Consider the following 72,089-nt stretch of genomic DNA (forward strand, 5'->3'; position numbering starts at 1 on the left):
GTTCAGGATCTGCTGTGGTGTGGGCACAGATGAGTCTGATGCAAACGCGACTTCTTTTCTTAGTAGGTTGTCATCTTGCACCTCTTTAGTGATAATTCTGTGAGTAAAGCATTTGCTGGTTTGATCTGTGCTTGCTTGATGGTTGCTGGTGATGCTCCAGCCTAGTACCGTTCTCTTGGCATAAGGTTCTTCTGGTGTGTTGAGGATGACTTCCAGTGGTGTGTGTGCAGCATTAACATTTGCTCCCAAAAGGATTCCAACATCGATGTCCATGAGAGGAGGGAGCTCGTCTGAAATGTGTCTAAGATGTTTCCATTTATTTGCTGCTTCCTGGGTAGGGATATGACCTTTGTTAATAGGTATTTCGGTGGCAGTTGTTGTCATTGAAGGCAGTTTAACAGTGTATTGCTTCTTATAGCCACGTAACCTAAGCCCTTGTATTTGCTTGTTTGTTACCTCGGTTTGTTGAGTCATTGTGTGTAGCATCATAGATTGCTCTACTGTATCAGTTGAGGATACATTAAGTTTATTCACCAGATTTTCGCTGATAAATGATCGATCAGACATTGAATCCACTAGAGCATAAGTGAGCAGTTCTTTCGATGACCCTTTGTATCCAACATAGACGGGCATGATGAACATACTCATTGATTCTTCAGCACTTCGAATACTGTGACATGCTGCTTCCTTAGTTTGAGTGTTTCGAGATGTCAATTCAGTGGCATTAGTTTCTGTTGCATCAGCGTTTTTTGTGGTTTTGGTTGTTCGTTCTTTAGTTGAACAGTTTGACTTGGTTGAGATGGTTTGCTTTGTGCCTGTTGATTATCTTTTTTGTTGTTCTTTATCTTGCTGTGGTTGACTGTAGCATGCCCTTCTTTGCAGCCAGGAACTTGGCACTTTATTGGCGTTTTGCATTCTCTGTAGCCGTGCCCTATGTTCAAACAATAGAAGCACAAATTGCTGCTTACTATAAACTGCTGTTTGTCTTCTTCGGACATTCTAACTAGAAATCCACAGTCTGATGTAAAGTGGTTTTGCTTCTCGCACTTTATACAGTGTTTGCCCTTGTTGGGTGACGTCTCGGACTCTATAGCGTGACACGTTCCTCTTGAACGTGATTGTCAGTTTCTTTATTCCTTCTTTCTCCTTTCTTGTTGTTATCTGTGTCATTGAGGGGGTTGCATGCAACCTTTACTTCATACTTGAGGAATGTGCAGAGATCTGATAGATTTGGCCATTCTCCATGTGATTCATGGTATTTCGTTGTTTTATGTATCCATTTTCTTCCAAGGTGCACAGGTAGCTTCTTGATGATCTTTGGCTGTTCTGACAATGTGTTTAACTCTCTTAGGCTCGCCACTTTGACCATCGCAGCTGAACACTGCTTCAGAAATCCCAAGTACTCTTTCAAAGCTTGTGGATCATTAGCAGCCACTTGTGGCCATTGATAGAGCTCTTGTTTGTAAGCTTTCCCAACTTGGAACTCATCTCCAAATTCTTCGTCTAGAGCCTCCAAAGCCTCTTTCAGTGCATTTTCATTTCCTACAGTGCAGTATGCATTGATAAGTTTGTGATGGTCCGTACTGAGATATGTGCGTAGAAGAGCTAATTTGTCTTCCGGTCTGCCCTTTCTGTCCAGAATAATCCTATTCACTGATGTTTTCCAATCAGGATAGTCTGTGAGTTTTCCTGTGTATATGAAGGGTTTTGGTACTTTGAGTTTTGGGTGTTCATTAGCGTAGTTAATTGCCTCCACAATGGCTCCTGCTAGTGATGAGTGTTCCGAATTTGGAGTGGGTTGTCTTTGAGGATTATCTATCTGCATCTCTTGAAGGTGGCTATGTAGACTTGGTAAGGGGGTTGATTGTTGTAGATCTGTAGTGTGCTGGACTTTGTGGTCACTGGTAGTCAAGTTAAAATTTGCTCTTGTAGCCTTTAGCCTAACAGGTTCACTTGATTTTGTTGCTCTATGTACTTGGGCGTCTGTTTGCGTTTCTGGGCTAATTAAAACCATAGAAGGTGCTTTTGGTGTTGGTAATCTCAACAAACTCGTTGTTCCAACTTCTTCTTCTGTTGCTGCTAGTTCTAACACTTGTCGTTTTATTTGCTCGGCTGTGATTTTGCCTTGAAGTTTCGTCCGTTTTATCTCTTGTTGCTTTTTAGCGAGTTGTAGCTCTTGTTGCAGTTTGAGCTCGGCTAGTTCTGTTTCTAGTTCTTCTTGTATAGCTAACATTCGTAATTCAGCCCTTTTAGCTTCTTCTGCGGCTCGTGCTTCATGAGCTTTACGACGTAGCTTTGATGAGCTGCTAGAGTTGGTGGATGTTCCACTGGTGCTAGTCCGTGTTGACCGAGAATTTAAGGAATATGCCTTCTGTGGTTTATTTCCATTGCGGAGTTTAGCACTAAGATAGCTCATCAACTCTTCTACTTTGTCTACTAAATTCCTGTTATCATGTGTGAGCCTATCAACCTCAAGGCCAATAGGTTTAGGTGCTCCAGATAGTTCATCGTTCAATTTAGTGTATTTTGTGTGAATTTCAGCAATGGACTTTTCAAGTTCAATTTTTACTTGTGCCAAGCTATCGTAGTTTGTGTTTACAGCAGTGCTTTGTATCTCACGAAGCATTAGTTCATGATATTGACTTTGTGCATCAGTTTTAGCTTGAAAATTTTCAACCTTAGCTTTGTTTACATTCCTTTGTGAGATTCTAACACTACTTGCACCGTCTGCTCTTGCATTATTAGTTGCTTCTGTGAGGTGGTTTGATTCACCTAGTTGTGTATCCTTGTCACTTGCTGCAATGTATTCTGTTTCAGTTTCTTGTTGAGTACTAACAATTCCACTTTCATTTGCTTCTACACTATGATTGGGTTCATTTATCTGTGGGTGTATGTCTGTTTCACTGCTGTCCTTTGCAGCCATTTCAAGTCAATTTGTGTGATTACTCATGAAATCTGAGTGGTGTAATTGTTAGCAGTAATAGAGAACAACTCCCTGTAGTGGATTATAATTGTAGCGCCCAAAGATTAAAACGAATTGCACCTCACAGTGTCAAATAAACAGCATATGAAATGACCCCTTGTAATTTTAATTATCTGATGACAGCTGCTCTCAGAGTCACTCTCCTAATGAAGCAGTGACCTCATGTAAAACCAAAGTAACTTCTATTAATTAAACGAGGTCTTTAAATGGCAATGAATGGGCAAGTCTATTAAAAAATAGACCTGGCTCTTAAAAGGTGCAAAAAGAATGCGAGACATATAAAACATGGGAAACACAATGCTACCTAACTATGAACAATCTGACTAACTATACAAGAAGTGACGATATCATGTCTGGGTTGAGGTGTGTTGTAGTTCTTAGCCATAAGTTTCACTAGCCATAAGTGTCACTGTAACAACTCCCGGATTGTCAAGCTTTAAGGTTAACTGATGTAAGCTGGTAGAAAGGTGTGTGGTTGTATATTTTGTTCAATATGTATTTCTACCATGTAGTAGGCTACACCGTGACACTAAAAATTATAACATAGTATAGTTGGTAAATTGAAAACGTAAATGATATTGTAATATATTAGAGTAAGACAGCAGCATGCATATGCAAATAGTTAAAATTGATTATAACAACAATCTTAACATGCAGTAAAATGCCAGGTTCGTGGTTGCAGAAAAGATACAAATACAATAAAATTGCAATATTGAATTTATAAACTTAAATACCTTAATGCGGCCTTCTAATCCTGAGAGTTATTATATTAATTGGTTGAATGTCCAAGCAGAATTAATTGTTCCTTGTATATCAAGTTTATTCTATTACTTCGTTTATATGCGTACTATCTCTCTTGAAATCTGAGCTGTAACTGTCTGGCGTTGGTGAACTCAAAGGTAGATGTATTGACCTTAGTTATGATTGTTCGGTAGGCCAACAAATATGAGATAAACACGGTGTAAAACACTAAGTCTGAGGCAACTAATCGACTTGCCATATTATTGCCATTCAAAGACCACAGATTTATGTATTTTTTATTATGTGACAGCCCAATGATTAATCATTCTGGCAGCAGCTGCCGTCACGTTTTCACTAGTAAAACAAATCTTTTACAATTCATGTGTGGCAGACAATCAACCAAGACCATACATGCGGAGAGTGCGTGCACAGTATGACTCAACTTCAATTAATTACTCCTCAACCTTTCATATTTTTGTTTGCAGTCTAGACTCTGCACATTTTCTTTGTTTTACGCACGTTTTCTTTTCGATAGTTTCCTTGGTTCCGCTACTTTCTTCTCAGCCCTCTAGCAGTTTCTTTGGCCCCTTAGCTTTCTTCTCAGTTTTTGGGCTTTCTTCTCTGTCCCTTGGCTTTCCTCTCGCTAGTCTAAGTTTTTACCTATGGCCGGACCTTCCTCGGTATCTCGAAGAATTGATCCTTCAACCATGGTGGCCAGAAGGTCTATCCCTATGGCCTTGATCACAGTGCTCTGCCATTACATCTGATTATAGCAGAGATAGGAGTACTGACAGTGGTGTATAATTTTTATAATAAAGCGAATTGACAAATGACTACATGTAGATCACCTAGTGTATGCCCTATTGAAAATGAGCTTACAAAATTTTTGTAGATTTTGTTAGAAAATACTGATATTTCTCTATTATTTGCAAATTCCTTTTTATGTCTAAAGTGATCTGAATGCCAGGCTGTTTCCAGATTAAAATCAATAAAACTCGATCGTGACTACAATGCTCAGAAGAAGAATACGCACAAAATGACATAATTCGTTGTTTTCATTGCAATAGTTTATATCGGCTATTGCGTTCAAGGTTAAGCCTTACACTGTTTTATTCTGTCATCTCTTTGCAATGATAGACATCGTAATCACACTTTCGATCGATCTGATCATTTTATTGTGAGAAAATTCATTAATTGTAATCTTGAAACACCCGGACAACCAGATCCACTCAAACATCAAGAGAATTGCATATGATAGAAAATAATTAATACTATAAATCTACAAAAAAACTTTGTTTCAGTTCATCCTTAACAGTCAATGTGGTGAGCCAAATTTCAGACACATAGCAGAAGCTCACTGCCTAGTGCCTACACATTGCTAACGGTCTGATTCAAGTTTACTATTGATTCATGCTGGCCATTAACAACCAGCTAGCTATAATTTAATAATTGGTTGATTAGGAGGCCTTTGCTTACTGAGCCATATAGCCAATAGCAATTATTGTCTAGTGTGGCCATATTTCAACAAGTGGTTAGTTATAACTAAAGTTGCTATACTCAAGGCAAAATTGTTTGCATCAGCAGGTCATTTCTGCTAGGGTGTCAATAATAGATTAGTTAAAAGAGCTTTGCTAAAATCATCAAATGATTCCTTCGCTGCTCGATGTACAACTACATCCTTATTCATATATATTATGATTCCAGCAAACATCAACACTAAGAAGTAAAATTAAGGCCGTTTATAAAACCACATTACACCAATTATAAAGCCATTACCCGACCATACTATAACAAAGACATGTCTAATGATTAGGAATTTTTTTAAACCATCATAGTGATAAGATTAATTAACAAAGTTGTGATGATTGTAAGCTTACACTTGATCAAACCCTCGGCCATAAAGAGAATTTTACAGTATGCAACAATTTTTTAATTTAAAGTTAATTTTATATTTCTAAAAAGGCAACGCTAATTTACTTTTTTATTGTAGGTCCTTATAAAATTTTCCGCAGCTTGTTAAAACCGCATTGGTGACTGAACATTTTATCTTGAAAAAGTGATTTGCATGTTATTGATATTTATGACACTTGCATTTTCTATGCTAAAAAATGGTGGTTTTTTGAATTATGGAATTCAAAATTTTATTAGTGAAATAGCATACTGATTTCATCACTCTGTGGTCATCAACAGTAAAGGCAGCATTAATTTGTGTGTTACTACAAAGAATTAAAAATTAAGCTAGTAATACAATATTTAAACAAATTTATTTTGCAGTCATATACTCAATTATGTGAAAAGCTGTAATATGAAAGAAAGATGCAATCAAGCTAACAGATTATATGCTTATATACGCCTTACAATAATGATGAAACAGTAAAATTGAGAGTGAAACATGTCATAAGTTGTAATATGCAAAGCCATGGTGCTGCTTAGAACAAATTTGCTACGAGTAGCCCAAAAAGAACAAGGGCAAAGCTGGCAGCGAAATTTGGAGAGCTGGATATTAGGGAATCAGTGTTGCAGTAGTCAGATCTGCATCGGCAAATTGTTGCACCATTTCTGGTAGTGCAGCCATTTTTGAAGTTGTACTGGTCTAGCTCATAGGCTCCGCAAGACTTGCTCACTGAAAAACAGTGTAGCGAATATTTAAAAGGAAACAGGATACATATATTCTGTAAATGTAAAAAAATTGATAACAGTAAATGCTTTAAATTATAAGAATATCATTTTATTATTAATATTTAAAGACTATTACTAAGATTATTATTTTTATTCTGAAGTTTTTCTACTGAAGTTGGTTACAATCAAACACTTTGAGCAGCTTTATTTGACAAACTAAACATTCATTTCTATTATAAATTAGTCTTATTTATAGTATTTTTTAGAGATTAGTGATTTCAGTGGTCTGAGCTAAAGAATTATAATAAAAAATTATAAGCACAAAAAAATTATTAAAAATACTTTGATGAATTGGAAACCAGTGTTTCAATTTTGTAGAAAGTGAAATTAAAAGCGATACTCATCTGTGATTCTTAAGTGATTTATATAGCATTGCAATTTGCATATTTAAAAAATTGAACTTCTTTTCTATTTTGAACTTTAAAGTTTACAAGTTAATTATAAAATTGAGTTTATGCTCTACCAAATTGTGACTTATATGTTGAACAGTTATTCCACATGAATGTTTGTGCTATTACGCAACATAAATAAATACAAATGTTGATGATTGGTAAAGTTTTGAAAGCAACTTTCAACGAGTGAAAAATGTCAACAAGCGTAGTTTATTGTTTTTTTATAGTTCCGGCTTTACAAAAATTCTATAGTCTAAACAATATCAGTGATTGTTATGGACTCTGTTATACTACCTCTGTCGTTAGCCTTGTCATAGGTGGCATAGCAAGAGTCTGAACTTGATATGATTGTGCAGTCAATCTTCATATTTTCATCTGTTTCACAGTCTACGCAGTTGTAGCATGACCTTGCGAAGCATCCCGCAACGAGTGCGCCTGTGTGCAAATGCATAATATATGGTATTTATCAAAACAATATTCAGTACAACTAAAGAGTTGCATAAACATAAACTGCTATTGATCGATCTTAGGATATCTCTTATAATAGCCGGGCAAAAAAATCTTAAGGAAGCTTGTCTTCTAGTTTAGCTTTGCTAGAAATTCATATTTCAAACTTGGATATTTTGCAAATAATTGTCAGTTTTGTAACAAGCATTAAAGGTATGTCATGTTGTTGATGATGTCAAATTAAAATAAATGGTTCATGTCTAGCCACATTGTCTGCCATTGCTTAGATGACATTATTCTATTCAGTAGTGAAGCTGTTGGTGGCATTTTAGTTAACCAGAAATAGGCATAAGGCAATGTAAGTACGACTTATGACTTTATACAGGTGGACTGTACCTATGACAAAGTACCTCAAAAACATGCATAGACACTGTGGCTATGATTTGGTTAAGATGACAAATGAGCAGTAGGCACCCAAACTGTCACTAAATATAGTTAGTAGTAGTTAGGCAGGTTTAAATTTTACAATCTAGACCAACATTTTTCTTTAGATGCTATACAACGTTGGTTGCTAAGTAGTTGCAACCCATACTATAGGAATGTTGCTGCATGACATTTTTTTTAACCTTTTGAAGACAAGGCACATTTTTTACATTTGAAAAATTTTTGTGGCACACCACTATCCAAAAAACGTTATAATATGAGACTCTCAACAGTGTATTTAATCACAATATAGTTTCTCAATTCGTTTATACTCAGTCAGTGGGAAACCTGGGCCTGTTCAGCTGAACAAAAAGCCAATATCCAACCACCATCCTTTATTTGAAAGCCATCTTTTTTTTGAAGGATATTTATATTTGAGCTACACTTTGACATTTGTCACATTAATTAGTAACCAAAAGAACCTAACTAGGCTTGTTGTACTAAACGACCAGTCGATTTCGATGGATTTTGAGTTTTGTAGGCCATTAATAATTGCATAGACTATGCATCAAACACTTCTACTGAGCACAGATTATAGTGGTTTGAGATTGGACCTACTACATCAAGGCCTGCTGGGCATTGAACTAAAATGCTCCTATTGCATGAGTTGTGTGTTTAGCTTCCTCAGAGCACTACAAGAACTATGGACTTTGGCAGACCGTCGAGCAGGCATTATTGCTAATTGGCAAGTCGTTCACGTGATATGGACTGAATGACGCTCTAAAAGGCTCGGAGAATAAAGTCGTGGTCACACGATGGTGGAATAAACTTAAGTTTGGATTGGTTTGGAGGTTGTTTTGGTTTGGTTTGACAGTTGGTTTGGTTTGGCTAAGCCACATGTCACACGACATCCAAAGTCACAAGTTTCACTTCCTAGATACCATACGCATGGAGACATGACACTGTTTCATTGGTAGTTGTTATGTATTTGAGCTAAATATTTCTATTGTAACCAAAAAACTCTTGAGGATTACTTATTAATTATAATTGCGCAGCAGATTTATCAAAAGATCGTTCAGCTGCTCAAAACAAATCACTCGTTGCAAAAAATTTTCCAACCTTTTCCATCACCAAAATTATATTTTTTGTTAACACATGAATGTTTTTTTATACTGAGTACATAACAAACAAAAACAGTCTTTATCATAGTACAGTAATTTTACATAAATAAATCAGTCAACGATTCTTAAGCAGGATGAGTATGACATATTACTTCTACATATCTACTTCTAGTCTACACTAAAGAAAACTACACCCATTCTCTTAAATTTATGCTACACAATCACAAGCTACATTGTGCCTGAGTAAAGCCAGGTAAAATTCTTTTACAATACATCATCATATGGCAATAGACGACGTCTTTTAACTATTTTAATTATTCACCAACGAAATCCATATAGTTTTGTGCTCTTATTTCATTCGAAATTAAGAACCAAATATTATAAATGGCGCCATCTTTTTTGATGTAGTCCAGGTGAGCCTTGTCATAAATTGCTTCATGTTGTTTAAATAACAAAATAAAACGATTGTCCCATTTCTTTTTTAACTTTGCTTACACATGTAAGCGAAAATGTGACGCATGCTCCCTAGAATTTTAACCAGCCAATAAGAGCATTAGTTCGGCCACAAAATTTTGAGCAAAACCAAAATGATTCGTTTTGGTCAGAATTGTATTTGGCCTAACAGTTTACAAATGACACCGACGTCGTTTTCCGTCATTTAGTTTGTTTCGGCTCGCCCGTGATCCCCCTTAACAAGATCCATCAAAATGTGAACCATTTTGGCAATAGTAATTTACGGTCGGGGAGAGCACGATCTATTCATATTTGTTTATGACAGTCGCTGCAAGGCTAGTTGTTGAATCCCGCGTGCAAAGAGGTTTCTTCATGAAAATTTCAAAAGACAAATGTAACAGAGTATTTCCTGATGCAAGCGCAAATGGGTTTGTGATAGTGTCGACGATGGCTTAAGTATTGTGGCATCAACGCTAAAATACTGCGATATAGTGTGAACTAGCCTTAATGCGTTTATTACCAATAAAAATGACATTCAACTAATCCGCACTGATTCTAGAGTGATTTTAGAACTATTCGACGGCTCTGACAAGCAGGGTTGCAATAGCGATGTATCATATGACTTCAACAATAAACATCTTGTAACATACCCGTAATCACCATGTTATTTTGTATTATATATGTCTTGTATTATATTTTTTGTCTTATAATTTTATGTTGGTTAATATTTTATCGTTCTTGTTTGTTATTAGTTAAATTATATTGTAATATCCTGTTGAATATTATGTTATTGTTAGTTATGTGCTAAATGAAGTTTTGTTTACCAAAATCTTGAGCAGCCAGTTGAAAAATTGATTGCCACCCTTTTATTGAAAGTCTAATTAAACGTCAACATAAAATAAGGGTTGAAAAACAGAACACCATGGAATTCAAATCAAGGTTTTACAATAAATTACTTTCCGGTTCTTTACAGCATGGACACCGAACAATGACATAATATTTACAGAAAATGTTTAATAAACGTTTTATAAAACTTTACATTAAAAAGTGACATTGGTTAATTTCTCATGGCATACCTGACGATCTCTAACGGCACACTAGTGTGTCACGACACAATGGTCGAAAATTAATGCTGTTGCAGTAGGAATCGAAAAAAGTACTACTTTGTTGTAATTTGTGGTCACCCAATGCAAAAAAAATTTACACTTAAGCTGTTGTAAAAGTTTTCTAGTGTAACCTGAATACTGCCAATTATTAATCTTTGTTGTTAATTTTGTAACCTGAATACTCAAAACTTATTAGTTTTTGTTGGCTCTTCTACGATACTAGCCTGTCATAAAATATAGTACCAAATTGAATAATAAACTGTACTAAAACATCATTAATCATATTCTGTAGATTATAATGCTCTAGTGTTTCTTTAAGCTAGTTATTCAAGTTTACATTTTCAAAGCAAGCAAACACGCTGGTTTCACAGTTGTTGCAAGTATAAAATGAAAAGTATGATTTTTACAGGTTTGGAAAAAAAAACCAAGCTAAATGTTGAGAAATTTGTTTAACTCTTTTGCTGAAATGAACTGCATAGAATGGCTCATCAAAGCTTCTGTTTGTGGCCAACAGCTGCTTGGCTTTAATATGTTCCTTACAAATCATTTCTGATTAGTGAGTAGGTAATTAGTTACCCTATATTATCTGTAAATAAACAAATGTTAACTAATATTTGGGTGCATTAAGTCAATAGAAAATATTGTAATGGAAAACACATGTTTTCTTTACTCTCCACAAGTAGTACACATGTATATAAATATATATAAATGTCATGCCATAAACCTTGAACATACATGCAGAAATTACGATTCTGCTAAAACGATGGCATCTCATTTTTTATGGGTTTCTTCTTTTATTAGGCTGAGCCTAAATTTCTATTTATTAATGCTCAACCTTCTGTCTGCGCTACTTGGTTGTCCAATTGTTCTCATCAGTAATCAAGCCTTCTCCGCTGGCAGCAAAGGTTATAGTCGGATAACCACGGTAATTAGGAAGTCAGTCTCTATGGCCCTAGTTCCGGCACTCTGCTGTTACAATATGTTTGCAACCCACCCTGAGAGTAGTTTTGCTTTACAACCCACCATGAGGTTAGTTTCGCTTTGCAAAAACCCAATTTGTATTGCAATGTGTTTTTAGCAATGACCAGTCCTATAATATGAATTACCGTTACAAATCTTCACTAATTTTAGATCAATGGACTAAAATTGACCTGAAATTAGAAAGACTGTAGATCAATTTTAGTTCATTTTATATTAACCCTTTGAACCCTGGTGGACAGTATTCTGGCATTGCTGAGAAACAGTCAGAAACCCTAATGTCCGGCATACCTGTACCCACATGACTGTTTGCAATTGCTGTTTGCTAAGCAGCAGCGCTAACCAATTCAAGTTAGTTTGTGTACAGGGTGTTAGGCCAGAACCTTTTCAAAAAGTTCAATTATGTTTTTTGACCACTAAAACCTCGAAACATAGTGGCATTTAATGTAAATTCAGCAAGTCTCTGGTGATTGCTAATTATATTTCATAGTTAACTTTATCGTTTAAATTATTATAGTTTAAGTTTCATTTATATCACCGGTAAAAATGTTGAGTAGTAGGCTACTACTGTAAATATCTTAGGTCATCTTCTATAGCGTAGATAGATTTACTTAAAGGTGATGGAACAGTTTAAGCAGTGATCTCTAACGAGACGAAAGGTGTACATTAACAAAAAGAGGGGCATACTAGTTTCAATTTGTTACAATGCTTCAGGTTGGGTGCATTAAAAATTATTATGGTTTACCACGTTTTTGGGCATTGCATATCTGGGCTGCAAAAAGAAAGATGGCATAGATTTTAGTTTGTCAGGTCCTGTTGGAGGCTCATTTGTAAGAATAATTTTATGAAGTAAACTATTACCTGGTAAAATAAGTGATTTTCTTGGAGGGTCAATCATTTATTACAAACATTTCTCTTTTGTCTAATAGTGCAACCTGAACTGCTGCAATGCTAGTAAACCAGACTTTAGACAAAAAGCTTAAAAGATATTTTTTATGATAAAATAACAGATAGCCCTGATCAGAGTTTGTCATAAAATCACTTGAGGATTGATCTACTAGCCAAATATATTAACCAATTGAAACGATTCAGTTAGTCCACTAGACACAGGCCTGTGCGTTAGCTTGAAACAGCTCATAGATTTTTAAATTGCTGGGAATTAAGGCTTGAAAGTGTGACTTTTATTCCGGAGCTAAATTTGACCCAACTAATGTGTGCTGTGATTTTGTATAGAGCTACCAAATAAAAACTGTGATGTTCACTTGTGATCATTTCCAGCAGCCAATAAGGGTCAACAAAGCATTGGTTGAAATGTCATCACAGAAGTTCAATATGCCTGCAGCCTGATAGCAATGCCATAAGAATTGCTAAGTAGTTCACATTAAAAACTTGCCCTAGCTACTAATTGCTTACAAAGCTTATGAAAACCTCAAGTATTTTGCTGTCAAACTAATAGTTGGCCCATTATGCTAGTGGCCAGCTCAAAATATTTACCTGGTTTGGTGTCAATCCCACAATATTACAAACAGCAATTAGGTAGTTTGCCATTTTTAGGAACCAAATTAGGTGATAGATAAAGACACAAAGAACTTAATACTAGACAGATTTTGGTCTCAAATGATTCTGTACTAATTGCACATGTGATTAGTCACACTTACAGAATTTACCTCGGCTATGTAAATAATCTGACTGAACTTAGGCTAAGGTGTCAAAAAGGTATACACTAATGTATAGTGTTTTCTCGGTATGCCTTTACTGAGAGGGAAGGAGGAATAAGAAAGATTGACTGTAAACGCTGGGTGATATATATACACTATGTTTCCATGACTCTAGTGATGGCTTTTGGGGCTGCGCCAAAGTTGGCTTACTTTGCAATTGAATGTTTCAATGGACACAACGGCGATGATTATTTATCACGAGCTGCGTATTTATTGCTAGCGCTAGACCCAATACATCAAGTATTACCCTAATTAATAACTATATATTGCTTCGACGTCTTGTCACCCGGAGCTAACTTAGCAGCATCTTTCAGAAGCATTGGCACATTTAGAGTGTTCAATTTGAAACAAAAATGACCAAAGCGGGGGTGGGGGGGTGGGGTTATGTTTAGACTGGATAGCCTGGCCTGGGTGATAGTTTAATGGACATCATTCACAAGTGCCGTTTTCATTATTCACCAGCAGGATAGATTCTATTAAGATTTTGAAATTGCAAAACTCAGTTTACGGATTTATGTCGTTTCCATGATGCAATCAACTTGCGGATTGGTTCAAAGTTACTCAACACGCATTTCATGGAAACATGTTGAAATAGGACCAGTTACTTTAGTAACACTAGATGAGTTGTTAGCTGGCTGATGGCCTTGAGTGCAAAAAGCTACAGTCTAATGGTCTTTACATTATACGGCAGACATGTTGACAAATTGATGATATTTTCAGCTGTAATCTTGATTGAATTGTCAAACAAGTGAAAGCGAAAATATATGAACAAAACCTGACATGCCCAGCCTTATTACTGTTAAATCAAACTAATGGTAATCAACCACTTGGTGACCGTTTACAGTCAAAACTGCAGAAAACAATTTGCGTAATATCCGATACTCCTTTGGCAAGCTGTTTGCTGAAATTTATAATTACTACATTGGCAAAAAAGTATTTTAGTTGGGCATCCGTGCATACTTTGTAATATTGATATATTTTGCATAAGTTTTATTTATAGAAAATCCTGGCTTATAACACATCAAAAGTGGTATTACCACCTGTACTAACAGGCAGAGATTTTAAGTAGTTTTTACATTTGAATGATTATATTTTTAGTGTATCCGCAAATTATTTTGAATGCTGATCATTAGCTGAATCAGAGATGATTTTAATAATCTCAAGAGGTCTTCCTGTAACAGACACATGTTTTGTTTACTGACCTAAAATAACACTCACTCAAAAAAGATCAAAAAGCTTTTTCCAATTTTTTAATGAATTTTTAACATTGGCAATGTCTATACATAATTAAGTGAATGAGCACCATCATTTCAATACTGTCAACTATGTAAATATTTGTGTATATGTGTGGATAAGGAAAGGAAAATAAGGATTACCTTTTTCTCATAACCTCTATTTACTAATACTATGTTTCTTGTCATTATGTAATTATCTTTGACTAACTAAATTAAAATTACGCTCTATTGTATTAGCACTTGAGAACCTAGTTATAGTTGTTATTATACAGACCTCAGTTTATTTTGTGTGAGCTTAAAATTATCATTGTGGCTTTCAGACTGAGTCATCTTAGGATCATTGAAAATTTCAGGACTTTATTACAAATCTTTTGGTCGAGAGTTTTATTGACTGCGCAAAAGCCTCATGGGGGAATACATTAGATCAAGTCATGAAACGCTTCATTGAAGTCTGCAACACGGTTTTTACTTTTACTGAAAGATTTATCTAGCCTTATGTCATTTTTGTGCCACTTTCAACATTACGAGTAAGATTAGCCCAGTTTAATTTGTTAGCTTTGTCAAACTTCTATATCATTCACCAGTGTCACATGCTACGAATTTTTGATCTTCGAAGTTGTGGTTTTGATCAAAAGGTATGAAGGAGGACACATTTACATGCTACGCAGTAGCAGCCTCAAAGCACGCAGGAGCGGTCTCAAAGCACGCAGGAGCGGTCTCAAAGCACGCAGGAGCGGTCTCAAAGCACGCAATTATTTGTAGCTGACGAGTTTACGTGCTACGAAGAAATTATTGCACAACTCGGGTTTTCTATATTAGCCTGTTGCACTCTGACACCATCTATCGCGGCTGACACTCCTAAAATGCATTTAAAGTCAAATGTCAATTTCAAAGCGTGTAAGAACTTTTTATTTCAAATTCGGAGTTAATATTTTTTTATTTTAGAGATAATATTTAAAAAAAAGTGTATTGAAAGCAGAGCTGTGTAGGGGGGCTATAAGGACGTCACTAATGAAGAAGATAAAAGTATGAAAATCCAACCTTCGATCGCAAAGATTTGTGCAATAATACAAATATTGATGTTTACATCATACAAACCACTCTGTTGTTGATATGATGTTTTCAAAAACACCCCCTTGAAATGGAAGGTTTGAATTGCTTCAAAGATTTGAAGATTTAATATTTTAAACCGTTTACATGCTGCGAAGATGAAAAATACACCAAAACTTTGTAGCATGTAACAAGTGATTCTGTCCAAAAATATGAGTAAGAGTATGCCATCAAGCTACGAACAACAGTTAGCCTTTTGACAAGTCAAAAACCACTTACCAATTATAAGGAGAACTCGAGAATCCATTTTTTGGTGAGATAGACGAGGTAAAGCTTTTTGGCAAACGAGTTAGAGCTTTGATACTGCTTCTCTGCAAAAAAATTAAAATGCTTTGTTAACGCTGCAGTGTTATTCAAACAGGTGAATTATATAAACAATTATCAAGAAGCTGTCTCAGACTAGCAAACTTGCCGTCTAGTTTTCGTATAATTAGATTGAGCTGTAACAAGTGACTTTGACACATCTGGAACCTAAAACTCAAGTGAGTCAAGTGAGTCCCACAAGTATACTTGAAGTGCTTAGAAAAAACTTTTTGATGTCATCAAGTCGTTTGCACATGCGCTCGTTCACAAAAAGCCACAATATTTGTAGAAAACGATCATTTTTCTTTTATTTAATAGTACTTTTGGGTGTTGTTTTGATACTATAATAAAAAAATTGCGAACAAAAGCATCATTTTTAAAAATTCCTTGCAAAAGCTTTGTGTTTTTAAGATAAAATTGTCTATAAATGTCACAAGAAACGAAGGATATAGTTGCAAGCTCTGTAAAACTACTCACTGTGTTTCCATCATGCGCATAATTCACAAATTTGAGCCAATTCGCAAGCTATCCGCGTCATAGAAACAGGATGAATCCGCAAGCTAAGCGAGTTTTGCGATCCGCAAAACTTTATCGAAACCATCGCGCTTGCGAATCATGGAAACGGCCCTTACGAATAATGCGCATTACAATATTGATGGCTAGTACATTATAAACAACTTCAGTCATTTTTATTTTGTTTTGAGCAGTCTCCAATGCCCAATGTTCCCAACGATTGCTGCTAGATTGCTGCTAAGCTTAGCGTGACAAGACTGCTGTTTATAGCGTTATTAGTTAGGCTAATACTTGACCTATCAGGTCAAGCAGTGGGTTAAATGCCATCCCCTCAGGTGTTCATGGAAACACTTAATGCCCAACTTGCGCACAACCCCAAATTCGCATGATGCGAATGATGAGAGTCATTGAAACATACACACTGAGCTTAAACCAAAGCAATTGGGTTGCCGACTAATCCAATTTTTTTCTCCAAAAATATTCTTAGATTGATGTGTTTATATGGAGGAGAGGCCTGATTAGTTGGGATTAAAAATGGTTTGATAGTAAAATGACAATTACTTTTAGTATATCTGTAGATGGCGCAAGTGTGTTCACATAGAACCAACTCTTATAGCTTCATTTCAACTATTTGAACTTTTTAAAAATATTATTATAGGTTCGCTTGAGATGAAAACTTCTAAATATTAGTTACAACTTGATTGAAGCTAATGAAGTAGGCTAGATTTGAACTAAAATGTGACCCATGCATACACAAGGCCAAATACAGATAGGTTGCAACGAGTGCCCTCTTTGCCTTTCAAAAGAAAATGATAGAAGTTAGAAATTCAGCCCAACGACAAATGGGTGAAATGGGCGAAAGCTGTCACTTTTACCTGGTAGTGTGTCATATAGTATATAGTGATATTTCTTTAACTAAGTGTAAAAGTAAATTAAAGAAAGATGTGGTTAATTTGTTACAAACTTCCAAACTCAGGCTATTTAAAGATTGCAATGAAAGGTGAAGTACTCATGTAAATATGATTGATAAAATTATTGACATTTGAAACTCTAAAGATTATATAACAAACTAGACCCTTTAAAAATATGATGAAGTGGCAAAATATGCGTCAAAAACAGATGTAACAAAATACCAGATTTTGAACCAGTGAGTAAAATATAAGAAGTGGCCCAACTCCAAAACTAAAATATAAGCAATATATATATATACATGTACATATATATAAATGTATATATATATACATTTATGTATATATAATAGATATGTGGTCAGGCCTACTGCTAACAGCACTCTTCGCTCTAAAAGTGAGAAGTGTTATAACAAACTAAAGTGTTTGAATAGGTTAATGTTACTTATCTTTCTTTCAGATTGATGTTTTACTCTGGGGTCACGACAGGCTTGTAATGTGCTGGCGCACTCTTCAGGTGATGTGTGACAGGTGACAGTGTAACACAAGTCACCTGAAGAGTGCACCAGCATGAAACAGACCTGTCGTGACCTCAGAGTAAAACATCAATCTGGAAGAAAGATAAGTAATATTAACATATTCCAACACTGTAGTTAGTTATATATATACATATATATACATTATATATATATGTGTGTATATATATATATATATATATATATATATATATATATATATATATATATGTATAGTTCTATATATGTTAGTTCTATATATATATATATATATATATATATATATATATATATATATATATATATATAACCAAATCATGGCAATAAATACCTACGCACTGCCAGTAATAAGATATCCAGCAGGCATAATAAAGTGGACTGAGGAAGCCATCAAAGAAACAGATATAGCAACTCGTAAACTGCTGACCATGCATGGAGCACTCCACCCAAAATCTGATACTATTAGATTGTATCTTGATAGGAAAGATGGCGGTAGGGGACTCAAAAGTGTACAGCAGACAGTGAAAGAGGAGGAGCAAAGCATCAAAGCATATGCAGCCTCCATGGCCATCTCAGATAATTTGCTAGCTGAATTTCAATCGGCTGCTCTCACAACGGACCTACGCCCTGATGATGAGGAAACTGACTGGCATACGAAACCTCTTCATGGTGCTTACCACCAACAAATATCTAAGGTTGGCGATCTTCACCAGACATATATGTGGCTGAACAAAGGAAACCTAACGGCCAATACAGAGTCGCTAATCATGGCAGCCCAGGAGCAACTGCTCCCAACAAGGCAACTCCAAACGAAAATCTATCACACTAGAGACGATCCTAGATGCAGACTGTGCAAAGATGCACCTGAGACCATCCAACACATCATCAGTGGATGCAGACAGCTAGCAGGGAACGCATACACTGAGCGGCATAATCATGTCGCAGGTATTGTGTATAGAAGTCTATGTGATGAGTATGGCCTTAATAAACCACAACACTGGTGGGAAGCTCCTGGTAAGGTCAATGAAAATGACCGCGCTAAGATCCTCTGGGACTTCTACATCCAAACTGACAAGCATGTCCTAGCAAACCAACCAGATATAGTGGTGGTAGACAAGGAGAACAAGAGGGCTACTATAATAGATATAGCAGTACCCAATGACTACAATATAGCCAGCAAAGAAAAAGAAAAGGTAGAAAAATATCTCCCTCTTGGAGAAGAAATTGAAAAATGCTGGAATGTAAGAACAACCGTAATCCCAGTAGTCATTGGGGCACTGGGCGCAATAACACCGGCGCATAAAATGTGGCTTGCCCAAATACCAACAACAATCAACTCAGGTGAGTTGCAGAAAAGTGCGCTATTGGGAACAGCTAAGATCTTGAGACGAGTGCTCAAACTCCCAGGTCTCTGGTAGGAGACCCGAGTTAGAGCAGAATTTACCACCCATACGGGGTATCCGGGGTGAGGAAACAATTTTTATATATATATATATATATATATAAATATATGTATATATATGTATGTATGTAGCTGAGGCTACAAAATAAGATCAAGGACTTGCGCAAAAAAGTTAGTAGGCTCAGTGAGAGACCTAACCACAGTTTGGAGCATCCAAAAAGGGAAGCCACAAAAGACGGTCTAAAATCTGCCAAACGGCAGCTAGTAGCACTCTTGGCACGGTTGAAGCGGTACACCAAAGGGCGGGATAACAAGAGAATGAACAAACTGTTCATCAATAATCCATCTAGAGTGTATTCCCAGTTCAAAGGTGAACTGCGGAGACCAGTGTCAGATCCTCTCCACTTCAGAACCTCAAAGTTTTGGAAGGACATTTGGGAGAGAGAGACTACTCATAACACCACTGCAAATTGACTTAAGAGGCTTAAAGAGAGCCACCAACATACCGTGGCTCATCAAGGACTCACCATCAGCAAAGTGGACATCAAGTGCAGAGTGCAGCGTATGAACAACTGGGCAGCACCTGGTCATGTCATGATTCAAGCCATCTGGTTGAAAAATTTGACATCACTTTGCACTAGAATGGCTAAGCAGATGAAATGCCTAATGGAAGAAGGCGACTATCCGGAATGGATGACCAAAGGACGAACTGTACTTCTGATAAAAGATCCAAAGCAGGGGCCGATTTCCAAGAACTATAGACCAATAACGTGTTTGCCCACCACCTGGAAACTGCCCTCAGAAATAGTTGCAGACAAACTGGAAGAGCAAATGAGTCACTATATGATTAGTGCTCAGAAAGGAATTCGGCGCGACACCCGAGGAGTCAAACATCAGTTACTGGTAGATCGGACTGTCTGTCAATACAACAAGAGAAAGCATATCAATTTTGCCATGGCTTGGATTGGCTACAAAAAGGCCCATGACTCAATTCCCCATTGTTCGATACTTGAGTGCCTCAGTATGTACAATGTTCACCCTGCTCTTGTGGCATTCATAAATATGTTAATGACCAAATGGAAGACGGAACTGGAGACTAATGGCAAAAAGCTAGCGAGTGTAAAAATTAGGCGAGGCATTTATCTAGGTGACTCCTTATCATCGCTGCTCGTCTGCATATGCCTAAACCCTCTAAGCAATATGCTGGAAAAGACTCAATATGGGTTCTAGTTTAAGAGTGGCACAAAAATAAACCACCTTTTCTACATGGACGACATTAAGCTATACGCTAACACAGAAAGGAACAATGATTCGCTAATACACCTCCCTCAGGTATACAGCAAGGACATCGGAATGACCTTCGGTATTGAGAAAATTGGATGGCTAATTTTTAAGAAAGACCATTCTATGCTCACAGATGGCCTAAGAATGCCAAATGGTACTATCAAATATATAGAACAAGGGTACAAGTACTTGGGGATTATGCAAAGCAACATCAACCACGAAGCGAGATATGTCATAAAGCCATTACCGAATACAAGAAACATCTTCAGCAGGTCCTGCAGAGCCAGCTCAATGCTGGGAATCAAGTCATGGCAATAAATACCTATGCACTGTCAGTAATAAGATATCCAGCAGGCATAATAAAGTGGACTGAGGAAGCCATCAAGGAAACAGATATAGCAACCCGTAAACTGCTGACCATGCATGGAGCACTCCACCAAAAAATCTGATACTACTAGATTGTATCTTGATAGGAAAAATGGCGGTAGGGGACTCAAAAGTGTACAGCAGACAGTGAAAAAGGAAAAACAAAACATCAAAGCCTATGATGCCTCCATGGCCACTTCAGATAAGTTGCTAGCTCAATTTCAATCGGCTGCTCTGACAATAGAGCTTTGCCCTGATGATGAAGAATTTGACTGGCACACAAAACGTCTTCATGGTGCTTACTACCGAAAAATATCTAAGGTTGGCGATCTTCACCAGACATATATGTGGCTGAACAAAAAACACTTAACGACCATTACAGAGTCGCTACTCATGGCAGCACAAGAGCAAGTGCGCCCAACAAGGCAACTCCAAACAAAGATCCATCACACTAGAGACGATCTTAGATGCGGACTGTGCAAAGGTGCACCTGAGACCATCCAACACATCATCAGTGACTGCAATCAGCTAGCAAGAAACGAATACACTGAGGCATAATCATGTCGCAGGTGTTGTGTATAGAAGTCTATGTGATGAGTATGGCCTTAAAAAACCACAACACTGGTGGGAAGCTACTGGTATGGTCAATGAAAATGACCGCGCTAAGATCCTCTGGGACTTCTACATCCAGACTGACAAGCATGTCCTAGCAAACCAACCAGATATAGTAGTAATGGACAAGAAAAACCAGAGGGCTTCTATAATAGATATAGCAGTATCCAATGACTACAATATTGCTAGAAAAGAAAAAGAAAATGTAGAGAAATATCTCTCTCTTGGAGAAGAGATTGAAAAGTGCTGGGATGTAAGAACAACTGTAATTCCAGTAGTCATTGAGGCACTAAGCGCAATAATATGGCACATAAAATGTGGCTTGTCCAGATACCGACACCAATCAACTCAGGTGAGTTGCAGAAAAGTGCGTTATTGGGAACAGCTAAGATCTTGAGGCGAGTGCTCAAACTCCCAGGTCTGTGGTAGGAGACCCGAGTTAGAGCAAAAATTACCACCCATATGGGTTAACCGAGGTGAGGAAACAGTTTTATATATATATACATGTACATATATATATATATATATATATATATATATATATATATATATATATATATATATATATAGTCTGTGAGGCAACCTAGTTGTTTCATGGCAGGAAATCAACTCTCATTGGTAATGGGATTTGTGTCCCTTGCCTAAGCTCTGAGCTGCACTGATGAGGCTTCAATAGCCGAAACAGTACTGTCTGTAGCATGAGTATATATATATATATATATATATATATATATATATATATATATATATATATATATAACCTAGGCTATATATATATTACAATTGCAGTATATATTGCAATTATAATATATATTATGCAATATATATACAATATATATATCACATCTGCAGTATATATTTCAGTTACTATATCCATTGCAATTACAATATATATTATACAATATATATGCAGTATATATATTGCATCTGCAGTATATATTTCAGTTATAATATATATTGCAATACATATACATATACATATATAGGCCTATATACATATATTGCAATTGCAGGATATATTGCAATTACAATATGTATTGCAATTGTGCATATAAACATATGCACATTATACAGATGCACAATATATATATTGTGCATAAATGCGCAATTGTGCATTCATGAGCGATTTTAGAAACCAATTTTACCTCAAAACCATTCTCAAAAAGACTGATCATTGGATATTATATTTTGTTCCCTACAAATGATCCAACTTCAGGTGAAGGCCTTTAATTTCAGTTTTATTCAAAAGGTGTTCTGTGTCTTAATTGCATCAATTAGTTGGCTGGCCAACTTTTGAGATCAGCTTCGCTAATTAAAAATCAGTAATCCCCACATAAATCTGGCAGGTTATAAATAGTTTTTTGTGATGCGTAGTGCAGTGCATAACTGCTGCAATATTGAATGATTATAAATAATTAACCTTTTTTGCAAAGCATTCAAGCATCATGAATCATGCAGCTTCAGTAGGTTTTTCACAAATCGCTTCTGATTAGTGAGTAGCAACTTACTTAGTCTACCATATACACGTATGTACTTGAAGGAAAGGAAACAATTATCTACACACCTTGAGCATATAGAAAAAATGTTTACAACCTATTCTGAGCATAGTTTCACTTTGCGAACTCTTATTTGAATTTATTTAACAAAAAATCATATTGTTACTGCGTTTTCTTCTTAGTAGTGATGACCAGTTTGGTCAGATGCATTACAGCTACAAATTTTCACTAATTTTAAATCAAACTTTTAGAGTTTTTTATTAAATAATACTGCTATGGAAAGTAATTCCTTTTTATCTTTATCAGCAATAATACTACTGTAAGCCAAATTCTTGTAAATCTTCCAACACAAACATGGTTTTTAAAAAATTGGTCAAAAAGTAGCCGAGCTGCATGAGCAACAAAATTGTGGAATTTCACCAGCTGATGTATAATATTATATCTTAATAAGTTGGTATCGAAGCATATTTTATAGATGGTGCTGTTAGAAATTAGAATGGTAGCCAACAGATCAAGAACATTATACTTCTTCATCATTGGATTCCAAAGTTCTTTTGTCTAATCATAACACCAAAGCAACATATGAAGCAGTATTTGTACCACCATTTTATTCAACTTCTAAAATCATATTCCATTAACCTAAGAATATAACAAAAATTTTAGAGGATGAATGTACCACATGCTAACCAAAATTAATGTTATATAGCGCATTCATGATATTGCGATTGTAATTTTAAACAGGATAAAATATGATAAACTACGACTGCCCATAATGATTTGCATAAACCAAGAAATTTCAGCTATTGAACAAGCAACTGACTAAGCAACCGCAAACACTTTCATCAAAAAGCTTTCATCTTCACATTCATACCTTTCGGTGAATAAAACCTCTAAAAGCTTATATGAATTGACTGTGCTAAGTTGACAAAGCTCACAAACTAAAGACGAAGTTTCGCAAACAATGTGTTATGAGCAGCCCATGTATTTTGCAATATCATCTCATTAAAATTCAAGTAGTCGTCACGGGATCACTTCTTACATGGCTTTGTCCAACAATTATAAACTATAGCCCAGTTGACACGCATGACCAACTGTGCCGACCTTGCGGACCATGTTGTTTAGACAGAACGATACGGTGCCATTGTGACCTAGTTTTATCAAAACACTAATTTATCAATTCATCATAAAGGCCTGACAAATTCTTTTCTTATTTTATGGCTGTTGATAGAGTAAATGCACCACAACGGGTGACAAGTTGGGTAAGCTGTTGACTCAAATTTTACTGCTATTCCAATATGAAAACAATGATTACAAAATTAGTTTACCAACCGCATTTGAGTGCCATCAGTCTCCTCTGGCATTAACCCAGTTAGCTGAGAGTGGCAGGGAACATATCAGGAGAGTATTTATCAAAATTTGCATAGAATCATCAAATAATGTAGTTGATTTACATGTCAGCCATGAATTATCCAGAAAATAACCACTTTTTCCAGTATTGTAATTTTTGGTAATTAATCATTGTTTTGTCGCAAGCAATCTTGTTTTGTAAAGCTAACAGCTAAACAGTGAGCAACATTGAGCAACTTGAAATGCATAAATCTATTTTTCAATTTGAAGTACAGTAGCTAGCTAGTGGATGTTAAATAACACCAGCTTGCGCTGACTCTTTACTGGTCTGTCTCACCACAAACTTAGCAAATGACTTAAAGCCAACTAAACTGAATGTTACTTGGCTCATTGGTACTACACGCATTGTAAACAACCACAGGGTTGAGAACAAACTTTTTCTCACCACTGCCTCTATTTGTGAGGCAAGTAGTAATCTTGGCTGAAGTCATTCAGCTGATCACAAGCAACGTTTACCTAATACATCGTTTACAAAAGACAATGCTACTAATATTCAAGGCAAGTGGCTAACGCTGCTGACAAAAAGTTCCAAAAAGTTCCAAAATTGTGCAGCATGTTGAATAAGTTTTCCAAGAAAATGTTCAATTGCAAGACATAATAGTATTACAAACTTACATTTGCCAAGCATTGAGCTTAATGTATGATTTATTTGATAAGATTAGCTACTAACCCTATAACTTTATATGCACACATTTTTCACAAACATTAAACGCTGGTGTTTTCCCAATTGTAAAACTACTACCCATCGTAGCATAAATTTCGAACCCAGCAAGTAACTCGTACTCACCTGCCTGGAAGGAGCAAACTTACGGCAGTCTAGTCCACTAATGATTTACAAAAGCCCACAATTGGATTTCATTCTAGAATCTGATTGGCTGTTCGAGGCAATGCGTCAATTGATTCCAAAGCAGTTGACCAATGGTAAACCTAGTCACCATTGAATAGCGCACAGCTTGCCTTCTGAGGTATTCAAAGAATAGGGCATAGTACACGTCATAAGCTGATTATGACAAATTGATTGCGCAGGTACTAACCAAACGTAATTTTAACAACCGATTTTTCATCAGAGCCACAACAGCATAGAGATTAACAAAAGTAGCAATTTGGAGTTATGCGCAGTTTTTTAGTTACTTTTGATGGTGATATATATAGATTTGCTTGGCTTACTTGCCGAAACAAGCTTCAAACACTATCAATATGCAGATGGATGATAAATGATGTTTAATAAAGGTGTTGACAGAAGTTAATGGAATAATTTTGCACCAGCTGTCATTAAACCTGGGTTAATACGTTAATAACGCTGAATTAATACGTAAAGGAAGGCATTCACAGCTTTTATATAGTATAATGACATAATTCAAAAAGCTTTTGACTGTGAGAATCTGTAGACGCAACTAAAACTTTAAAATCTTCCAAATAACCGAATTTAGTTCAACTTAGCCTGATTTATCATGGTTTACATGAACTTAAAAGTTTTATTAATATAGTTTATCATTTTTGAAAGCAAAATGTGAATTTTTATGGTTTTTGCTGTAGAAGTTTATAATGCACTAGCCTACATACATTCACACAAACCACTAAAAATGCAGCAACAGACTGTTAATATTATGTTTACAGTGACTGTATTTACTGTGACTTATGTATTCGCATCATCAAACTTTCGAATTTTCGCGAAGTCATCCTCTCACGAAAGTTTCATGAGCAAAACTAAACTATCATAACGAACGAGCGAAATGTGAAATTAAATAACTTTGTTCATTGATATCCACAATAAAATTGTCATATAAAGGGACCTAGACGTCATTGATAATCCAAAAAGCAAATGGCAGCAAACGATCAAATTGAATTATGGATCTTGCCCACACATTTCTACCTGCAGTTTACAAATACAAACTAGTCCGAAATCGAAAATCTTTTCTTACTAGCAAACTGGACCTGAGGAATCTAATCTGTTTGTTCTACTGCATTTATTTTCACATCAATATATTTTTGCACTCACCAGAGTCACGAAATTAAGTTGCAGCGAAATTTTACTCTGTGGGCTACTCACGAAACTAAATACTAACGAAATAAAAGTGTCCTAGGGTAGTTTATTGAGACTCTTTGCAATCCCAATGCCTTCTAACCACACAACCTTCAATAGCAAACTTGCTACTAAAGAAAACATTCAAGGCTATTCAAGAGGCCATTGTAAATCCGCTATACACAACAAAGGCATTGCATAAAAGTAGTTACTGTTCAAGTCATTGACTGGGTAGGGATGTGTGACTAACTACGAGCTGGGTAGAGTGGCTTGGCCATGTGTTTGCATACAGCCAGTAGCAACTTTCAGCTGTTTTTGTAGGCTATATACAAAGCTTCTCTGCTTAGAGAGTAGCTAATTACAGTGCACCCCATTGTGAGACATTGATTCATTTCAGTGTTGGCATCACAATAATGTTGTATAGATGGTTTTAGAAACCCACTGTAATTATCTAATGCGCACACTTGCCCCTCCTCTCTCCAGACTAAAAAACATTATTATTGTACTTACATAGTGTGCGTATTAAACATTAGTAACAAAATAGTATGCTAGCTTTAGCGACTATAGTTACCTACAGTAACCATAGTGTTTTTTGTGTGGTTGTGATCTGCCTAAAAATGCAACATTTCAATGTTTTATTCACAGTAAGTACCATTGAGAGTTCCTACTTTTTCACCTGAAACTACCCTCCTTCCACATCTAGCTATGAATGTAAAGGAATACACAGTCTTGTTTGCTGCCAAATATGCATTATTGATTTTTGCACTGACCAAGAATGTATGACCCCCTACTGTCAGCCGTGAATGAGGGTAATTGCCACTCATAGCAGTATGGCCCGATATGTGGTCACCAATCGCAGCGCCGACAGAACAATTAAAAAAGGTATTTTTTGCAACCAGGTCATTTCAGCAGCCTTATGATTTAGTTTCTCAGTAGTAACCCAGCCATAAGCACACACCTACTATATTGTACAGCAAACACTAAAGCAAGATTTTGACAGCCTACGGAGGCAAAAGTAATTAATTATAACACTGTTTTAATTGTGAATTATTGTGAATTATATAACTTTTAATACGCTGCCATTGCTAGAACCTTTTATTGTGTATCAGAGCTTGTAAATGTGTCACTCATATAATTTTAACTTGGCATAATTTGATTACTACATTCTCTATTTTATATTTGTATGTTTCTTTTATGCTAGGCTTCACGGTCATGATGCTTAATAAACTATAAAGGACCAGTGAAATCAAACCTCAACACGTTATATGTCTGTCACAATCTTGAATAAAGCCTAGAGTTTTACCAAAAACTCAAAAGTGAAGCCTCCACATCCTGAGTGTTGAAAAAGTCAGAACTACCCAAAGTGGTTAGAAAAGCTACCCATAGAGCTACAGCTACCCACAGAGCTATAGCTACCCACAGAGCCATAGCTACCCACAGAGCTACAGCTACCCACAGAACTACAGCTACCCACAGAGCTATAGCTACCCACAGAGCTATAGCTACCCATAGAGCTACAGCTACCCACAGAGCTATAGCTACCCACAGAGCCATAGCTACCCACAGAGCTACGGCTACCCACAGAGCTATAGCTACCCACAGAGCTACAGCTACCCACAGAGCTATAGCTACCCACAGAGCTACAGCTACACACAGAGCTACAGCTACACATAACCTATACAAGCCCACAATACAGTGCCTACAGATACAGAGTGACTATATTGTCGTAAAGAAATTATCAGCCAGCCAAGCTAAGTTCAAATACATATATAAACATTAGCCCAAGCGGATCAAAGAACTATAGTAAGTGTAAACTGCCACAAGTATACACATACAGCATTGACAGGTATTACATTTGTTACTACAGACAATTAGCGCTATTAACATTAGTACACAGCCCTCAGTTAGAGCTGCTATCAGTATATAGGTCAGCAATTATCATAGACTAGCAATAACATAGTAGTATTATTGCTATTATCAGAAGCCTGTTTTATATAGATAATTTTAATAAATATTAATTCTGCAACTGCCCTTGGGCGATAATCACTGATCAGTTACCTTTCTCAGCGTATCAGTTACTAAGAGTGTACCTTTGAGTTATATAATTTGTTTGTTATAATTTTAAGACATTTTATCAATAGATTGTAAAAACTAAGCCATAAAGCTGCTGAGTAGTAAATCCCACATTTTTAACCGTACAATTTTGGTTGTCTGTCTGTGCTGCCTTTCGCGTTGCCACAGTTGGGCTTTGCGCGCTGCGATGGGCGACACCGATTCGGAATCTGTCAATAGTGAGCCAGGCTGTGTGCAAAGTGAGCAAAATTCCGGACACTTGGATAAACCCAGTGTTAGTTCTACCGAAAATACAGATAAAAGGCCTCAAAGAAAGGCAGCTCTTTCTTTAATAGGTCAAGAAAGTAAGGTATATCAACTGAACATAAAGGTGTTGAAAGAGATAAATGTGCAGGTTAAGGCAATTGATTTCTTGTCAGATACAATTGATGCTGAGTCCGCTGAGAATGTTGTTGAAATGTTGAAATCAGTAGATACTCAATTTTGTAGTGTGTCAGATTTATACAATGAACTTGTTGATCTTACTCAAAATAAAGTTGATGAACAAACTGAGACTATGTTTGCTATGTATAAAAGCGAAGTTGACTCCACCAAAGAGCATTGTCACAAAAAACTCTATAATCTGGACACAGAAAGGCAAGAAGAAGAAGAACTCATAGAAGCTCAAGCTGCAATAGAAAGAACAAAACAGGAAATGGCAGAACAGCAGAGAATCTTTGAAGACCTGATGAAAAGACGAAGAGCGAAGAAGGCCCTTGTTGAGGCTGCGTCGATACAGCAGCAACTCCGGCAGGTTGACCTCCTTGACCAATCAACAGACTATACACAACAAGTGGGAGAAGATGCTAGCGAAGTCAATGCCATGCATTATCAACATCCACACGGAAGTGTACCTACAAGTCAACCATCAAGCAGCACCATGCATCAAACACACCAGAGAAACAGGAGAGACGAATTTATGCAGCAACAACACACGCAACAAGATAGCCTATTAGCCAGTCATAAAATTAACAGTAATGCGCAGCAAGGTCTTATCAGTAGCCAGCAAGAAAGCATGAAACAGTTGGGTGAAACCATAGCTGCAAGTTTGAGCAGAAGTTCCACAAAGAAGTCAGTTGAACCCGAAGTTTTCGCCGGTAATATGTTAGACTTTATGGATTGGCAAGTTGATTTAGACGCCTATCTTAAGGCAGAGAACATTGAAGGATCCGATCGTTTGAGACACTTGAAGAAATACGTAAAAGCAGAAGCTAGGAAATGCATAGATGGATACTTCCTAGTGGCTACTGCAGACGCATATGAATTGGCAAGGGAAAAGCTTAGAGAACGGTATGGAAATCAGCAAAGCATTTCTAGATCATTTAGACAGAGACTTGCAGAATGGCCCCGGATAAGTGCAAAAGACGGCCAAGGCTTAAGAGAGTTAGGCGACTTCTTGTGTCACATACGTAGTGCGATGAGCACCATACCCTCACTCGAAATCTTAAATGATTGCAATGAGAATGAAAAGATGATACAGAGACTCCCAGACTGGCTACGAAACCGTTGGGCTAGAAAGATCGCAAGGATACAAGTGTCAGAAAAGAGATATCCAGACTTTTGCGAGTTCACAGATTTCATACAAGAAGAAGCACATGTAATGACATTACCAATATCACTAATTTCAACTAAAGAGAACAAAGATGATAAAGACAGAAGCACAAGGCAAAGAGTCCGGAACTACCAAACATCAGCTGAAGAAGAAAACACTTGTCTCTTCTGCAAGAGAAGACACAAAGTAAATGTCTGCTATACATTACAAGCTAAACCCTATGAGGAAAGAGTGACGTTCGTAAAAGAACACAACCTGTGTTTTACCTGCTTAACCACAGGACATCGTTCAAAAACCTGTAGAAAAAAGGACACCTGTAAAAGATGTAACAGAGCGCACCCTACAGTTCTTCACGACGACAATTGGAAGCCAAGAGGCAAAAGATCAGATGAACATAAAGACAACTCAAAATCTTCACCACCAAATAGGGAAACAAAAGAGAAAGGAGAAAGTAAAGCAAAGTCAAATACTGGCCCAAACACCGAAGTAAATGTAAGAAAAACTCAACTCAAATCAGAGATTCTCAGCATGGCTGTACCAGTCTATGTATCTTCTGGAAACAAGGAACTGCTTGTTTACGCTCTATTAGATACTCAGTCAGATTCCTGTTTTGTCACTAAGACCGTTGCAAACATCATCGAGTCTAAAGGCGAAAGTGAAGATGTTGTTGTATGCACATTAAACGGCGAAACGACTAAAAGAATAAAGAAGTACGACAATATAACCATACGAGGTTATATGACAGATGCACATGTAACTGTAAGCGCATACGAACAAGACTATATAACATGCAAGAAAGAGCAAATCCCAACTAAAGAAAAAGCTAGCCGACTGGATCATCTCTCACACTTAGGAAAAGAGATACCATCTTACCTCGACATACCCGTCGGGTTATTGATAGGGTCTGACTGCCCACAAGCACTTACACCTCTTAGCTCAGTGGCAGGAGGCCCTGGAGAGACCTTTGCGATGGAAACCATATTTGGTTGGACGCTCTGTGGAGGAACAAACAAGAAAATCCCGTTGAAGAACGTCTCATCATATAAAACAGATACAAAGAAAGATAGCGAAATACTGAACATGCTAGAAAGGGACTTTAAAGATGCAGAACATGGTATCGCATCCCAAGAGGACATTCTATTTACAAAAATGCTTACAGAAGAAACTGCTCAAAATGAAAAGGGCACCTATGTTCTCCCACTTCCATTCAAAAACGGAGCACCCACGCTCCCAGACAATCGACCTCAAGCAGAGAAGCGCCTGGCACAGCTCATAAAGAAACTGAAGGAGGATAAAGCGTACAAAGAAGAATACGTCAAATTCATGGAGGACCTTCTGCAAGCTGGTCATGCAGAAGAATGCCCAGCAACCACTCAAGATGAAACCACTAAAGGCTGGTACATACCCCATTTCGGAGTAAGACACCCAAAGAAGAAAAAGCTCAGGGTAGTTTTTGATGCAAGTGCTAAATATAGGGGGATATCTTTAAACGACACCTTGCTGCAAGGACCTGACCACATAAATAGTTTAGTGGGGATACTATGTCGTTTTAGAAAGGAGAGCATTGCTATATGCTGTGACATACAGCAAATGTTTTACAACTTTCATGTGCCAGTCAAACACCGTAATTTCCTCAAGTTCCTCTGGACAAACGAAGACTTCACTCAAACTAAAGAATTAAGAATGAAGGTTCATACTTTTGGCGCCACGTCATCGCCTGGTGTAGCAACCTTTGGACTAAGGAAACTGGCCACGGACTACAGTGATATATCTAAGAGTGCTGCACAGTTTCTACTAGAAGACTTTTATGTAGATGATGGAATCACCAGTGTTGCAAACCGAACAGAGGCTATAGAACTTATAAAAGACTCAAGAGACATTTGTTCAAAAGGAAACATTCGACTACACAAATTTGTGTGCAATGAAAGAGAAGTGCTTGCTTCAGTTCCAACCAGCGAAAGAAGTGAAGGTGTAAAAAGTATAGATTTGTTCACAGATAAACTGCCAAACGAAAGAACACTTGGCTTAGAATGGGATGTAAACACAGATGAGTTTCATTTCACCAACAACGTGCAAGCTAAAGATGCCACAAAGCGTGGACTCCTATCCAGTGTCGCTCAAATCTACGATCCACTTGGCTTATTGGCACTCTTCATATTAAAAGGCAAGCAACTTCTGCAGATCTGTACATCTGACAAACAACCATGGGATGAACCTATCAGCCCAGAACTAAAAGTAAAGTGGGACGCATGGCTACAAGAATTGCAAGGATTGGTGATGGTGCGTATTCCAAGATGTGTAAAGCCACACACTACGATTCAGAGAACAGAAATTCATCATTTCAGTGATGCTAGCCTATCAGGCTATGGAGCTTGTTCCTATCTAAGATATATAGATACAGACAGTAAAGTACATTGCGCACTTATATTTGGAAAAGCTAGGGTTAGCCCAATGAAAAGTGTTACTGTCCCAAGAATGGAACTCCAAGCAGCTGTGATTGCCACTCGTCAGAGCATTCTCCTCAGAAAAGAATTAAAAATGCCCATCGACCGAGAATGTTTTTGGACAGACTCCAGAATAGTGCTAGGATATCTATCGAATGACACTAAAAGGTTTCACATGTATGTGGCAAATCGAGTTCAAGAAATCAAAGAAACAACGACATCTGAGCAGTGGGCTTACGTATGCTCAAAAGATAACCCAGCAGATACTGCTTCTCGAGGAGCAAGTATTAGTGAGTTGAAAGGGTCATCATGGCTGGATGGACCCGAGTTCCTAAAGAAACCAAGCTTAGACACATATCTGAAATCAAATTCAGTTGACAGAACCTTACAAGAAAATGACCCAGAAGTAAGAAGCATCAAAGTCTTCTCAACAAGTGTAGCCCCCACAATTGCCGAAAGATTTGATAGATTCAGCTCATACAGATCTCTGCTACACAGTGTTGCGATTCTTAAGCAAATAGCAAGAACGGCAAGAAGTAAACAAACATCAAATATCTGGAAAACAAAGGCTCTCACGACTAAAGAAATTCATGAAGCTGAAGTGTTCGTCATCAAAACGCTACAAGCGGAGACATACTCTGAAGAAGTAAAGGCACTAGAATGTTCTGAAGAAGTAAACAAATCTAGCGTTATTGCCAAGTTGAACCCATATATGGATAAGGACGGCTTACTCCGAGTTGGTGGGAGGATAAGAAGGGCGAGCGAATTAAGTCAAGATGAGAAGTTCCCAATCATCATAGCAAAACGCACGCATATAGCAAAACTGATCATTCGTAATTTACATGACAAAATACATCACTTAGGCCAAAGAAGCACACTGGCAGCGATTAGAGAGGCTGGGTTCTGGATAACTAACGGCACATCTATGGTAAAAACAGAGATTGGTAAGTGTGTCACATGTGCAAGATTGCGCAAACCATTGGAAACACAAAGAATGGGTGAACTACCAGCTGAAAGACTTGAAAGAACAGCGCCTTTTAGCCATGTAGGCATGGATGTATTCGGTCCATTTGAGGTAAAAGACCGAAGAACTGTCCTGAAGAGATGGGGCGTCTTGTTTACTTGTCTCTATAGCAGAGGAGTTCATATAGAAATGATAGAGGATCTCTCTTCTGACAGCTTCATAAATGCTCTCCGCTGTCTCATATATCTCAGAGGACAGGTAACAACACTTTACAGTGATCAAGGTACAAATTTCATTGGAGCAAAGAATTTGTTACAGAAAGAGCTAGAAAGTGTAAAGGACAAGGAACTGAAAGCATATCTCCTGAACAATCGCATAGAGTTTAAGATGAACACACCCAGCTCCAGTCACCAAGGAGGAGTATGGGAAAGGCTCATACGTTCTACCAGAGCTGTCTTAAATGGAATGGCACTGAAATATAAAGGAAGGCTAGACTCGCAAACATTGAGAACAGCCTTTTGTGAAGTTGCCAGTATTCTTAACAGTCAGCCTCTTACAGCCACAGAAATAGGAAACCCCGAGGATCCTTTAATTACTCCAAACCACCTGCTAACTGGAAAGACAGGACATACTCCTGCTCCACCCCCTGGAGAATTCTCAAATGGTGAGATATATGGAAATATTCGCTGGAAGAAAGCACAACAGATAGCGGATGAATTCTGGAAGATCTGGAGATCAGAATACATCTCTCACATCAGTCAAAGACAGAAATGGACAAGCGCTAAAGATAACATCAAGAAAGGAGACGTAGTGCTACTTAAAGATGACAACCTACATCGGAACCTTTGGAGTACAGGCATAGTGGACGCCACCCAAATTGGTGATGATGGCAAAGTACGAAAAGTAACTCTTCGCTTGGCAAATAAGAACCTGAACCACAAGGGCAAGCCAGTTTCACCAACCACAATCGTCCAGCGACCAGTACAGAAATTAGTTTTATTACTTAGAGCTTAACACAGCAAATCTTACTACTCGTGATTCATGCCTATATAATCAGACTTATTACTCTTTGTTGTCAATAATGTAGAAACGTAGTTTACTCAATCTCATAGTTTTTGTAGACTGTAGTGGTAGCTGTGCGTATGTGTTAATCAGTATATTTACCGTAACATAAATGGAGTAGTTGTAATGCAGTATTCACTTTATGCCAGATATTGTCCTTTTTTTTAAAGAAAATTTAATTTGGATAAAATAAATTTAAGTTACCACTTAAATGTTAGGTGGGAGTGTAAAGGAATACACAGTCTTGTTTGCTGCCAAATATGCATTATTGATTTTTGCACTGACCAAGAATGTATGACCCCCTACTGTCAGCCGTGAATGAGGGTAATTGCCACTCATAGCAGTATGGCCCGATATGTGGTCACCAATCGCAGCGCCGACAGAACAATTAAAAAAGGTATTTTTTGCAACCAGGTCATTTCAGCAGCCTTATGATTTAGTTTCTCAGTAGTAACCCAGCCATAAGCACACACCTACTATATTGTACAGCAAACACTAAAGCAAGATTTTGACAGCCTACGGAGGCAAAGGTAATTAATTATAACACTGTTTTAATTGTGAATTATTGTGAATTATATAACTTTTAATACGCTGCCATTGCTAGAACCTTTTATTGTGTATCAGAGCTTGTAAATGTGTCACTCATATAATTTTAACTTGGCATAATTTGATTACTACATTCTCTATTTTATATTTGTATGTTTCTTTTATGCTAGGCTTCACGGTCATGATGCTTAATAAACTATAAAGGACCAGTGAAATCAAACCTCAACACGTTATATGTCTGTCACAATCTTGAATAAAGCCTAGAGTTTTACCAAAAACTCTATAATGAATGTAGCGTAGTACCAAAGGTTTTAAAAAGTTTAGTCTCTCAATATACGCAATTTGAAACAGTTTGGTCAGTCATAGCCAGACTTCATTATGGAGTATTTTTAAGTCATACAAAGCTTGTGGTAATACAACAAAAATATTTTGCTTGTTTCTGCTGAAAGTTTAACCGTTTGTTTATCACACTGGGACTAAAGAGCAATGCTATTTTTTACTCCATAGAAAGCTACCTAAATCTTTCAAACCATTGATTGCAAATACAATACATGTAAGAATGCTTTTATACGTGGTTTGTTAAAAACTTAAAAAAATTCAACTAAAGGCATTCCAATTAATTGGGTTAGGATAAATCTGCTTACTTTTGAAATTTTTTGCTTTCAATACACATAATTTATTTACACTTTTTCATTTTTGTTCTGTTCTTATCTTATGGTCGAATTCGCTTTAAATGACATTGACCAATGCAAACACTGTTAATATCTTTCTATTTAGAACTCTTAGTGCCATCCAGTACCAGGTAGTACCATATTCATCCTCATAGTCTATTGATTTTGTGTAATCCTAATATACGCTTGAGTTTCCATTGATCAAACATGCAAGCATACAGATCTATGGCAGGATAGCAGCCTATATTACTAGTTTTCATTTACAGTTGCTGACTCACTGTGAAGTTAGATAACTAGTTAGAGTCTTAGAAATGCTCCTGCAAAGTTATTACCTCTAAGGATGAATTGTTAGAGTTTCCCATTATAGTTAGACTCAACAGCTTTTGCTGAGGCTTCAACAGACTAGTTGTTGTTCAATGTTCTGTTTTCAATTTTGAAAACTCCAGAACAAGTAAAATAAATTATTAGCGTTTTTGAAAATAGTTTAAGTCACCTCACAGTAAAGTTAAGCTAAAAACTGTGAATCCTGTGTCTTCTCTTGACCGTATTTTAAGATAGCCGTCTAGTATGTTTGGACTGATGCAAGCAAACAGTGATAAGTTTATGGTTAATCATTTTGAGCCTTATATTCAACAAAGTACAATATTAAAATCCATTTCAAGCTATGAAGCAATATTTTAACACAAATTTGCAAATCTTTTGATATGAATTCAGTTTCTATTGTTTTATTTCATTTCTAGCTTTTGCAATGTCTGTGGGAACAGCTCAAACTGGAGCAAAGAAGTTGCGGCAGCCATCGTTTTTTATTTTTGGGACGTTGAAGTTTCACATCTACCATTTAATATTTTAGCATATGAGCCTTCTTTTACTACAACATTCAATTAGCTATCCAGCTCCTTCGCAATGCTATTAGATTTAAAAAAATATAAAACTGTCTGATCAGCTGACTCAAGGATTTTTCACATGCTTTCTCAGTTTTTTTTTATTTTTTTGGCATATAACAAAAACATCATTTTTTTGTTGATTAAAATTGCCAAATAAAAACTTATAAATATATGCATACATCAGGTTTGCTAAACTTATCATATTTTCTTATGTATTTTTAAAAACACTGATAAAAATCTTTATTATTAAAAATAGCAGCCTTCAAATACTTAAAGCAATTGAAAAATACTTCTTAAGTGTTACTTTTCTTTGTGTTCTTTAAAATATCCGCAAAGTCTATATATTGAGTGAAGCACTAAATTTGAGCTGAGCTAAAAGCTCAGCTTCCTTGACATATTTATTTTACAAATTTATCACCCACAAAGCGGCACATCTCGACATGAACACTGAATGACTAAAAGTATATGAAAGTTAATTCATTCACACAAGGTGCCTATTTGGTCATAGCTGCATAAATTGATTAAACTTAAATGGATTCTCAAAACGGCAACGTTAAAGCTGACGCTTGTGAAGTTCAAAGTGACACATTCTTCCAAATTAAAAAAAAATTGTGACACTTGATCTCTTATTGATTTAAATTTTTATGGCTTTTGTCAGATAAAAATGATACTATTTTATCACGCGAGACTTTGTTTGCTGTTGTAGGTGATCTAACTGTCAGGATGTATAAAGGTTAAAATAAAAACAGTTGATCGCAGAGAAAATGTTTAGAAAAAACGTGTCTAGACTTCCATAACGACTATGCCAGTATGCGGTCTCACCAGCATCAGTTTCTTATACGTTCACTCAGTTTAAACAAAAACAAGAGAAAAACTTCTAACTAACCTATTTTTATATTATTTGAACATCTGTAGAAATTTAACCAACACAATATAAAACGCATTTTCTTAACAATCATGAGCAAATACAAATCAAACTATGTGCCGATCTAGATGCGTAACAGTTGTCAGTTAAACCCGATAGCCAATGCCATATTGAGAGGGACAAACAGGAACCATTATTCTAATAATGTTATTGATGAAAACGTTTATCTGAAAACGGTAATTTTGATATTTTGGACATCAATTTTAGTTTAGAAACATCCTGGAATTCCAATGACCTTAAACAACTAACAAAATGCTTGTCACAGCATTTTATGGTCTTCATGAGAAACAACCTTGCATGACAAAGCAACCAGAAGTGTTTGAAGAAAGAACACAGGCTAGGTTCCAAAACAGAACACTTCCTTTTTCATTCATATTTGAATGCTTTATGGCAGCATGTTTTTCAATAAAGCAAGTATTATGAGTGGTTTGGTTTACTGATTGTGGCGGCACTCTGGGTTAATTTTACATGTTAATTTTATGACAGTCGTAAGGTTTTATTCACATAAAAAATCACTAAAAATCGTTTTTTGATGTTTGTATGCTTCATAACACTGAAGCCTATTGGAGCTTTTTAAACCTTGATTGTCAAATGACTCTCAATATTTATTTAGCTTGATTCTATATCCTCTGGTTAGCGGATGGTAGCCAGATGTTTGCGGATAGTAGCCGGATGTTAGCGGATGCTAGGATGTTAGCGGAAGTTAGCGGTTGTTAGAAGGTGTTAGCCGGATGTTAGTGGATTTTAGCTGAATGTCAGTAGATGTTAGCGGATGTTAGCCGCCAGCCTACGTATAAAAAGTGCTATTTAAAATGAATTAATAAGCGCTAAACTTTTTGATCCTTTGAAAGTAACACCACTACAATCTCGTTTTACCAGCCTTGCCACTTAACCTGCCTACTAATAAAATGAGTCCTTTAATTTTAACCGCCAGCATGGTCACAATGCCGATAAACAACTAAATTTTTTGACTGTGTGATAAAATGCAATGTTTTTAATAAATCAACTCCTATTTAGTATCAGATGATATTGGCAAGTAGGGTTCAATAGTACATATTATAGTGTAATACTAGCGATAAATCAACTAATGTAACACACAAATTGGTAAAATAGCAACCGATAATACACATGCTAATTACATATCGAGCAATAATACACATACTGATGTTACAATGACAAATAACACATTTACTGATGGTATATTGACCACTAATACACATGCTGGTGATCTATATGAACCAATAAAACAAATACTGGTAAAATCTTGACCAGTAAGACACACACTGGTGATATATTGATCAATAACACATGTGCTAGTGATATATTGACCAATAATATGCCTCATGGCAATACTCAGACTAACTAGGACAATAGAAGATTATTCAAAATATTTGTTTTTGTTTTCCTTGGAACTTTTTAAAGGCAGGTTATAATATTTGTTTCTTAAAAGTGGGTTAGTCACTACTAGTATTATAGACAACTAGCCAAATCCAAATGATTTGGAGACTTTTACGTCCCGCTTATACTTACTTGGGGTTGCGTGAAGAAGGAATATGTTTCACTGCTAGTCTTTGTTTTATTTGGACTACCATGAAGTCTGTAAAACATAACTTTACATAAGCTAGGTGAAAATGCTACATAATACTAACTAAATAATAAAACATAAGCTGGACAACCCAATAGCGTAAAATAACACACAGTATACAATATAAAAGTCTTGGAATTAATGCTGGTGGCTGCCTAACCTTTCCATTAAAAGTCTTCCAAATGCCAAAATTAACTTTGTTGAAGCATGTATCTTTACAGCAAATAAAAGGTATTGCATCAAAAATACATACATTAAATTCACTGACCTTTGTCTCCTTTTAACAACCTTTGTTTAATAAAATTGTTCTGAAGTAAACACTGTTTCCAGTAATAAGGCTTCTAAATTAACTGTTTCCAGTACTAAAGCTTCCAATTAACTGTCTCTGAAATCGGCTGACTTATTTGAATTTAAATAAATATAAACTGGAGCACCAAAAGGGGTCCTCAGATTGATCAATGTCTCTGCGAGTGCACCTGACAGTTCGATCAACGTCAGGACAGGCAGAAGGCCAACAGTAAAAACGTGGAATTCACCACCGACGCACTCAGTGACACGACGCAGTCATTGACATGAAGACAACAGGTCACATTGGGCCACCTTATTTAGCGCTTGTAGCTGTTAGATAATTAAGAGGCAGGGTGTCTTCCTGTAAAATGTTTGTTATTGGTTTCTTTATTAAAAGTCTCACGCACATAAGTGTGTTTAAAAGGTTTCTACAACCAGATTGCACAGGTATTAAAAACCCTGCTATATTGAATTGTAAAAACCACAAGCAGTAGAACCACTTCTTACAACCTTACAACATGCAAACAATTATAGACTACATATAGGTTTTGGTTAACTGATAAAATGTGATTAATAATTGACAAACAGAACGAGAAACATGAGCAAGCTATATAAAATACATTTAGAATAGTAAATAACATACCTCTTTTACTCTTTTCAGGAGATAGTTGATAAATAAAAGGTTGTTATGATAAACTTGCGTAATGGTTGCTAAGCTTCACAACCTCACATGATGAATATATTTGTAAGAATTAATCGAGAAAACAAAATATTTTGGCAAACAATGCGAAAACATCCTGATATGGCAGTGACAGCACATAAGTGGCAAAGGCTTGATGCCACACAATCACCACAATTGTCTGAAAACAGATTTGATGGGGATACTGTAGTTAAGCGTATGAATGGCCAGCATCAAGGTGGCCGCAAAGTCAATAAACTAGTTAGCTAGTTGAAAGGAAGAATAAATTTTATAGCCAACTGGGAAGCTATTACGGGTAATGTATTCTAGTAGCCTGCCATTTGCAATTAGCCTGGCACATTGTCAAACAAACGATTATTTGAGTAAGCTATTGCTAACCTTACTAATAAGAGCTGTGAGAGCAAGCTTTAGTGATGTTGCATAATGCAGAGTGCTATGCATATTTTATCTTCGATAACCACTCATATCGCGAAATGAATCTATTTTATTTTGCATAGCTTAAGGGGTTAGTTTATTTTCTGATGAACGGAATGTTTCGAGAACTAATTTTCTGCGATATATATTCGTCATTGCTAGATACTAATAAGCTATAACTGAACAGACCAAACAACAGACGGTGATGATGACAAACTTTGCAATTTATATATAAAAGTAGTAGTAGATACTGTTTGCTAGGTTGGAGCAGGTTTATGTAAAGATTGTATAACCAAAACATTTATTTAGTAGCGCAAAGTGACATTGATTGACTTTTACGCATGTCTTTTGAGAAAAGCTCTCTTTTACAGCTGACTAGAAATACCAGTTTGGGAATCAGAAGGCCTGAGCGCTACATGACTCTAGAAAATAGACAAACTAAACTAATAACTGTAACTGTATTAATTTTAATTTTGTAATAGTATGTAACAATTTAAAAACTATAAAGACAATGTTGAATAGAATAAAACTAGTTATAAGCATGCCTGCATCTTAGACCTCGCTTTGCATTTGTCTTTTAACATTAGCCTTTTGCCTTTCAAATTGTCTTGGCATTTGTAGAATATAGCACGGTCGATTTAAACTTATTGATTTGTCATCTTTTTTAGGGTTTGTTTTTAAACAATAGCATAGTTTGTCAGATTATCAAATTTTACCCTTAGTTGATAAATGTATTTTGACACTCGCTATTGCAATTAAAAAAAGTTAAAGCTTATGAGATTAGAACTGATAACAATCAGCTTTACCACCTAGCATGTGACGACATGTGTCATTATTTTTGAAAGTTTTAGAGTTTTTTGTTCATATTTATTCCCTGTGCTTGATTAGCGCAGTTTATGATCTTTCTTGGCTAACTAGACTATCAGGGCACTGGTTTCAATAGCTTGATACATTTGCTTTTGACTGAGGGGGGATCACTTATACCAGTGTTAAACTTTTACAATTAGGCTAGTGTGCGAGATATTCTTGTCCATGTTTGAAATTTTTGTTTAGGTAGACACCTAAATTTTATCATCCAAGTTCATTTTGCTTTGCAAGGTATTTGACGGTAAAATACCATTTTATATGAGCTTGATAAAAAGAGTGCAAGCTTGTTTATATTCTTCTCGTTGCTGCTAAAGTTGAGCTTTATCCATAATTTTCCTCCATTCTATTGAGATAAAACCTTGCTGTACGTATCAAATTCAATCAAATAACATTATTTGCTAGTCATTAGTAACTGATACTCAAACTCTGATGAAAATGATAGTCGTTGTGTCTGAGCTCTGAGCCTATATTTGCTTCATCAACCATTTGTGGTTCTTTAATATTGCAAGCTTTGTGCTAAATATGCCTAGCGTAAACATCAGTATTTATAAGTTTTATATTGCACCCATGAGTGATGCGCGCTGTAGAGTTTTGAGAAAACTCTAAAAACACCGGATTGTGAGAGTTAGATTAAGATGCACTGATGTAGTGAGCCGTTTAGAAGTTTATTGACAAGTTGATTCTCGTTATACCTCACCACACCGTGAAATCTAAAAGATTATAAATTCATGAGTGTGTGTTCACATTACTAGTTACAGATAGTGATTAAAACATAGCAAATCTTAACAAAAGCAATAATAGTGAAGCAAATATTGCAATTCTATAATAATTCAGTATTACTTTGATAAACTGACCTTGCCTCCGTTCCCACAATCCTGATTAAGAGTATATTAAGGCTTGTATAGCTTTGTTCAGGTTAGACTATAATTTTACATCTTGTTGATTGTGCTACTGTACAGCAACTGCCTAGGTAAAATTTCTGTGGGTGGTTATCATTCGATCGTTAACTGGCATGGCGGGAAAAGAAAATGCTATTATTGCTGACTTTGATTAAAACATGTTGACACATCCTAGTGTGGATGACTTTTGTGGCTCAGACAGAATGAGTATGAAGAAGTTAATTGCTTACGGATGTTTTCATAATCTATTCGGGATGAGTGATGTGCCATTGGTGATGTGTATGAATGAAATCTATTTATATTGTCAAAGGTAACCGGTTCTTGATTTAATTTTATTTTACACTCCCACCAAATTTATTTGTTAAATTTATTATTGGTTTTACTTGACTGCAACAACAATAGGCTCTTTTGCTCTTATGCGTTATAGCATACTATTACTACTTACTTGGATAACATAATAACTAACTCAAGTGTTACTACTACTACTACATGGATAACATAAAGATAACTAACCAACGTCAATCTAGGCTTTCAAAACTACAACCACTTTTGTGATCGGTCGATTCAGCACTGTTGCCTGCTGTATAGGCCTGCCATTCCGGTCAATGAGTCTGTTCCCCAAGGTTACCTCAACTGTTCGCACAAGACCATCCTTACCCGCTACTGCATTTGATACACGTCCAATTCTCCAATCACATCTTGCCATGTTATCATCCTGAATCATTACTATGTCATCGACTGACATGTTTTCCTTCTTCTGAGTCCATTTTTGCCTTTTCATTATCATGTTCAAGTATTCATTTTTCCATGTCCTCCAGAACTCGTTGGCAATCACTTGGGAGTGCTTCCATCTTCTCCTACCGTAAACATCGTCAGACTCGAATGTTCCTGGCGGGGGGGCAACTAAGGGGGTAACCTTGCCATTCAGGAGCAGGTTGGGAGTCACAACAGGATCATTAGCATCAGTGATTTTGGTACCTGTTAATGGCCGGCTGTTGATGATGTTTGTAACTTCATAAAATGCAGTGCGCAGTGTTTTCGCATCTACCATTTTGAATTGCATTCTCATACCATTGAGGATGTCTCTAGCTGTTCTTATCATGCGTTCCGTTACCCCACCTTGGTGGCTAGCAGTGGGTGTGTTGAAGTGAAACTCAATTCTGTTCTGTTCCAAATATCCTTTCATTTGTGAGTTGTTCACGCATGATTCTTTGGCCAGTTCATTTCGCATACCAACGAAGTTGGTGCCGTTGTCAACAGTCATGGACTGAATTGGTCCTCGCAGAGCCATGAAGCATCTCATCGCCTGAATGAGACAATCTGTTGTCATTTCCTCTAGCAGTTCTACGTGGACTGCTCTGGTGTAGAAACAGGTTATCAACAGCCCCCAGCGTTTCACTTCGCTTCTTCTCTCTTTTATGTAGAATGGTCCGAAGACATCTGCCCCGATATGAGTGAAAGGCGCAGCCCTCTCTAGCCGTTCGTTTGGTACATTTCCCATGTACTGCATGGCAAGCTTGCCTCGAAGGCGCTTACATCCCACACAGTTGTTAAGAACACTCTTCACATTGGCTGGTCCGTTGATCAGCCAGTATCCATTTCCTCTCACAGCGCCTAAGGTGCTGCGGAACCCCATATGATAAACCTTTTCGTGGTAGTGTCTTGTTATCAAGGTACTGAGATGGCTATGCTTTGGGATTATGATCGGCTTGTTCCAGATGTTTGAGATTGTTCTCCCACCAACACGGAGTATGTTCTTGTCATCTATTTGGGGGTTAAGGTTTTTCAAGGACTCTTCTCCCACCATGCTAGGATACGCTTCCTGTTGTACTACTCCAATTATGAAGTTTTCTGCATTTAAAAGATCATCTGGGCTGATTGACGGTTTTCGCCATATTCTTGTGGTTTTGGCTTCTGCTTTCCTATTCTTGTATTCGGTGATCACTTTCTTGAGCAATGCTAGGCTTTTGATAAGAGTCGTCCACCTGCTAAACTTGGTGAATTTGCTTGCCAGGGTGGTTGTTTTAGTTGTTACTAGAGAAGTGATACTTCGGATTTCAGGATCGTCTGCTTGAAGTGAGGTGTTCACCGTGTGTTCTCTTATGTACTTGTTGATGTCATTCTGTTTGAGGAAGGCGGGACCTGTGAGCCATGTTTCCACTTGTACTTGCTCTGCCATACAGCCTCTCGATGTGAGATCTGCAGGGTTATCCTTCGTGGATACCTTTTTCCACTGACTTGCGTCTGACGAATTTCTGATCTCTGCGACTCTATTAGCCACATACACGTGAAACCGTTTGGCTTCATTATGGATGTAACCTAGAGTTATGGTCGAGTCTGTCCAATAGAATTCTTTATCTATTGGTAGCTTAAGCTCCTTTCTCAGCAGGTTGGCTAGCCTGCAGGCCGTAACCGCTCCTTGTAACTCGAGTCGAGGGATTGTAGTCACTTTCTTTAAGGGAGCCACTCTCGACTTTGACATGATGAGGTGGCACGCAATTTCTCCTTCTGCAGTCGTGTACCGCAGGTATGAGCAGGCACCGTAACCTTGACTGCTCGCATCACTGAAATGGTGTAACTGGATTGTTTTAATGTTTCCCGGAGGTTTCAGACAGCGCTTGATGCTGAAGTTGGCTAGTTTTCCTATGTCATTTAGCCAGTCTCTCCACTCTCTCATGTCGCCAGGTTCTAGCAACTGATCCCATTCCAAGTCTGCAGCTGTGACTCTTTGTAGGATGAGTTTGCCTTTTAAGATGAGTGGTGATATCAGGCCCATCGGGTCATAGATTTGTGCAATTTTGGAAAGCACGTTTCTCTTCGTGATCATAGCGTTGTTGGTTTCTGGGGCTGAAAAGTGGAAGGAGTCGGACTGTAAATTCCATTCCATCCCGAGGGTTCTTTCGTTAGGAAGCTGTTCTTCGAAGATGTTGATGTTTTTGATTTGCTCGCTCCTTTCTGATTCAGGTATAGCCAAAAGTACAGTTTTCCTGTTGGAGTTGAACTTGTGTAGTCTGATATTTGCTTTGGTGCAGATCTTAACTGCATTAGTGATTAGATCAATGGCTTGTTCCTCAGTGCTCACACTGGTTACGCCATCGTCTACGTAGAACTCCTCTTTTAAGAATTTTGCAGCATGTTGGTGTTCCTCTTTGTAGTCGTCAGCTATTCGGCGCAATCCGTATGTTGCTACACCGGGGGAGCTCGCGGCACCAAACAGATGTTTGGTCATCCGGTAGTCCTTGATCTTTCCATTCTCGCCAGTCCATAGGAATCTGAGAAAGTCTCGGTCAGGCCTATCAACAATGAAGTTGAGAAACATTTGCTGGATATCGCACGTGATCGCTACAGGTTCTCTCCGAAAGCGTAGCAAGATTCCAAGCAAGGAATTAAGATTGTCAGGCCCGCTTAACAGCTCATCATTTAGAGCTACTCCCTTAAACTTTGCGCTTGCGTCAAATACCACTCTCAACTTACCTTTTCTTTTGTGTCTCACGCCAAAGTGTGGTAGGAACCATACTTTACCTGATTCTGTTGTGCTTGGTGCTTCTTCCGCGTGTCCTGAGTCAATCAGATCCTGCATAAAATTGTTGTATTCACCTTGGTAGCTTGCATCAGCATTGAATTTCTTCAGGAGTCCTTTGAAGCGTTGCTCAGCTTGAGCTCGGTTGTTGGGTAATGTTGGAGGTGCAGTGAAGGGTAAAGGCATTATGTAGTTGCCACTTCTGTCTACCTCCGTTCTCTGTTCCATGATTTTCAGGAACCGAATGTCTTGTTGCGAAAGTTTGTCATCTGATTCGGCATCCTTGAAGTCTTGCTCCAGTAGGTCCATGATTTCCTTGCCTGCTGAAGTCATGTATGCTTTCCGGTTTACTGGCAGTATCGGCTCACGTCCCCCACACATGGTCCAACCGAATAATGTTTTCACTGCAAAAGGCTCACCTTTGGTGCTCGTACGAGTTTCCAGTGGCTGAATGACCTCGGTGTAATTCATTCCAATCAGCAGCCCAATTGGTATGTCTAACAATGGTGGCATATGTTTGGCTATATCGGACATGTGTCGAAATCGTTTGGCCTGCTCAGGTGATGGTAATTGACTCTTGTCACACTGGATGTTTCTTTTGTAGGCGTTTATGGTAGCTGAACTGTCATTCATAAAACCTGTTAGGTGGAGATTGTCGTATCTCTCTATATCTGATGTCTGTTGTCCATTCATTGTGTGGATAGTAACATTGGGCTCTATAACACTTACCTTTGCTTCTAACCTCTTTAGAACTTGAGGGGATGCGTAGCAGGCATCCGACATGTTGTCTAATAGTGCGTAGACTAACATTGATTTTCCAGACGGTACCGACATCTTAACTGGTATGGCCATAGTTGTGAGTCCATTAGTTGTAGTTGTAGCCAACACGGTTTTTGTGGTGTTGCCGGGTGGTTCACTCTTCGGGTTTGTTTCGTTCGGTAGTACTTGTACTCTCTGAGTACCGCTGTTAGTTGTGGCTGGTGGATTTGGTTGAGTTTGAGTAATTTCTTTTCTAGGTTTGAAGTTCGGGTCGTGGTGGACTGTAGCATGACTTTTTCCACAGACGCTGCATTTCAGCTTGGTTGCACACTCTTTGTAAAGGTGTCCTGGACGAACGCATTTGAAGCAGAGGCTGAGCTGTCTGATGGTTGAACTCTTTTCTGCCTTGGGAAGTCTCTGCAGTTTACGGCATTCGCTAACCTGATGGTTATCTAACTTACAATGAACACATCCTTTATCGATAGCTGTTGAGAATGTATTCCTAGATTGATCAGGTCCTTTCAGTCGCTTATCTGGTAGTTTTGTTTTGGAGTTGAATCCTCTTGCTAGTGGAAGTTGTCCTATCTTTGCTTCTTCTTTTACGAAGCTGCAGAACTCCTTAAAGGTTGGGTAGCGGTAATAGCTTTCTTCAGTTTTGGCTACTATTCTTGCCCACTTCCACTTTAGGCGTACTGGTAGTTTTCTGCACATCTTTTCATTTTCGCTGTAATCATCCAACACTCTCAAGGAATGGACTGAACTCTGGGCACTCAGCAAGTGGCCTAAGAAGTCACTAAATTCTAGTAAAGTTTTTCCATCATCGGATACACTCGGCCACTTGGAAAGCTGGTCTCTAAAACTCCTCGCTAAGATGTGCTCGTTTCCATATCTTTCTTTCAAAAGTTGTCGCGCTGCAGCATACGCATGTTCTGTGTTTGACATGAAATGTCCTTCGATAGCTTTCTTAGCCTCGCCACCTGTAAACTTCTTGAGGTAACGAAGTCGTTCTACTCCATCAATTCTCTCGTTACGTAGGTACATGTCGAAATCTACTTCCCAGTCCTTGAACTGTAATAGGTCTCCTTTGAATACATCTGGCTCAATGCTTCGTTTTCGTATGGCAGATGCTAAAACATCAGCTAGTTTGTCCATTGGATCTGTCCGGTTGTTTGTGCTTGTGCTAGGACTAGGAGCCTTAATTTCTCTTTGATGCCGTCTTTCGCTGGATTGTTGTATTGCCTTTTGAGGGCGGAGATCAGGCTCACTTTGTGGAGTCGGCTGAAACTGCAAAGCATTTTCTTGATGTTGTTCTGAGTGATCTTCAGCTGCTTCCTGGTTGTGTACACTACCTTCGGAGTGTTGCTGTTCTGAGCTTTGTTCTTCTGCATTTGGTGATGCAGCTGGTAGTTCGTGTCCATACATTCTTCTTTGATTACTCTCATCTGTTAGTTCTTGAAATAGTCTTGCGTTTTTGTTAATTTCTTCGTTTAGGTTTCTCATCATCTCGGCCTGCCTTTCTTCTTCTTGTTCTTCGAGTGCATCAATATCTTTATCTATGCTGTCTCTAAAATACTTCATTTGAGCGAGCACCTGGGTGTACGTGGTTTGAAGAGATTTGGGAAGCTTGCCTTCATCATTTTCATGGAGTGTCAGCAGCTCCTGGTATGTGCCAAGAATTTCCTTAGCCTGGTCACCCAATGCATCGTGAATGTCATAAAGCAAGTCGAGAGAAATCTCTTGAGACAACTTCTGTTGAGAGACCTTGATAAGTCTGTATGCAGAACTAACCAGTTTTGTGAGCTTAGTACTTAACTGGTAAATATGGCTTTCCGTAGCCTTAAGACCTGAACCAACATTTCTGCGCTCTCGCTTACGCGTCATATTTTCTGCAGCTATAGCTGTGGAGTTGTTAGTAGGGTTATCCACAACAGGTTCTGTCACTACAGTGCTACTACCATTATTGGTGGGTTTATCAAGAACGGGTTCAGAATTTTCAGCATTAATTTGTTGTTCAAGTTCTGCAATAGCCTCTGTTTCATGGCTCGACAGATCAGCAATGGCATTATCACTCAAATCATTTACTGGACTAGACATTTTAAGACCGTATAGATACCTATTTTAGCAATGTTTATCTTTCACGCTTGTTTATGCCGTAGGATTTGTCAACAATCAAATCTGTTCAGCTTACACGCAGGGGTGGTTGCCAGTTAATTTTCGAATGATTTACAATATGAGGCAATTTTAAAACTCACAAATGCACAAATATTTACACTCTTATAAAAACTATAAATGAAAAGAATAATGTTGATATCGAGAATTGTTAGTAATTGCAATATGACAGACAAATTAAAGCAATTACACAGGTTATCTAGCGAAGAAAGAAATGAGTGCCTATATTGACAGTTTAATTCGTTGCACTATGCTATGAGTTAGTTATACACGTGTGTCAAATGTTCACTGTTTCTTGTTTACTTAGCTGCTTGAGTAGACTGCTGCTGGATTGCTTCATTCATTCCCTTCTGCTGGCTTGTCCTTGTGGTTGATGAGCTGGCTGGGTTCCTCCGTCCGCTGTACTATTTATAGCTGCTGCTATCTAGCTGATTTCCTCGTGAGGTGTGGTAACGGAGGTTATTATGTGGTTCGGTTTGATTATGCGTGCGCGACTATGTCTGTTACTAGTTGTAGCACTATGCTATGATGATTCGTATAATGTTCGGGTTAGTTGAGCGTATGCGTATGGCACAACAGGTTTACAGTTTCTTCAGGTTAATTTGATCAGACTTGCTTGATCAAAGTTCAGGTTATTTGTGCATGTACAGCACAACAGGTTAACAGTTTACAGGTTGGGTTGATCAGGTTGGTTTGATCGGTGAATCGGGTTACGCACTTCTCTAGTTTAGGTGTACAGGTTGGTCTGCGCTTGTATTGCACAGCAAGTTGCCTCTCCTCCGTAGATTCGAGAGTTCACTAATAATTCGTCTCTTGACGGAATGCCGGATTTCCCTTACTGATTGCTTGACTCTTGACGGAAAACCAGATTTCACTGTAGAGTTTTGAGAAAACTCTAAAAACACCGGATTGTGAGAGTTAGATTAAGATGCACTGATGTAGTGAGCCGTTTAGAAGTTTATTGACAAGTTGATTCTCGTTATACCTCACCACACCGTGAAATCTAAAAGATTATAAATTCATGAGTGTGTGTTCACATTACTAGTTACAGATAGTGATTAAAACATAGCAAATCTTAACAAAAGCAATAATAGTGAAGCAAATATTGCAATTCTATAATAATTCAGTATTACTTTGATAAACTGACCTTGCCTCCGTTCCCACAATCCTGATTAAGAGTATATTAAGGCTTGTATAGCTTTGTTCAGGTTAGACTATAATTTTACATCTTGTTGATTGTGCTACTGTACAGCAACTGCCTAGGTAAAATTTCTGTGGGTGGTTATCATTCGATCGTTAACTGGCATGGCGGGAAAAGAAAATGCTATTATTGCTGACTTTGATTAAAACATGTTGACACATCCTAGTGTGGATGACTTTTGTGGCTCAGACAGAATGAGTATGAAGAAGTTAATTGCTTACGGATGTTTTCATAATCTATTCGGGATGAGTGATGTGCCATTGGTGATGTGTATGAATGAAATCTATTTATATTGTCAAAGGTAACCGGTTCTTGATTTAATTTTATTTTACACGCGCAATTTAAAATCTTTGGGAGATTTTAAAATTTGGTCATGTTGTCTTCTAATATGTCCTTGTTTGACCAAGTCAGCGTCTACTTTAGTAAATACTTGATTTAATCTTAGAGTCTTGTCTTGCAAATGTTATTCTCAACAAATAACAGTGTTTTCAGCATTCACATCTAACTTATGATGTAGTGCAACAGGTTTATTTGCGTTGTAAATCAGAAGTGTTTTGCAAAAACATGGGATAAACTTTAAACCAAATTAAACATGAAGTACGGTGCAAACTCGTTTCTGAAAATTTTAGCCAACCAAAACCTCCCTCCAATATTAAGCTAATCATTAAAATCATTTTTAAGATAATTTCACTTAAAAATAAAAATAACCTCTATTCAAATATATAATATGTAGTAAACAAACTCTCATTCACCTAGCCCCTACGGAATAGCCATTTGAGCATCATCGCATTAACGATAATATAGGCCTAATAGCTTAGTTAGTGATGCTTGTATATATAACCTATGCTTGTAAATTGCACTGATGCTGCCTATAAATCAAATTTACCATTATAATCCTTTTTTGTGTATTTTTAGCTAAGCTAGAGAGATTCATAACTCTTGCATTGCCATTTTGCAATGAATTGTATTTTTGTTTATGTTATAGCCAACAGTATATAAACTCTGCTGATTTGTACTAAGCTATTTTTATACCAAGCTACTCTGCTAGTTGTCAGCATGTAGTTTTTTAATATTTACGCTTTATCAACAGTCATAGCTTGACATAAACCCGATCAAGTCTTTTACTGCCTTACCTGGGTAGAAGGCCAAAGAGGTATGAAATTTATATTATTAGCTCTTTCACAGGCAAGTTTTTTGGGCAATTTGATACTCCCTGGGCAGATTAAGTTTTCATAAATTGATTTAAAAAAAAATCATTGATACACTTTTATTTATGATATTGTATATGCGTATTGTGTTTTTATTATACAGGTAAATACAAATAAACCTTTTATAAGTCAAATTCTTGTATAAGTGTTTCTTTTCTTTAGCTAAAGTAATTTTGTAACAATCGCCCTTGCAGAAGCCTACACCACAGTCTTGACATCATGTGCTTATTATTGTTTCTCAATAGCTTTGCCTTTGCCTATAGCCTTTAGAGGACGTCATTACAGTAAAAGAAAGTTGTTGCACTCTGGGAAAATATTCAGAAAGCAGTAACAGAAGCATAAACAATCTACAAACAAAAATCTCCATTTCATTCAAATACATGTTCGTTCTTATTTCAGATTTTTCGTTTGTTTAGTATTGCAAAAACGTTCGTTTTTTTTCTCAAAACGGCTAATTTTTTGGTTGCTAACCGAGAGCATTATATTTTAATTCACTATTAGTGAAAAATTAAATAAAAAAACGCAATAAGCTAACCAAAAATCAATTTATAAAAACGTTCGCGTAGCGACATAATAGTCACTCTGCCTATTGGCGTCAGTATCGCGAAACGACAATAATGTCGCTCTGCCTGCCAAAGGGCTAATTAGCAATCATTCATGAAATTGTTTTAACACTTGCATATTATAGAACTTATATATTTTATTGATTTTATATTGCTTGAAAGTGTGCAAATTACTTACTGATGTAAGCTTCTGTAAACAGATGCCAAAATACTTTATGTCACAATGTTAAACTTTTATTTTAGTTTTCAAGGTTTGGGTTCTAAATAAACAATGTGAACCTGAATCAGTTGGACTCAGTTCTTTAACCCGGTAAAGACAGTACATAATATATCGTAGGTAAATGCCAAACGTTGACTATGTAATAAATAGGTTTTTAGACAAAAAAGCTTTTTATTTAATGTATGCAACATTCACCATTTTAACTCTTTCACTGCCGTAGACGCATAAATGCGTTTTCGTTGGACGACTGCCATAGACGCATTATTGCGACTTCCCCAGCAATTGCATAGTTACCTAATTTTATTATTCGTTGACAGCATAACCCACGGTATTTAAGATTTTTATGAAATTGAAAGTGTTGTCCGAAGATCTGTCTAAAAAATTAACCTAAAATAACGAAGCAATTTAAATCTTTTGTTTGAGAATTTCTAATTCAATAACGAACATTTATTTGTGTGAGTTCATTAATTACCGCGTGCCAGTCAGAAAACAGGTAATTAGTTATGTTGATGACCTTATAGCCAAATCAGATTCAAATTTTCGTGATTATGCAGATAATTAAAGCAGCAGTACTGTCTCTGATAGTTGTGAAAGTAATAATTTTGTAAGAGTAAGGAACATTATGGAGGATTGTTAGAGCTTCGCATTGATTGTTGCTTCACACAGATTTATCATCGCACAAAGTATAGATTCATTGAATTTTTGCATAGCAATGATGGTTAAAATGTTGGCAAATTAAAATATGTAACAAAGGTGCTCTAGATAGAGATTGAAATTGGAAAAAATACTGTTTACATATCATGAAGCAATATCGGCAATTTTCGGTATAATGGCTGGCACTTGGCAGATACCCAATTTTGTACATGCTTGGCAGTGAAAGGGTTAACTTCTAAGCTTCATAATGTGAGAAAAGTGTTGTGTGCAACTCGAACCAAAAAATGAAACAAATACAGGTGGTAAATGTAAAATAATTAGCAGTTAGCTAGTCTGTTTTTCTACCATGCATGCAATGAAAAAGGATTTGATCCTGATACAATTATTACAAACTTATAAAACAACAAAAATATTAAATGTGTTGAATTAACAATAATTATCAATAAGTTCTTAGAATAGCGTGTATAAAATGTTACTGTTGTAGTCAATGGTATTTGTCTAAACTTTGAACGCAAGCAATGACATAGGTACTTTTGATACCAATATAAATGCAATAATAAAATATTTTGTTGAATGCTTTGTCTGACTGAGCAAAGGAGAATGTAGATGCAATCTCTACTGGATATAATACAACAGTGTATGTAGTGATTTTGTAACTCTTGCTTGTATTTCTAGCTTTTGCCTGTAGTTTCATTAAGCTTTTACGTTATATGCCACCTGCTGTTTATTGCTGACTCACACTTTAGAACAATAAAATGTGTTCACAAACAAGCCATTAGTTCAGTATATTGTGGTCAGAAATGAGTTCTTGTGAGGTCAAAGAGGTGGGCAGTGGGTGCTTGCTTGACCAGCCGTTGCTGGGCTCTTGCTTCTTCCGTTCTTCCGAATAGCCCACTTTTGATTGGTGCTCTGGCGTGGGACATTTTCTGGTGGGGCCAGTAGGAGCGCGACAGCACTTGTGTCCCATTTTGCTGCCGGCGATACTTTCAGGCTGCTCAATCAGTTAGAAATGTGCGATGCATCAGACCGGATGCAATTCTCTTTGGAAATTTATGCTTTATCATTTTATTGTCAATACATATGCTACACAAAGTTAAATTTTAACCATTTGTTCAAAGCTAAATGCTAAGGAGGCAAAAGGTATGCTACATTTTGTATATTATATTTGATGCTTTACCGTTGAATTATTTACTCTGTAACTGCTGTTATAGAATTGTCACAATTGCATTTATGTCTCATTTATACATCCAGTTTTCATTTGCAATTAAATCTCATGTGAGCATTTTGCTTAGTGCTATTTGTTCTATTGCAGACTTCATGGTGTGTTTTGACTATTATGTTTGGAGAATAAAGAGCGTAACACTTCCTTAGTCGAGTCATTTCACATCAGTGAATCTAAGCCAATCTAGCTATTTAGCCAACTGAATTGCTATAGTGTACATATAAAAGTTTTAAATGTAATAGTGTCCAGCAATTGCTAAAAAGAACTGGAATTTGTAAATTATAATGAAAAATGAAAAGTTGAAACATCATATTTGAAAATTACAACTTAAAAAAAGTAATGAGTTTTAAATACGTTTTGAAAGTTTTTTGAAGTTGAAAAAAATGCAGAAAGTAACACTGGATTAAAATAAAAATTGCATCCTTTAGAGTGCTAAAGATACCATAGATAAAATATGAACAATGATAAGGATGGCTTAGTTTTATGGTTAGGTGTGAGTGTTTGCAAAATGCCTTAGCTGAAAAAAAACAAAATTAATAGAAAATGTGAAAATAAATTTGCAATGTAATAACAATAATCATATTGATAGAAGTAGCTCAAATAACAAACCCAACTCTTGCTCTCTTTTCGGTTTGAGTAATGTAGGTGTGGTTTCATGCGCTACACTACTTGTGTACAAGCCAAATAAGAAGACAGTGATACTGACGGCGAAGCTAAATTCAAGGATTTAGTCCCATAGCTAAGATTTTTGAAGGCAGAAGTAACTTTAGCCAGATACTCGAGGCTAGTGTTGAGAGTGTGATGCCATTATTCAAGACTGAACACGATCAGCTAAGCTGTTCAAACAATGTAACTTAAATGCTCGCCTTTATGGGATTAGTGTTCTTTGTTTTGTTCTTAGGTAGATGAAGTTTTGTTAGATTGATGATGCATGTGTCTATTGTTTCCCTCATAGCTAAAAAAACTCGTAATAAATGAAATATGCATTTCATAACACACACACACGCACGCGCGCACACGCGCACACGCACACACACACGCACGCACGCACACACGCACGCACACACACACACACCATGGTTCGGTATGGTCTTTGTATACCTGTAACTACTGTAATGTTACTGTTTTTTCGGTCTGTAAGCTCTAAGTTTTCAATAACCTTATAAGTGTAGAATGGAAAACATAACAAAACAGTCCAATTCAAGTCAAATACAGCACATAGCTTGTAAAAAAAAGAGATTAATTGGGCACCAGGGAGTAAGCAATAATATACAGGCGTACAAATAAGAATGGTTAACTGCTGTAAAGCGATTGATAGACAATGCACCACTAAATGTCTTAGCTTTGAAATTTTTAAAAATACCACATGTCAGTAAGCTACAAGTATGCAATAGTTCCTAGTAGCGAATCTGTTCAAGCATGCCAAAATGCTTTAAAATGCAAAAATTTTAATGTCAACTTATGTGATATACATGTATATAAGTATATGTATATGTTATAATTATATGTTATAATTATATGTTATAATTATATGTTATAATTATATGAATATGTACATGTGTATGTGTATGTATATGTATATGTTATAGCTATATGTATAAGTATATGTAAGTTATACAATATATAACTTTTGTATAAGTCATAAAAAGTGTTTTCCATAATTGGAGTAAAAAAACTAACAAATATTATACATGCAAATGGAACCACAAACTCTAACACTTAGCACTCCATACTAGTAGCAATTTCTAAACAGTAATTGGTCGACTAAATACGTTTAATTATAAAACAGTTCTTCTTAGTTGAAGCGAATTACAATGAGTAAACGGTGAGAGAATAAATTTGCGATATAATGATATAATATTAACAATCTAATTCATACGTAGGTGGTGGAAACCAGCATCACAATAGCTCCTAGTATTTTTGCTAAAAGGTCATTAACCAGTCACACACTCTATCAGCCCAGCGTTCAGAAGCTAGCGAGTCAGCTAGGGGCCATTGGCACAGCTGTAGCCATGTTGGCTAACAAGACTAAAGCCAACACAGGAAAACCCTCTTAGGCATTAAACACAAAACTGACACGGATAAAGCTCAGTATTATTTGCTTACATTACTGAAGCTGTGTCTTGTTTACACAACCAGCTGAGCTTGAAGGGGCAAAGCTTAACCAGCCAAACTATATAGTAAGAGCCAAACTGAGGCAAAGCATTGACGTCCCTTGCACGCAATTCATCGTAAATGCACACTTTGAATTGTTTGTATTAACATATAAAGTGGTATCAGAACGTCTTCGTCTGCCTATAATCTCGCTGGCAGTTTTAGACAAGTATGTTGTGTTAATCATGCAATGGGATTAAACCCTGACAATTCATGCATTATTTAAACGGAAGTTACATGTATCTGTAAGTCTTGTTGATACTATCAGTGACAAAATTAGCGCCAATTAGGAATCAATAATCAATTTTAAACTACTCAATGCCAATCAGTGCGCATCAACTGATTAACAGCCTCCCGAGAGGCTATTAATGAGTTAATGTCAAGATGCGTTAATGTCAAATGTTAATAATCATATATAATCACACATACTCCTACATGTATTGTAATAATCAAATGCACATGTTGTGCTGCACATGCTGTCTAACTGCCTCAACAGTGGCAGTGGACAGCATGTGCCACACAGTTTGACAGTCTTGCTCACCATAAAAGAACAAGCTAGAGATTCCAGAACTCATTTTTATGTCAACATCAACCATAAATAGAAAAAGTGTTAATGCCATCATTCCCCTGCATACTATCGACAATTTGAGCAATAGAAAGATAGCGGAGAAGCTTCAAATGTCTAAATCTCAAAACAATTTGTGGCAAAGAAGTGGAAGAAGCATTAAATCAGCAACGACCTACTACGATCATGAAATTTGAAAAAAAAACTGTCCGATAAAATTGTGTACTTGCTCGGCTGTTCCTGGCAAACCAGAAGTTGACGGGAAAGGAATTGAAGACTGATTAAAAGAAGGTTTGTGGAGCTGACATGGCAAATATATGTCAGATAGCAGCTTTTGGACACTGGTTTCCATGGATGCAACACTCGCAAGAAACCACTAGTGAATAAAAGGCAGCCAAAGCTACAGCTGTCTTGGTCACGCCCACACAAAGAGTGGGCAGAGGAGCAGTGGTCTCAAGTGGTATTCAGCAATGAGTCGACATTTACCCTGCAAGAGCATCGTGAGAACTGCTTTGAGCACAGAAGACGGGATGAGGAATTTAAACCTGAGTGCCTCTCACCCACTGTCAAGCATGCAGCATTCGTGATGGTCTGGGATTGCATGACAGCTGCAGGCGTTAGGTTATTATATCTGACTAGCTGCATTACCCGTGTTCGGGAACAGATTTACGTAGAGCAATAGTTTTATTGAGGGTTGTCTTTCATACTGTAAAACAACTCCAAATATGCAATCTACTAAAATTTTTGTGCTGATCAGACAGCATGCATACACATATGCAGTCGCACATGTTAATAATGTTAGAGAGAACAATGGAAATATGCAATGTGTTTTACAGCTAGTCCACAATGCATCAGTATTGAACCACTCAAATCAGAGTTGTCTTTATTTTGTACATAGAACTGATAATGAAATTGACATTGCTAGGAACACTGAAAATCTTCAAACTGGCAGTATTGAAAAGTTTCACATATACCTATTTTAAGAAATTCTAGAAAGTATTTTGTTATTGCACTGCTAAGCTATCGCCAGCATTTATTGAATTGAAACTTCTACATGCTTAAAAAACTAATCATGGCTCACCAGTTCTTTGTCTATAGCCTGTGTTTTGACATGGTATATACAAACTGTGCAGCAGTAATGTGATTGTGTTGATAAAATTTATTATCAAAAAAATATACTGTATAAACTACATATATGGTCTCTCACCTTTCCAACATAAGGCATTACATCTGGAGCATTTTTGGACATTCGTCCCATAGAACAAATTGGCCCTATACTGTGTTGCAGGACTGTAGGCAAGTGCGAAGTTTTCTGCCCATACACGACACCTGGTAGCAGCTGCTGCAGTTAGTGCATCTTAATGCTGTCACCGTTTCATCTTCTCTGAAAATTTAGCCCGCCGAGCAGCTGTTGTAGCTATTGCATCCTGTTCTTGTTGCCGCTGCATCTGCTCGGAGGTTTCTGCACGTCTTGCCACTGTAGCGGCTGCTCTGAGCCGTTTGAGTTGGTGCTGGGTTGACTCAGCAGTCTCTGCACTTCTAGCGGCTGCAGCAATTATTCTAGCCTGCGCTCAATGTGCCTGTGTTTGTTCAGCGGTTTCTGGTCTTCTAGCAGCTTCTATTCTGTTTCGTTGTGGACGTAGCTCTGTTTGCTCTGCAGTTTCTGCTCGTCTAGCTGCTGCTTTGCAAATTTGGTCTCTTTTTCTACGGGAATCAATCTTTTCTTGCGTTTAGACAGTAGGCTTTTTAGAAGGCATTGTACTGCTTCAAGCGTTTCTAAAAGTGAATGAGATGGTGTGCTTTTTTGTAATATACGCTGCTTGCTTTCTTCCCACCGTCACCTATCGCAACGCTTGGAGTACCTATGCAAGTTCTGTAATAGCTGTAGTTCTGTCATACTCATAGCTGGAAAAAAGTAAAAGTAAGTCAGCTGCGGAAGGAAATGAACATGCTTACTATCACAAACAGTTGCAAATCTAACGTTTTAAGTAGTGGAGGTGTGGCAATTCATAGACCATAGAGCATTGAATTAGAAGTACTAACCTTTACGATGTAGCATTTTAATAGGTAAAACGCAGTAGCAGTACCCATGCAGGTTCTGTAGTAGCTGTAGTTTTGTAGTACTCGTAGCTGGAAAAAAAGTAAAAGTAATTCAGCTGCGGAAGGGAGTGAACTTGTTTACTATCACAAACTGTGGCAAATCCAACGTTTTCAGCCCTTTCACTGAAGTAGACTCATTTATGCGTTTTCTATGGTCAACCATCTTAGAGACATTTTTGCAACATTCCCAGCAATTGTAAGTACCTGAATTTTATTATCTGTTGATAACATAATCAACGATCTTTAAGAATTTTATTGTAGTTACAGTGTTGTCCAAAGATTACTCTATAAAATTAGCCTAAAATTTAAATTTAAATTTTTTTTTGAGAATTTCCAACTTAAAAACAACCATTTTTGTGTATGTTTTGAGAACACCACCGAGTTAGAAAGCAATTACTGATGTTGATGACATTATAGCCGATTCGGATTTTTGTGCTTACACAGATAATTATAATGCACAAAGTATAGATACAATGAACTTTTTGCATAGCATTGCTTGTTAACATGCTGGCAAAATGAAAAATATAACTAAAGCAAACGTTATAGATGGAGTTGGAAATTGAAAAAAATATTGTATAATATGAAGCAATATCGGCAAAATGGCTGGCAGTAGGCCGATAGCTAAATTTGTACATGGATGCAAGTGCAAGGGTTCTGTATTGGAAGTGCGGCAATTCATAAACAATAAAACCTTGAATAAGAAGTACTTACCTTTTTGATGTGGACATTTAGTAGGTGAGAACTGCGTTTTTTCCAGTGACCGCAAGAAACAAACTTTTACGTGACCTTCTCGGTACACTTTGGCAGTAAATATTAATTGCATGTAAATTAATACTTATTAATTTATTTAATTTAATGAGTAGTACATTTTTATAGCTGCATAGGCATCTTTGGGTAGGTCACAGAACTCAGGATGGTGCTTTTTATCACGGCAGCAACTTTGCTGTTTAAAACGGAACAGTGCTGTTGGGCACTGTAAAGAGGCGCGCTAACCAGTGATCACAAGTTTTTTCTGTAAAAATGATGAATAGGTTATGTATGGAGGCACACTAATTGGATATTCCCGTTAATGCGCCCTAGGGGGAAAGAAAGAACCACAGAATAGCCGCACCCTTATATAAGCCGCATGGCTCAAACCATAAAAAAAGTAGCGGCTGATAGTCCGAAAAGTTTGGTACTTTATAAGCCAGGCACACAATTACAAATTTAATTTGTAAATTTAAATTTACATACAAATTTAAAAGCTAGCTGTATACTTTACATACACACAGCTGCACCCGCACCCGCACACACACACACACGCACACGCACACGCACACACACCAGCACACACACACCCACACATACACACCCACGCACGCACGCACACACACACACACGATTGTCGCTTATATAGTAGATTGATATATGGTACTGGGAATGCAACTGCCTACAAAGAGATCTTTAGCAACCAACTTTTTCCCTCATCACAGTCCTTCATTTCCAGGACAGTAGTGGTCGTTCCAAAACGTTAATGCACCCTGTCACAGAGTAAAAAAGGTGAAGAAGTGGTACCGTCGCAACGATGTAGAGAAAATGGAATAACCAACTCCATCACCTGATCTCAACCCTATTAAGAACCGGTGAAAGAGGTCGGCAAACATTTTGGCTGAAAAAAGGCATCAGCTACCATAAAAGAGAGCTGAAGGAAAACATCAGTTGCTGGTTTCATGTTATCAACCCTCAAGAGCTGTCTAGGTTTGTTCACAGCATGCTGAAATACTGCATGATGATTATAGCTAACAAAGGCTATCCGATGAAATATTAAACTGTGAAACAACCCCAATAGTCTTTTTCCGAGCCCCGCTAATGGTGCAAGAGTGTGTTCTTCTCAGTATAAAAAATAAAAAAGAGGAGACTGTAACAGAACTTGCATGACTTATTTTCTGGTATGCAGTGTAAATGATAAGGCAGCGGTACAAGATACAGTATAATATATTAAGCAAATTTAAAAGCTAGTTGTATACTTTAGACCATTATAATTATTGTTTTTATATATGGTTTTATGTATGCATTACCAAATCCAAGTTTTTATGAGTCTATTGCACTGTTACACTCATTTGAACATGGAAACAAAGACTTTCTGACACCACTGTATATTCTCAAGTATATATAATCTTACCTTGCACTCAAATAGCTTAATTCTTGTGAAGCAGTAAAGGAAGTACAGTAGTTTTCTTTCCAGATAGACATTTCATCCCAGATCTCAAACAAAATGTATCGTATACCACCATATGTGCTAAACTCCTGGCATTAAGTAGACGCATATACCATAATTAATAGCAGCCTTTGAAGCTACTTGGAGATAAGGAACTACCTTTTTGTAATGACAAACTTAATAGCCTTATGCTTTTATACCTAATTGGCCAAAGTTTCAGTCTAAAAAAATATGGGAAGCACTGTATTCTCAATCAATAGCATTGTAGCTCAAAATAATATCGGATCAATTTAGTCGCAACAAAAAAAGCAAATGAAAGCTGGATAAGATTAGGTTGAAGTAAAGTTACCAAAAAATACAGTAAAAGTACTGTTGATGATGCTTTTCACAACCAAGCATATATTAGCGCAAGTTTATTAACCAGTATGAAGTGCTACAACCAATATCGGACACCATCACATAGGTAAATAAACAATTCAAGACTACAGCATGTGGTTCGGATGTCAACACCCATTTGTCTTTGCTTGATAAAACCGTCAAAGGTGACACGGTAATGAGTCGGCAGAAAATTTACCTGAATACTACTCAAAAAAATTGGTCTGGGTAATGGTACAATTTTTGATTCCCATAAAGACAAAAACTGATGCTTTGCTCACGCGAATTTATTTTGTTCTTTGTTATGAATAGTCATTTTTTTTAAACAAGTGCTGCCACATTTAAGACATGTTTGGCAACTTTCGATCTGTCTTTTAAACTTAATGCTGAGCTATAATATTTTACCTACTCATTGTCTAAAAAATCTAAAGCTAGCTACAAGAAACCAAAGGTTAGTTTTACTTTTATAATTGTTTGTTTTGAGTTTACTGCGTTTGAATTATGCATGCAAATGAAAAATGTTGTCGATGTTGTTGACACTTTCACAACTGCATGCATTTATTTGCTTTATAGGTAAATTGTATTTTAGAGATTGGGTTATTTTTTTATATTTCATGGTCTTCGCTCTTGTGAGAAAATACGTTGTCTGAAAATTGCATCGAGTAAGTGCTTCACTCATGAGTTTGCTATACATAGAACTGCACTAGCAATTTCTTTATCAAAGGATAAAAAAAGCAAATTCAATCTAAAGTCAACTGTTTCTATACAATCTACATTAGCCACAAGTCAATATAATGAAACCAACTTATCAAAATGAGCCTACAGTAATACATTACTAGCACACTGTCTGTCATGCAGCTATTTTCATAAGAGCCGAGTCAATGAACTTCAAAACAGAGAAGTCAGCAAGGTCAAAAAGATCCAAAGATGTTATACAGAAAATCCATAAGAAAGGTACTTGCTTCCACACAGTACCATGTGTACATCAAAAATCAGTTTAATTGCTTCAAACAGTTAGCAGAAAACACAGCTGCTGGCTTTAGGGGAGCCAAACAAATGAAATTGAGCGCAACATATTTAGGATTTTAATTTTAAACCTCGAAATTGATTACTTTGCGTGCAATTCTGAAAAATGTTATATTTTTCAATAACTTGAGTTTATTATGTGGTTGTTTTCAAGGTTTAAAATACTGAGGCTTTCCAGTGTTTGAATAACAGCAGTAGTATATTTCTAATATGATATTAGACTTATGAGTACAATGTATGATTTCATTTATATAGCAATTTGTTAGCCTTATAGCTAGAAAAATCACAAGTATCAAAGAGCTTTAATGAATGATAAAATTATAGCCTTTAGCTTTTCAATAATAGAATAATAGATTTTTTTGCTTTCAATTATCTTAACAACAACTATCTGAGATCTATGGAAAACCAGTATGACTCAACATAAAACTTGACATATCAACGAGAAGTACTAAGTGAGTTGACAAGCTAAAAAAGCACTGAGGAGGTTGTTTGTATTCCGCATGGTATGAAACTATCAAGAAGCTCGGTAGAAGCTGTTGTCGAGATTCGGCAACAAATTTGATGTACCCCACTGGCTGCAATTGAGCTTGATAATTTGCAAAATATTTCAAACTATGACGCCATTGGTTGTCCAAAGTATGCTAAATATATCCAAAATTGTAGAAGCATGAGAAATTGTAGAAATTGTAAAAGCAAAATATCAGGCTTGAGATCCACAATCACCAAAAAATTTTAACAAAGTTTTTCAGAAAGAGTGAAGTACAATTAACCAGTAAAGCAACCTAATGTAAACAAAGTTAAGCTTTAGATATACAACATTTAAGAAGTTTAAATTTTTCTTAAGATGAGTAGCCGAACAACAGGCTGTGTTAAAACCAATGACTGAGACTGAGAAATGCTGTCAACAAAACGAATCTTGCCAAAACCAAATATAAACAACAAAATAACCTATAGTCAAATTAAATTCTGGTCTGGTTAAATTTTGAGCAAGCATTGCCTAACTGGGCAAACATTTTTTTGCATTACAATCTGCCTATTTTGTTTCGTGGAATTGAATGTAATGGTATTTAATGTGATTATGTTACAGACAAAAATTGCTTCAATCAACATATATAGCATTTTTTATTCAAATTTTTAATTGTATATTGAATTCAATGTTTGTTTATTCTAGTGTGTGCTATAGGTTTAACCATACTTAGGCTATATGTACATATATTTATAGCATTTCAGAAAAGTTTGAAACTATATTTTTCTTATAGTAAAGTTTTTTAAAGAAGTTAATTCAAGTATGTTAGCTGAAACCCAAAACATTGATATTTTTACTGACAACCATTAAATATTTTTTTGGCGTAATTACTAAGTGCACAGTTATGCCAAAGTTTGGCAAGTATGCTGTGGGAAATAGAGGATCACACACCACATTTGTCACTTTTGTTGCTGTTAGCAACTTTAGTAGCAGGTTAAATGTAGACAAGGATGACAGGACTATTATCAGTTGCACTATCAATATAAGAGACCAAATTTCTTTTAAGCAAACTGCTTCCTTTTTTGCCTTCACATAGAACTGCCATCAAAAACATATACATAAGTGTATGTTTTCTGTTTTGCACTAAAAAGTGGAAATGACTCTTGCTAAACTACGCAAGTAGATTGTCTTGCTTGTATGCAAAAAATCACAATCATTGCTACCATAAGGAAATCTACCATTTGTGTATTCTATCATGGGTTAACTGATTTTATACCAGTTAAATGCATTAGTCACAGTGTTTTTCAGATGATGCAATACACAGTTACTGTAGCTGATGCAAGATGAGCAACTCTACATCTTGAAATAAGCCTAGACAAAACTCTAACTATTATGCAACCAACTAAAGATTGATAGAATGTGGGTTGACAGATTTGCTTCCATCTGTCTTTTTTAGTTTTAAATTTCAAACTGCTGGAATAGACATGGTATTGCAGATTTATAATGCAATTATTTAATAATCTGTTTAAAAATGCTGCTTGGTTGTCGAAAAGTTGTATTATATATTCAGCTTCATTGAGTCGCAAAAAAGGTAGTGAAGTCTCGTTGGTCTTTGATTTCAAGGCTGTCAGCTAGTTTCTGTTGGGCTCATTTTGCAGCAGAGTAAGTTTTGTATGTAAGTATAACTTTTTATCGACGTTAGTAATAATCAGTGAAAATAAGTTTTTCCTATTTTACAGATCATATTTCAACAGGTAAGAACTTCCTTCAAACTAGAAATGGACTTCTGTAATAAACTTGACTTCTTTAGTCAAGTAGTGTAATGGTTTTTGTGTTAGCAGCCTTTGGCTACTAACACAACTCAAAGGTCATTGGTAACTTAGGGCTTATTTACGTAATTAAGGCTTAGTCAAGTAGCTTAATGACCCTTGAGTTAGTAGCCTTAAGCTACTAACCCAAAGATCATTAGTAACTAAAGGCTTTTTACAACATTCTATAGACATTTCTCTCATGGTCAATTCTTGCAAAAACACCTACTTTCCGAGAATTGCAATTGCAATTACTGTATCGCAATACTTCAGAATAGCTTTGTGGCTCATTAATTCTGTGTTTCGTGCATGCTCTTTGACTGGTTTTTATGCCCAAGATAATATGATAGATCAACAGTATAGAACTATAAGGAATGCTGATAAACCTAACATGACATAGCTGAAGCATGAAAAGTGTTTTTACATGATATCATAGTTGCTGTGGTCCACTCCTAGAAAAAAACATTAGTTTGATGCCGCTGTAAATACCACATATATTTTTACAGTTACTCATGAGTGTGAAATTAAACTTGGCACACTTATATGACTGCAAATTATTAAACGACTTACTTTCTTCTGCTGCACCCACTCCCTGTGTGTCTATCTGAAAATAAAACAAATGAGCAAACCAAATAAATCATTAATTCTTTTGCTAGCTACAGCACGCCTTTGTGGGTGTCGGTTCTGTTTTTGTTGATACTGACTATTTGCGCCAGGCAAGATCAACTGGGAAGGTTTTGTAAAGAAAGAAAGGCGGTTTGGAAGCCATAAAATCTCTTTGTCTTCGTATGTATTTATGAGAAATGTTACAAATTCATAGATGTACTATATCTAAATATAGCAACATTACTTATTAGTAATAAACTTAGTTTGTTTAAAATACAGCTACTACCTCGCTTGTGTTGACCGTTTTGAGCTAAACCACTGTTTCCTAAAATTTCTAGAAGGTTGAATTGCAACAAAATTGACATCAAAGTTATTTGGTATCGAAAGATTTACCATGCCTTACTCTGCTGTCTTGTAGGTGCAAATCATGTGAAAATGTAATTACAAGCTCTTAAAAGCTCACAACCGAGCAGTTAATCGTTGCCATCTCGAAACTGCCGTAGATTGGAGTCAGTTTATTTATCTGACGTGATCAATCCATTTGGTTATTATATTGACACAGTATGTTCTCACATGAATTGAAAGGCCAATAAAAGGCTCAATACAAAAAAATCTCGTAGCATTAGTTTATGATAAACACTTCGGGTTTTACTGAAGAGCCCGTATTAAATATAAATGCTCGCTACTTTAAAGTTTGTTTCGGCTTGGTCTAATCGTCTAGTTGTAAGCTGATCATGTTATCCATACTTCCTGCCAAACAGTGTGAATAAATTATGCAGCATTTTTCACATCACAGCCTGTTGATCACAGGTTATTGTCATTATAAGATTATATTTAAGTTTATAAGATATATAAGGTTATTAGATATCAGTGCTGAAAGTGACAGCATTACAATGATAATGAATTAGACGCGTAAGGACAATAGACATGGGTTTTTTGAATGTGTGAAGTACATGTATATTTGTGAAAGTAATTTGACGAATGAGATTGCATGAAAATGTGCACAGAAACCATCTTGTTCAACTACGTCCCATTTGAGCTGTTTTGGAAGGAGATTCTAATCTACAGCAGTTTCATGATGGTGGCAAATAACCTTTCGTTTTTGAGCTTTTAAGAGCTTGTAATCACATTTCAGCATACTTTGCACCTACAAAACAGCAGAGTAAGACATGGTGTATCTTTTGATACCAAATCACTGTAATGGGATTCTCGTTGCAAGTCAACCTTTAAGCCATGTTGATCTTTTATTACTATTTTTGTACCTGATTACGCTTTACAGAAATAACCGCTAAGCAATTCTCACATTACCCACATAATTAAGTGACATTGTGGTGATGCTTTAATAGACTACCCAAGCCCAGTCAGCATGAAAATGTCTTCTATAGTGTGATCTGTCTGGAAAATCAACAGTTTTGTTTGTAGTCTGCATTGTTTGGATTTAGAACAAGTTTTAAATCATTTAAATCTAGTTTTAGGCAAGTCTTGTTTACAATTAAATTACTTTAAAAAGACCTGTGCTATGAGGTCAGACGGGGCCAGGAGTAAACTTGAGCTAGGTTCCTTTAAAAATAAGCAAATGCTAAAGACATTGTTCTACAGGTACAGTTAGTTCAGCGAGTGATTTCATTTTGTTGAGGATGCATTTATATGAACACAAGGCAAGAACTTAATTAGCTGGCTCTTGTCAAAAATTTGCCTATTGTATTTGCACCAAAATTTGTTAAAGAATATATTTAAATTAAATTCAAAGTGGCCATCGCAAAAAATGGCATCATATTATGTTCTAAATGAACTTAAACTTTAAAAGTAGTAGGAAGTACTTGTTCTTTATCTGCGGAGGTTACAGTGCATGGTCACAGACATACAGATCTTTGCCAATAGCTTTTTTTTTAATCTAAAGCAATTATCTAAATATTTAAACAAACCTTATTTGGAATTAAATCAACAGTTCTAGTATGAATAAATGAGTATCTTTGCATCCAGCATTCTTTCGCAAAACATTCTTATGATGCAAACGGTAAATTGTAGATGGTTGCTTTTTGAAAACTTGCGAATGACAATTACATGTAGAAAGGTTTTATTTAAATAATGTGTCAAAACTCTACTTTGCTTTTCATTTGAGAGGATGTTGTATCACATTCTACATGTACTTAGCAATATGCATTAGAGGGCTGCTCCTCAGACAGCTAAAGCTGTTGCTGGCTTGAGTAAAAGTTTTTGTTAAAAGATGGTTACTTGCCCTTGGTAATGCACATGATAGTTTTACCAGTAATATTTTGGAGTAATGCAACGACTGATTAGAAGTATTTAAAGCACATATTTCTACATGTATTTACACAACATGTATTCTACATTTACACAACATAATATGTTGTGTAAATGTACTTCAAATGAAATATTTGAAGTTATCTGGCTTTCATCTAATAGAGAATTTTTTTTGTAAATGGTTTTACAAACTTTTTTGCAAATTTTTTTCACTATATTATAGTAAAAAAAATTTGCAACAAAATGTGTTTCAAATTTAGCAAATCATTTGGTTTTTAGTTTTAAAACATTCTTGAATTGATCGAAGCCGATATATGTTTCTTCCTAGACTCAAAAAAGTGGTGCTAATGTCAAATTGCTTTTAGATGCGCAAATTCCAAGGTGCTTATGTGCATACTCAAAGGTACAATTTACTTATGGGTAAGTTAATGCAAGACCCTTTGATCCTTAGTTTATGATCTATTATTACAAGATGGTTCACACTACTACAAAACTAACTAGCTATATTGTACCCATCAGTAAAACCAACCATATTACTAAGCCATTCTTGACAGCGCATTTATCTATTAACACGTACACCTCATCAGCAAGCTGTTAAAGCAGAATTATGTTACATAATACTTTTTTCAAAATAGCTTTTGTTTGAAACTAGAAGTCAAAAAGTTCAAATAATTCTTAAAGCTTTTCATACTTCACTTAAAACTTGCTTACACAATTTATACAAATGTGATGAAATTGAATGATAAAAATGCAAATCTATTTTCGGTTTTAATGGTGAATGTCAGCATTGTCTTTGCAGGTGTGTTGGCTATCACAAAGAATACTTTGATTAAAAGTAATAAATTACTAAGATACTGCTTCTTGCTTGTCCTGAAGGCAGGTGAATCATTGTCAGGTCACAAGCCTAGGCATCACATCCACTTTGTAAGAGAGGACAACGCTGAAAGATTGTGACCAAGCCCTGAATACAATTCTTATTGATTTAGCTATAAAAATTCTACCCAATCAGTCGTTTTCAGGTCTTAAGTTCAAACTTATACTTAAGATTTGTATGTTTTCTGTTTGCAGTTGAAGGCTGCGTCTTGCCACTTTTCAATGACTTCTTTCACTCGTCAATCAGATTTATAAATTCTAACCAATTAAATTTTGTTAAAATTAATAAATGCTCTGAAAATTGTCTTGCCATTAGTTAAGTTCACTTTTAGCCACTAATTTTTTAAAGATAACGAGGCTGGCCATATTTTTCAGCAACCAGGTTAGTTTGAAAGACAAACAATAAAAATCGAACAAGTGTTTCATAGTTTTTTCAAGACGACCAGCTGAGCATGCAGAATGAGAAACAACATAAAGATTTTACATACTTCGCATTTGTAGCAGTAGTGTGAAATACTGTTGCAAAATGAAAATTAAAATGTAATGTAACCATAGAACACTATAATAACCCTAACAGGTAAGAATGGTTGACTGTTACTTCATAATAAATATTACTTTCTGGTAGCGAAAGTTAAGAATGGGCAAGCATGAAATGTTTTATAGAATGAGTTGCTTGAAGACAATTATTCTTCTAATTTTTCTATGCAAAATGTTTGAATAGTAACATTTACTGACTTATAACAAGTTGTGTTACCGTTTATCTGGCTATTTAGTCAAAGAGCAGACAATTTCTAGTTTACCAGCAACAGTTTAAAAGCAGCCTATATGTAATTGTTAAGCCGACCAGTGAAATACTTTGTCAAAATACTCAAATGTATTTGAATGTATTTAATCTGCTTTTTATTAAAGTAAATATTTATAACTGACATTCTTTTTAAATCATTGCATAAAGAAGAATTCTAGCAATGCAAAAATTTAGCTTATTTAAAACTGTTTAGGGCATACAAGTATCTGTTCGCTAATATAAAACTTGTATAATATATTTCATGAACATCATTTTTTTCTCTAGTTAATCAGCTAAAGAATCCACTTTTTTTTCAATTGAGTTTTTTCTAAACATTTGTGTCAACAGGTTTTATATCTCATACAAATAATACTGAACGATAAGTCCAGGAAAAGTTCTTTTTTGAATAATTTGGGCAAAAAAGCACATGCTCACGAAAAGCTCAACCAGTTTGCAGCCATAATTATTAAAGTCAAAAAACTTTTTTTCCCTCATTTTGTAGCAAAATTTGCAAAACTGCATAAGGAAACAGCAAATCTAATGAAGTAGCCTTTCAAAGCTAAAAAAAATAAACTGATAGGGCAAAAAGAAAAACATAAATTAATGCCTTGCAAACAACTTACCGCTTGCGGTGTAAGTAGCTGGGTTTACAGTGTGCCATTGACTGTTTATGAACTGTGCACATCAGCATTTTTTTACTATGTTTTCTAAATACAGAACAACAGATAGCAACTTTGGTTAGTACAAGTAAAATAATATTGTATCGTGTTGAAAATTGTGTGGAACACTTACTAAAAAGATTAACCCACTCACGGTTAAACCTTTTGTAAATTTTTGTGTGGTTAAATAGCCCTTAAGTCTAAATGAGTATAAAAAGCTTAACAAAAATGATTTATTATGCAATATATTTTTGAAAGCAAATATAGCAAGTTGAAAGTACATTAGGAACTGTTTAATAATTATGCCGAATACATGTTGGACTAAAAAAAGCAAAACCTAATTTTCAACTTTCGGTGAAGTCCGATGGCTATACTAGAATTTAGTACAGTTTAAAAGGTTAGCTTGATAAAAAGGAGTACAGCACGAAACAGGTAGGTGGTTATGTATAAGTTGAAGTATTTTGAATTGCGAAATGAAACTTAAAAAGGTGTGGTGGTCAAAGTTTTTGTTGTACTTTGGTAAATTTTTTCTATTTTAATCATCGATACCATAGTGTTATTGGTTATAAAAAACAGGTATGATTTTAGCGATTCAGAATATGTTTTTTTAGACTGCTTGTTGGTTATTGCATGATTTTATTGTATACGCCAACGATGAAAGTAGGCAAGTTCCGTACTAGCTAGCCTGAGCAATAATTTTTGGGAAAAGTATTTTTGTATTCAACAATCTCCACGTTATGATTTATTAATTCTAACTAACTAAGGAAGTTTGTACACTTTTGAGTTCACAAATTTGAATTAAACTATTTATCACAGTTCTTTGCAGAAAATAATGTTAACACAATTTTAATTTCTAACCTAATCTTCTATTATGATGGTACTAACATTTGATATATGCACGTACCATTTTATATGACGTGCAGAAGTTCTGTTCTGCAAAATTTGCTTATTCAATCAGGAGCATTGTTCATTCAAAAAAAGTATATGGTCTATGTCAACTTTGCGGGTGAGGGTTGCTAGTCACTTTAGCTAGATAATGAGGAAATTTTTACTTTAGCCACAAGGTCAGCGGATCAACATCGCTTTAAAAATAAATAGAGTTCATGAAATAGCTTTTTAGAAAACTACTCCAGAGTATGTACATTGATAATCGAGTTAAAAATGACTGAAAGAAGGATTGAATAAACGAATAAATGAAAAAGCTATATGAACAAATAATTAACTAAATAATGAATGACTTATTTTCCCAAATAATAAATGGGCAAATAAACAAAAAGGTACCGCAATAAAGGGAACCAAGTGGATAAAATTACAATTGTTCAATTTTACTGCGTTATAAATCTCATGAAAAATTTTAAAGAACTCCTACAACTGGCAGAGGGCTAATACATAGCTAAAAGAATCTCCGATGATCTGAAATGATGAGCAGAACAAGTAGTAATAATCAATAAATCATCTAGTATTTTGTAACTTAGTGATGGCAAACCAATAAACCAAATCTTAGAAAACAGTAAAAGGATTTTGCAAACATAGAAAAAAGCTAAAAAATGTTTCTACAAACGGATGGCAAAAGACGACTGTGAACAAAGTGATATGGAGGCCAACAATAATTTGTAACTATCTGACGGTCATTACTGAAGCAGTTCTCTGCAAGAAGCGCCTGCCAAAAAACAATTAACTAATGTTTAAATAATTATTCTAAACTTGTTGTATTTTTTAATCCTTCTTAATTGTAAGATACTCTTTAAATGTATAGCTAAGATTGGCCTTTCTCAGTCATCTAAGAGTGTAACCTATGCTGTCAATCATAAATTTACGTGATCATACACATCGAGCTCCTCTTTTCAAGATGGCTCAACATATATTAAGTGATATTGAGAATTTGTTTAAGTAGCATTAAATACATTAAATACATTTTTGCAAGTACCAAAATGTGTATAAGTAAGACCAATAGTTTATCAAGTTTTCAGGCTTCAAATTTCTAAACCCAATTATGTAAAACTGAGGTGCCTAGGTGCATAACTCCTAAAATTTAATTCAAGTGCAAGGCACAAGTTTTTATTCACTTAGAATTAAATGGTTGTTTCAGATTTGTTAATCACACTAAATATGTTATTACTTAATGTTATATACCTCCACAGAGTAGCAAAACACTTTGCTATCTTACGGACTAAATGGGAAAAACCAAAACATTTTGCATTAGTCCAATATCTTTAATGATTAACTTTCATACATATGCCTTGATAAACTTTTCTTTAAATTTGTCAATCTTCGAATAGTTGGCAGATTTAAAGAAAAACATTGATTTTTGAAAAAAATGGCGGATGATATGTTAAGTAATTGACATATGTCAAAATGAATTTCATATTAGGCTCCATTTTTCAAATTTTTGTGTCTTTGCCAGTCTGAAAGCTATGCAGTAGAATTTTTTCAGATGCATTAAAATAAAACAGCAGAGAGTGGGGAGACCTTACCGGTAAAAGAATTATGGAGAGTTTGACAGTTTTTTTAGTGTTACAAGAAATAGAGCTAAAACAAACTTTTTAAACTACTTAGGAGCACTCAAC

General features: G+C 36.3%; 5 protein-coding genes across 5 annotated transcripts in view; 1 reads left to right on the forward strand and 4 right to left on the reverse strand.

Moving 5' to 3' along the window:
- The window catches only part of LOC137407129 (uncharacterized), a 3,954-nt gene extending 3,321 nt beyond the window's left edge, over positions 1–633 (reverse strand). The window contains exon 1 of the mRNA XM_068093730.1: positions 1–633. This exon is cut by the window's left edge and continues 3,321 nt beyond it. Coding sequence (XP_067949831.1) covers positions 1–633 — 633 coding nt within the window.
- A 5,336-nt stretch (positions 634–5,969) lies between these two features.
- Positions 5,970–25,047, reverse strand: LOC137406229 (uncharacterized). The gene is made up of 4 exons (XM_068092766.1): positions 24,980–25,047; positions 15,606–15,697; positions 7,090–7,230; positions 5,970–6,347 (listed from the first exon to the last, which is right to left on the reverse strand). The coding sequence occupies exons 2-4, from the start codon at positions 15,631–15,633 to the stop codon at positions 6,154–6,156; spliced, it is 363 nt and encodes a 120-aa protein (XP_067948867.1). The 5' UTR covers positions 15,634–15,697; positions 24,980–25,047; the 3' UTR covers positions 5,970–6,153.
- Positions 25,048–28,475: 3,428 nt separating this feature from the next.
- LOC137407130 (uncharacterized) lies at positions 28,476–34,301 on the forward strand. The gene has a single exon (XM_068093731.1). The coding sequence runs from the start codon at positions 28,476–28,478 to the stop codon at positions 34,299–34,301; it is 5,826 nt and encodes a 1,941-aa protein (XP_067949832.1).
- A 7,786-nt stretch (positions 34,302–42,087) lies between these two features.
- On the reverse strand, positions 42,088–43,996 carry LOC137406495 (uncharacterized). Its single transcript, XM_068093075.1, has one exon. It carries the CDS (start codon positions 43,933–43,935, stop codon positions 42,652–42,654), a length of 1,284 nt encoding a protein of 427 aa, XP_067949176.1. The 5' UTR covers positions 43,936–43,996; the 3' UTR covers positions 42,088–42,651.
- LOC137407132 (uncharacterized) lies at positions 43,968–48,501 on the reverse strand. The gene is made up of 2 exons (XM_068093732.1): positions 44,074–48,501; positions 43,968–43,979 (listed from the first exon to the last, which is right to left on the reverse strand). Exons 1-2 carry the CDS (start codon positions 48,499–48,501, stop codon positions 43,968–43,970), a joined length of 4,440 nt encoding a protein of 1,479 aa, XP_067949833.1.
- Between the last annotated feature and the right edge of the window lie 23,588 nt (positions 48,502–72,089).

Source organism: Watersipora subatra, chromosome 10, assembly GCF_963576615.1.
Source record: "Watersipora subatra chromosome 10, tzWatSuba1.1, whole genome shotgun sequence".
NCBI classification, from domain to species: domain Eukaryota; kingdom Metazoa; phylum Bryozoa; class Gymnolaemata; order Cheilostomatida; family Watersiporidae; genus Watersipora; species Watersipora subatra.

Excerpts from the sequence above, each read along its gene's own strand:
- LOC137406229 (XM_068092766.1), bottom strand. The coding sequence starts at position 15,633 with ATGGATTCTCGAGTTCTCCTTATAATTG. Across the intron at positions 7,231-15,605 it reads TCGAGTTCTCCTTATAATTG|GCGCACTCGTTGCGGGATGC; the intron begins GTAAGTGGTTTT and ends ATTTGCACACAG. Across the intron at positions 6,348-7,089 it reads TGACAAGGCTAACGACAGAG|TGAGCAAGTCTTGCGGAGCC; the intron begins GTAGTATAACAG and ends ACTGTTTTTCAG.
- LOC137407130 (XM_068093731.1), top strand. The coding sequence starts at position 28,476 with ATGGGCGACACCGATTCGGAATCTGTCAATAGTGAGCCAGGCTGTGTG.
- LOC137406495 (XM_068093075.1), bottom strand. The coding sequence starts at position 43,935 with ATGGTGGGAGAAGAGTCCTTGAAAAACCTTAACCCCCAAATAGATGAC.
- LOC137407132 (XM_068093732.1), bottom strand. The coding sequence starts at position 48,501 with ATGTCTAGTCCAGTAAATGATTTGAGTGATAATGCCATTGCTGATCTG.